A 65,793-nucleotide genomic window follows, 5' to 3' on the forward strand; every position below is an offset into this window, starting at 1 on the left:
CAAGCAACTCAGGCGCTCACGTATCCCTATCGTGAAGGTCCGATGGGAAGGCAAACGAGGCGCGGAGTTCACTTGGGAACTCGAAAGCGACATGAAGGCCAAGTACCCGCAGTTGTTTAAATAGATCTGAAGCGTCAAATTGGTAAAACGACTCACGGTGATGTGCAGCTTCGAGCCTAATTTCGGGACGAAATTCCCTAAACAAGGGGAGGCTGTAACACCCCGTGTTTTCGAATGTCAAAGTCAAAGCCAAAGTCCAGGTCAACTTTGACTTTCTTTAACTGTAGATAGTCTATTTATGTTTTAGTTGTATTATGTGGAGTAAGTGCTATAATCAAAAGAATCAAAGTAATCGAATGTTTAATCAAGCGACCTATTTACGACTGGGAATGGTAGGAAGTAACAATGCGATAAAGTTAATCAATCAATAATCAAGTTAGTCGACTCATCAATCAAACTCGAGGCTCGAATTATGCGAATTTTGGTATGGTTATACGTGTGTGTGTGCCTTATGTGTTACTTGTGCGTGTTTACTTTATGTTTTGTGTGGTATTCAAGCGAATCAATCGAAAATCGAATCGAAACACGAAGGACAATCGAACTCAAACGAAACCGACATCAAAACGTGACTCATGGACGATTGTATGTTAGATATAGTAGTTGAGACTGAAAGTAATTTGACTAGGAACTCTATCGTATTCGTGCCATCGTCCATCGAAACCGAAACATCGAAAATCGTCACGAAATACTCGAGAGGGGTCACGGATCGAACAGGAGACATCCTGATCGAACAGGCCAGCCGATCGGCTAGCATGTTCCTAGCCGATCGAGCAGCCCATCCGATCGGAGATCCTGGCCGGTCGGCTGACACTTTCCTCTTTTGGAGCCTATAAATAGGGCTGTCATTGTCACACTTTCTATTTTTGGAAAGCTCTGACCGAACCAGCCTTCTTCTTCACCTTTTCTCAGATTTCTCTCAACCCCGGTAAGATTTCACTCCAATTCTTGTACGTTTTTTATCACTACATGATTCTACACCTTTCTATCTTTCAAAACTCGATTTCTAACCGTGAAATCACCAAGATCTAAGTGTTCTTGGGTGATGTCATCATGGTGTTCTTGAAGAACATCATCCTTTGGCCTCATTCAACCGTGACCGATTTCCACATAAACAAACAAAGATCTTCCATAGATCTGAACATATTCACATAAATCCAAACCTTTTAAGAGGATAAAAGAGTTGAAGGAAGTAACTACGTGTTTATCTCAATCTTTTGCACTCAAACCTTAAAACCGATAGAAACGGAGCTCGAACCGACTAACTAATCATCCTAACAGTTAAGAGGTTCAAGATCCGGATGCTATCTACGAGGTTCACCGATTTCGGGTTAAACATCAACTTACCGTTCCGAACAATTCACCGGCCGGACATGGGTGATTCCTGTCCGAACCGGAGAAACAAGTAAGAACCCGTGTTCTATGGTTTAACTCGCTATCAAAATGCCTCAAAATCATATCAAAACAACCAAAATAGCTAAGTGGTAAACGACAGGCCGACCAGGTCAGAAATGCTGGCCGAACGGCTAGGCTGTTCGAACGAACAACCCAGCCGATCGGACATACCAGCCGATCAACCGGGCCAGCCGATCGGCTAACACTAGGTCCCACACTTTTCAAACTTTATGAAGTATGCTATTGACGAGGTGATGTTCGATCTAATATGCTACTCGATTGGTAAACATTACTCCTCGGATCATGAGATACTATGCTTCAACACTTGACCAATTTTACAACTCGTTCGTAGTAGAGAATGCCAGCCGATCGAACAGGTTGTTCGATCGAGCGACATCCTGTTGAGAACTACTCCTGAAGTTCCTAGCCGATCGGTTAAGCCGGCCGATCGAACGGACCATTAGATCGATCGACCTGAAAGGTAAGAACACTTTAGTGTTCTCATATACTACAACGAAAACTTCAAAAGTTCAAACCATCATACACAAACACACTAGAGGAAGAAACAATCCACTCGAATGGTCCAGCCGACCGAGCCTACCGGCCGATCGAGCAGGACTGTTCAAACAGACTTACCAGCCGACCGAACCGCCCGTTCGATCGAACCTGTTGTTCGATCGACCAGGCCACTCGATCCATTCACACTTGTTTGTATTTCCACGTTACTCACTGTTATGCTATCGAACTATTCAGGCTAATCCTACCCTCAACGCTCCCTTCAATCCATAATCAATCACTGTGAGTATACTCGATCCCTTTTTGCTTTTAGCACTTTTGGGTGTTACATACGTTGCCTCTATCAAAACACAATCGATCACACTACTCAACTATTTGAACGCTAACCAATATGCATGTATTACGTGACTTAATGAATGCTTGTTGATTGTGTTTACACGTGGAATGCTGTCTACCTGCCTTAACGACGTAGTACTATAGTTTGGACTCAGCACCCGTTCACACGGGGGTTGTTAAGGACAATTACTTGCATGGATTACGGTGGTAATCATGTATTGCGAACCGTCTCGGACGGTCAACCCGCAGTCATTAATATTGATAGGTCCATTTCGATAATTAACATGCTTCGTTTTCCTCTGTGTACGTGTTGGTTATGCGTAAACTATTCGAACTCTATATGCTATTATAAAACTTGTATGCTCACCTTTACATTATATGTATTGACTTTATTTTAACGTATGTGACAGGTAATTTGGATGCTTATTTACTAGGAAAGGGAGGCTAGAATAAGTTTCTAGAAGCCCCCAACAAATGGTTGTCTGCCAAGAACAAGCGTCCGGGGCATAGTTGTCTGTAGATCTTGTCCTTTGGCAATACAGCCAGAAAGTCAACAGAATAGGGGTCTAGAAGCAGATAAACAATTGCTGTAATAATATTTGAATCTGAGTTGTCGGAACAGAATTTCTTGTTTAGATGTTATCTGTAATAATATATTTGTTTATTCGGGATACGGTATGGGACGTATCTTTAACTGGATTATATGAATAGTTGTTATGGAAACTTCTGGACAATCTGTTTCGCTTAGTGCCATGCCCCGATGATTCCGCCATTGGTTGGGGTGTGACAGTTATGCCCTTGTTGAGGCAGAAACAACACAAACCTGGAAATGGTTTTTGCAACTGTTGAGAGATGACCTAGGGTGTACGGTTAACTCTTGTTTCACCTTCATCAGTGACAGACAAAATGTAATAAGTTGTTAAGGTCATATTGTCTTAATTAAAACATTGCAAAAAAATTTTGTAGCAAAATATTGTCATTAATTGCATTTTGTATCACAGGGTCTGATTCCTGCTATGCTAGCTGTTTTTCCTAATGCTGAGCACAGATTTTGTTTGAGGCACATTCATGAGAACATGAAATCCAAGTGGCGTGGAGATCTTTACAAGAATTTGCTTTGGTCAGCCGGAAGGAAGACATCTATTCCATACTTTAACAAAGCTATGGAAGAGATTAAGACAACAGAACGAGCTATGTATGACTGGCTGAATGAGATCCCATTCACCGCTTGGTTAAGAGCATATTTTTCTGGAAGAGCTAAATGTGATATGTTGCTGAACAACATATGTGAGGTTTTTAACAGACAAATCGTAGGAGCAAGGGACAAGCTGATTATCACATGCCTAGAATTCATTCGGGAGTACATGACCAAGAGAATAGTGAATGTCAAGAAATTACAAGCAAAGTGTATGGGGCCACTCACTCCTCATGCCACTGAGGTCTTCGATGAGATCAAGAAACAGGCTGCTGAAATGTCTGTTTTAATGGTTGATTCGGACAAGTATCAAGTCACAGGTCCGAGATCACAGTGTGTTGTGAATGTTAAAAATAAAACTTGTGCATGCAGGAAGTGGGATTTGACTGGGATGCCTTGCAAACATGCAGTTGCAGCCATACGGGATATGTCAAGGAATAGCATTGATGCTGGCATACCAGAAGAGTGGGTGGATGAAGTGTATTGGCTGTCAACATGGAAGAAAGTTTATTACAATGTCATAGAGCTAATCAACGGGCCGGAGATGTGGACTCCTTCAGAGTGTCCAACAACACTCATCCCACCAAAGCATCATACACAAGTTGGAAGGCCAAAGAAGAAAAGAAAGAAGGCATATGGTGTAAAAGAGCTTGAGCAGGAGTTCGACAAAGGAGGTAAAATGACCAGAAAGGGTAGTAGCATCAAGTGTGGTAAATGTGGGAATATGGGTCACAATGTCAGGAGCTGCAAAGGATAAGGGGCTGAATAATCCATTGCATCATAGGAATCACACACTGCCACTCAAGGTGCACCGGTTTACAATCTTGATGAGTGATGGATGGTTTTAAGTTTAGACTATGTTTGTTTGTTTGTCAAGTTCGTTCAAGACAATGTTTGGTTTGTACCTTTATGTTTCGTTTGTTCAAGACAATCTTAGGTTTCTACCTTTATGTATGGTTTGTTCAAGACAATGTTAGGTTTGTCAACTTTGGTTTGTACCTTTATGTATGGTTTGTTAAGTTTGTATTTTGGGTTCTATACAAATATGGCTGCATGTTGGTTTACAATCATGTTGTTTGGCTGCTTTAGTACAAATAAGAGGCAGAAACTGAATCGATTACATTACATTGCAACATTTAGTACAAATAAGAGGTCCAACATACAAACTTAAAACCAAACAAAATCTACCCTATTTCCAGTGACAATCATCCAAACAAGACCAATCCGAATCAGAACCATGCTCCCCTTCATATGGGTCAAAGTACCAATCATCATCTTCATCCCAATATGTGTAATCCCATGCATGTTCCAGCACTTCAGGATCATAATCCTTTGTCGGATCTCCGAATATCTTTTCATAATCAGTTTCTTGCTCCATGTAAGGTCTGAGCATCTCAGACTCTTGATCCTCAAAGTAGACATAACTGTCTGGTTCTTCGGCTGCAACGACGTCTTCATCCTTACCAACATCTTTCTCATTGTCAACATCCTTACCTACAGAATTACAACCAGTCTACCAAACAAACATATAATAAGAACTTGAACAAGACCATTGCATCACAAAGTATAATTAACCGAAAACAGTAGAACAATCATCTCTTAAAGTACATCAATTCAGACTCTTGTCCACATTAAACTACTTAACCAAAAACAGTAGAACAATTAACACCCAAGTAATCACAAAGTAAATCTTCAGTTTCAACACATCTCCATTCTTGTACCGACCCAACTGTTCTTTGCACTTAGCCAACTCATCAATTAAACCAGGCATTACCTCTCCGCAAACCGGACATCCCTGTTCTTCACCTTTGTCAGCCCATCTTAGGAATCCACATCCTCCAACCTATTATCGGACATCATAAGCAAGACTTTCCAACAAAGTTAAGATTCAATAAGCATAAAACAGAAGAAACTTGCATATCGAATATACCAACGACCAGGATTATCTTTCGATTCTGATTGTTTCATCACTGTTTTCGCACCACATGAACATATGATGTCTGAATGTTGAGTTTTGCCCTTCAATCGAAGCACAGATGGCGAAGACGAAGACATGTTCAGGGCACTGATCATGTGACAACCCTCACTAAACCAGGTATCCGTACGATTTAATTAATAATTAATTGCTGCTTAATTACTGTGCTTAACTGAAATTGTTAATGAACTGCTGCTTGATTTCTGATACTTGTATATTCTTGCATCATACTCTAATTGCTGTCACTACATTATTTACATACTAAACCCTAGTGACAAACATGATGCACAAAAGCACAGTAGCACTATGAACGGATAACCTATTGAACATGCTGATAAAGCCAGCATCAGGCAGACACTGCCTCTAAGGGCCTGTATAAGCCAGAAATATTTTACTACACCCATAGTGAGTGTAGGGATACAAGGGTTGTAGAACTGCGTCTCTAGGAATAAGATATAATGACTGGATGTGCCTAAAACGTACTCTAAGCACAAGACACAGCACTTTTATTAACATATCAGCTTCTGGCTAACTAATAAAGTGCCAAAACATGAGGAAAATATTCCTGACACTTTGTAGAATAAGTTGTGTCACTAAAAATATTATTAACGACACTTAAAAGCTTATTTAAGCACTTTAACGGATTACTATCCAACCGAACAACCGGATTATACCCGGAACATAAAAATATTGTCAGTAACAATATTGGTCTTTTTCTGAGCCAGTTAGGGTCCCTGAATACCCTAACACCCGCTATAGAGCACATCACACCACTAACCGAGTTAACCCCAAATCTAACCTACTTAACTAAACTCTAACCTAACTAATCTAGTTGGAATCGGACCAAGACCACATTGGACTAAGCTCACCCTAATTGTCTATAAGTATCAAGGGTTACACACAAGATCATTATCATTTCATAACACAACCACAACTCTCTCCCTCTTGCTCCACCATTCTCGGCCGAACACCCCTCCCCCTCCACATCCATTTTCGAGTTTAGTTCATTCCATTCCAACATCATACAAGTGTTCAAGGTCAAGCATAAGGAGTCTTGGAGCTAACGGAAGGCGAAGGACCTCGTTATCTTGCTTTTATCCACCACTTCGTCGCATAGATTCTTCCCTAGCCCCGAGCTAGAGGTATAACACTTAAAACACCCTCTCGAACTAATCTAAGGTGGTTAATAAGATTTGTAACGGTTAAAACTCGGAAACTTGCATTTTGAAGCTTTAAAGTCTACTAAAAACATGAATCTTGTTGGTTAAAAGCATAATAGTGGTGTAAAAGTTGTAGTACTTGAAAGTTGTGGTTATTTAGGCCCGATCTACGTTGTGGTAGCTCGGATCACCATTTAACCCGGTTTGGTTAAGATCATGGATCTTGACATAAGCTTGTTTCGGACGGTACAAGGGTTAAAAGGTGAAACTCTACCACACGAGAAACATGAACTTGTGTAAAAGTATTTTTACTTGTAAAATAGTGTTTAAAACTAGCGGATCTACGCATCTGCAAGTGGTATTTTCAAAGGACCAAGTGTCGAGAAAATCATGTATTCTAAAAGTCGGATGACACACTAACAAGTATGATTTTTACAAACCACAAGTGTATAAACACTTGTGAAATGAAAAGTTTCGACAAAATAACAATCTTTGTGAAAGATGACGGGAAGTTGTAAAGATAGATTTATTCTAAAAACGAGGTTTTTACGAGATTAAGCTACTCTATATAAAGATCCACCAAATATAACGGGATCTACACTATAGTTTTCGGAAAAACTACAAGTTCATGTGATCATGCGATTTACATACTTGTCGACTAGTTTGATGTGTCGGAAATTGTTTGATTGAATCAAGAAGTTGTTGAAATTGATTTGGTAAAAGAAAATGATACGCTTGAAAGCGTGGCCACCTCCCGTTACAGAGGAAACTCTGGCGAAATTTTTCTAAAACCTAACACCTAGAATTATTTACAAGTGTTAGAATTATTTTTGATATGTTTTCAAAATATATTTCGCCATGACTTTATTTACAAATATTCGGAGGTGGGATTTTCACAAAATTAAACGTGATAAATATATATTTGGGAAATATAATTTTTCACAACACTGTTTATGATTATTTTGTGAAAAATGCACAAATTTTATTTTTAGAGTAAAAATAATATTTACAAACGTTGACGAATGCAAAATAATACGAACGCTTTCACGATAAACATATAAGTTACAACAGTAATTATTATTACCACACGATTACTAAAACGTAACTTACGCATTATACGGAAATATTCATGAACGCGTATTTTATCGACGTATTATTTTGGGGAAAATTGTGAAATGGAAATATAATATTTTTGAGAAAAATATTTATATTTGGAATTAGAAATGAAAATATATTAAGTGAGACTTAATATTATAAATTGAACGCACATGTATTAAATCCCCCATCCTTGGGAAGGAGATTAACTACCAAGTACATGCAAAATATAAACACGAAATAGTTGTCTAACTATTTCCCAAAAAACCTAATCTATAAAGCTAAGGCACGGCCATCCGTCTAATAGAATTAGTACATGTAGGTCGTCGCACAGCTGACATTCGGAGTACTTGGTAGAGACGCACTGACTGTGAGTTCATGTCCCCCTTTTCTCTTAACTGTTTTCAGTTTTCTAAACTGCGGGGTTGAAATACATGTTACTATTTACGAGTACTTTATACATGGTATGGTTAGCGTAAGGAGGGTTACTACTTAGATCATGTGAGTGGGTAGGCGCAACTTGAGGCCATTAATCCTCATTGTAGGACCGAGGGACAGTAGCGGTAGATCTATCTGGGTGTAGCGAGCCCAGCCCCAGGCCCAGCATAACGGACCTCGGGGTGACTTTGTGCCCAACGCAAAATCCGCTAGGTTTGAGTCTTCCTACTTGCACTTCACACATATCAATGGCCTTGCAAACCATTGGTGATCTCTTTTTCCTTATTTGCTACATACCAGGATTTTTGATAAATACAAAGGTTTACTTACTCACTTACACATGAACTCGCTCAACATTATTGTTGATTTTTCAACTTACATATATTTCAGGGAATTAAAGATCTGGCACGGTATGGCACGTTTTCCCGCTGCACTAGTTTTCCAAGGTCATCCGGGGTTTAGGGAATGTGACTCTTTCCTGGACAAGTCACAGTCCTTAAACTGTGTTTATGTTATGTTTAAGTTGTGATGTTTGTTGAACAAGGTTATGGTTGTTAGGGCCTGATCCCGTTTTAAAACAATGGTATTGTATTTGGTTTTTAAAACTTAATGGATGATTCTTGCATGTTTTTAATTCATATAGCTTTGTTATGATTAAGCTATGGTATTAAGAAGTCACACCAAATTAACCACGCTTCCGCAAAGCCAGGGTGTGACAGCTTGGTATCAGAGCTCTGATCATAGCGAACTAGGATTCCTTCTCGAGTCTAGACTATGATCACTAGGGCTCTCACGAAAACATTTTTACTGCATACCACTTAAGTCCAGATCCAAAACCTTTTTATAAACAAATGTTGAGCGCATTTTATTTATTATTTTTAGGCTCAGTCTGGGAGGCTGAGGCTCGGTCTGGGAGGCCGAGGCTCGATCTAATAGATCGAGGTAGTTGTCTAGTGGGACTAGGGAGTCAGTCTGGGAGGCTGGGAGAATTGGCTAGTGGGACTAGGGAGTCAGTCTGGGAGGCTGGGAGAATTGGCTAGTGGGACTAGGAAGAGCAGTCTGGGAGGCTGGGAGAATTGGCTAGTGGGACTAGGGAGTCAGTATGGGAGGCTGGGAGAATTGGCTAGTGGGACTAGGAAGAGCAGTCTGGGAGGCTGGGAGAATTGGCTAGTGGGACTAGGAAGAGCAGTCTGGGAGGCTGGGAGGCTAGTGGGACTAGGAGGATTATGTGATATCTTACTTGGTAACTTATGTGATTACTTGATTGTATGGCTGATTATTTGTGCATATTTGTGTTTATGATTACAGACTCATGGACTCCGCCGGTACTGGCGACTCGGACACCACTGGACCCATACCTGTAGTATCTGATGACCTCCCATCCTCGGAGCACGAGGTGCATACGTCTGACTACACCAGCACTGACGATGACGATTTCCAGCCCTTCGCACTACCCGAGGGTGCTGATGAGCCTGCAGATGGCCCTCCTGCTGAGTACCTACCTCTAGTAGTGATTCCGGCTCCTATACCTTTAGCCATTTATCCAGCATATGACTTACTTCTTGACGCCGAGGCTGACGGCGATATTGATCTGTTTGAGGATGAGCCTATCGAGGATGAGATCCCGGACGCAGCCCTTCTTCCCGCTGGCGACCTTCTGATGATCGCTGGTGCTCCTGCCGAGGACTCACCCGCGCATTCACCGGTCCCAGACTCCTTTGAGTCTGTGGCATCCGCACCATCTCACGAGGTGAGCGCACAACACTTTGCACACGACTCGGATCCTGACCAGGCATCCTCTGTTGCACCTATTCCGAGCTTTGCGTTTGACCATGATGACATAGAGGATTCTGATCCCATCTTTCCTCCGGGATTCGACCCGGATCATGATATAGAGTTCATACCGATGGATCAGCCCATGGAGGATCCAGCTGACCCAGTCGATCCTATTGACCCCGAGTTTGATTTCGAGATGGCTTTTGATGACCCTGAGCCTGCCTTGGCTCCTGAGCAGGCAGCTGCTCTAGACCCTATGCTTGAGCATGACCCCGTACATGCTGGCATCCCTGTTGAGCTTGTTCTAGTTGACCTGCCCGTTGATGATCATTTGGAGGGCGATCATGTCGTTGTTGCTGACCCTGTTGTTCCTCTACCTGTTATTGATATACCTGTTGACCATCCTGTTGATCACATTGCACCAGTTGATCCTTTTGTTGCTCCCCCACTTGATCCAGTTCCACTTGAGCCTGAGCATGCACTGTTTGCAGACCACATGGATCCACTGGATGAGCATGCACAGCACGGTTGGATACCTGCTGATGAGGATGTTCCACCTTTGCCCCCTCAGATCCCTGTTACACGACATGTTGATTTTTCTTTTCAGTTTCCTCAGATTGTACCTCCAGCGAGGCCTGGAGAGGGTTCTTCAGCCCATCCTTTTGGGCACGTACCGATGTCTATCCCCTTCATGCCCCAGATGTCATCTGTTCCACCCTCTACTTCACCGTTTCATGTGGCACCGTTTGACCCCACCAGTGAGCCTTTGCTTTGGTCGACACCACCAGTCATGCCACCTACTGATCCTTACCATCCATTTCATGTGGGACACACTATAGAGGACGTTTTGATGTCCTTCGTTTATCAGCACGAGTCACACACGCAGCGTCTCCAGGAGCTTGAGAGAGCTCAGCTGCCACCATGTTCGTGCCATGGTCAGACACACTCTCCTCTTCAGCCATGTCGATCATTACCCCCAGATTATGCTGCTCGCCTCTTTACACTAGAGCAGCAGGTTGCTTCTGTTATCCGTACTCAGCGAGCTATGGAGGAGGACTGGCTCCAGTTACGTCGCTTGCTTTACACTTACCTTCCCCCTCCTCCACCGCCATCTGTATAGAGCTCATCAGTACTGCTTGTGTAGACGTTGGTGAGAGGACCGCGATTGCTTTTGATTGCACAGCATTTTGGAGACTACATGATGATACTGACTTTTGACACATACTTGATGTATTTGATGTATTTGACACTGACTTGATATAGTTTTTGGACAGGGGTGATGTAGCCCCTAGTTGATTGATGATTGTATGACACAGTGATGCACTGATACACTTATTCTGTGGTCTCGATATATAGCAATCGCAGTATTCTCATCATATTTGATTCGTTTGATTGTTTATTTACATTATTATGACATGGGATGTTGTGTGTATATTTTTATGACATGGGATGTTGTGTGTATAATATTTATGACATGGGATGTTGTGTGATCCATATTTGTGATATATTGATAACATGAGATGTTATGTGTTATTACTATTATTATACGTACGTTATATTATGGCCTGGCCGACGTAAACACATCTTTAGAAGATGCCGCCGAGACGTCAACAACAGCAAATGCCTACGACTCAGGCCGAACTACAGCAAGTCATTGCTGCTGCTATTGCTCAATATGCTGCCTCTCAAGGAGGAATGAGTGGAAGCAACTCTGGCAACACTGGCAACAACAACAATCCACCTCATGGTAACCCTAAGTCATTAATACATACCATGACCTAAATGGATTCCCTTAGCGAGAGTGCTAATGCCGATCATATGTTATAATGTATGTGCAGGGTGCACCTACAAACAGTTCTTGGACTGCAAGCCCGTAAACTTTGATGGCACAGGAGGTGCTGTCGCTTTTGTCCGCTGGGCTGAGAAAACAGAATTCGTTCTTCGCATGAGCAAATGCGCATTGGATCAGCAAGTCACTTATATCTCTGGGCTATTTTTGGATGGAGCCCTATCCTGGTGGAACTTGCAAGTACAGACACTTGGCGAAGCTGCTGCTTACGCACTGACATGGACCGAATTGAAGGAACTCATGCGCAAGAAGTACTGTTCTCGCGCTGAAATCCAGAGATTGGAGACCGAGTTCTGGCATTTAAAAATGGAAGGCCCAAAGATAGCAGAGTATGTTCAGAGATTCCACGACTTGTCGCATGTGGTACCTTACATGGTCACTCCTGAGTTCAAGAGAATTGAACGCTTCATTTGGGGATTAGCTCCTCAAATCATAAGCATGGTGACCTCCTCCAAACCTGCGACTATCACTGAAGCCATTGATTTGAGTGTGGCTCTCACCGAGGAGGCAATTCGTTTGAACAAGTTTGATGAAGTTGAGCCAAAGAAGAAGGAGACTCATGTGGAGTCATCTGGAGGAAACAAGCGGAAGTTTTCAAACTTCAAGCAGGGCACCGGGGTGGTGGTTAAGAAAGGGGAATCAAATGCGCCAGCACAGGATACAGCTGGTGGTAGGAGGAAAGGTAAGGGATATATGGGTACACATCCCAAGTGCAACTCATGCCAACGACATCACTCTGGTCGTTGTTGGCTAAAAGTATGTGAAGCTTGTGGAAGGACTGGCCATTCAAAGGATTCTTTTTGGGCTAGCGCTGGCCGGGGAGGCCAAGGAGGATTTGGGAATAGAAATAACCATGGTGGTACTGGGAACCGCCCACAAGGAAACAATGGAGGTGAAGGGAATCGGGTCAATAATGCAAACTAAGCGGGCGCCATGAATCGTAATCAGAGAAACAATCAAGCTGAAAACAATGGTGGAAACGGGCAGGGGCCCGGATGTTTCAATTGTGGTGATCTTGGGCATTACAAAAGGAATTGCCCGGAGTTGAACCAAGCCCGCGGAAGGGTTTTCAACATAGAAGCAAGGGAAGCGCGCCAGGGTCCCAATGTTGTCACTAGTACGTTCCTTGTAAACCAACGCTATGCATCCGTTTTATTTGATACTGGTGCCGATTATAGCTTCGTGTCGTTAGAATTTAAGAACATGCTTGGTTTAGCCGCTAGTAAGTTAGATATTCCGTACTCGATTGAATTGGCGAATGGGAAGTTAGTAGAAGCTAATGAGGTGATTCGAGGTTGCGTAATCGAATTGGGAGAGCGTGAGTTCGCTCTAGATCTACTACCAGTCCAGTTGGGAAGCTTCGACGTGGTAGTAGGAATGGATTGGCTATCCAGTAACAAGGCAGAGATAGTTTGTCATGAGAAGGTCGTTCGTATCCCGACCGAAGATGGTGAGACCATTGTTGTTCATGGAGAGAAGCGTGAGACGCCGTTGAGGATTATCAGCTGCTTGAAAGCAAGAAAGTGTTTGTAGAAAGGATGTGTTGCTTTTCTGGCACACATTGTGGATAAGAAGGCTGCTGAGCCAAAGATCGAAGACATCCCTGTCGTGAGGGAGTACCCAGAAGTCTTCCCAGAAGATTTGCCTGGCTTGCCGCCTCAAAGGCAAGTGGAGTTTCGCATTGACTTAGTTCCAGGCGCCGCGCCTGTGGCTAAGGCACCCTACAGACTTGCTCCGTCTGAGATGCAAGAACTGTCGACACAACTTCAAGAGTTGTTAGACAAGGGATTTATCCGACCAAGCTTCTCGCCTTGGGGAGCTCCAGTTTTGTTTGTCAAGAAGAAGGACGGTAGTTTCCGTATGTGCATTGACTACAGAGAGTTGAACAAGCTGACGATCAAGAATAGGTATCCTCTGCCAAGAATCGATGATCTGTTTGACCAACTACAAGGTTCAAGCTTTTATTCAAAGATCGATCTCCGATCTGGATACCATCAGTTAAGGATACAGGAGGAGAGTATCCCAAAGACAGCCTTCAGAACTCGATATGGACACTACGAGTTTCTCGTTATGCCGTTTGGGTTGACAAACGCACCTGCAGTGTTCATGGATTTGATGAATCGAGTTTGTAAGCCGTACTTGGATAAGTTCGTGATTGTATTCATCGATGATATTTTGATTTACTCAAAGACGAAGGCTGAGCATGAGCAGCACTTAAGAGCCATTCTGGAGCTGCTAAAGAAAGAACAGTTGTACGCCAAATTCTCTAAGTGCGAGTTTTGGCTAAGAGAAGTGCAATCCCTTGGGCACGTGGTGAATGGAGATGGAATCCATGTGGATCCCACCAAGATCGAGGCGATCAAGGATTGGGAAACGCCAAAGACGCCAACCGAGATTCGGCAATTCTTGGGTTTGGCTGGCTATTATCGAAGGTTCATCGAGAACTTTTCAAAGATCGCTCAACCATTGACGCTCCTCACTCAGAAGGACAAGAAGTTTGATTGGGGAATCAAACAAGAAGAAGCGTTTCAGGTATTGAAAGATAAGCTTTGCAACGCGCCAATCTTAGCCCTACCAGAGGGTACAGATGATTTTGTGGTATACTGCGACGCATCGCGTCAAGGATTGGGTTGTGTGTTGATGCAACGCCAAAAGGTTATTGCCTACGCGTCATGCCAGCTAAAGGTACATGAGAAGAACTATACCACACATGATTTGGAACTAGGCGCAGTGATTTTTGCATTAAAGATCTGGAGACACTACCTTTATGGTACGAAGTGCACAATCTTCACAGATCACAAGAGCCTCCAGCACATATTCAACCAGAAGGAGTTGAACATGAGGCAAAGACGATGGGTAGAACTGTTGAATGACTACGACTGCGAGATTAAGTATCATCCAGGGAAGGCGAATGTGGTCGCCGATGCCCTAAGTCGAAAGGAGAGAATCAAGCCCATAAGGGTTAGGGCTTTGGAGATGGTTATTCGAACCGACTTTCCTCTGCGCATTCGTGCCGCGCAGAAGGAAGCTCTCAAAGAAAGAAACCTTGAAGAAGAGTATCTCCGTGGGATGGAGAAGTTATTGGTACCAAACAAGGAAGGAACGTTGTGTTTTGAGAAAAGGATTTGGGTTCCTTTGTTTGGTGGTTTAAGGAAGGTTATTTTCGATGAAGCTCACAAGTCGCGGTACTCTATCCATCCTGGAGCGGATAAGATGTACCAGGATCTTAAAGATTACTATTGGTGGCCTAGGATGAAAGGCGATGTTGCTATTTATGTGAGCAAATGTTTAACATGCGCCAAAGTTAAGGCGGAATACCAGAAGCCTTCGGGACTTCTGCAGCAACCAGAGATTCCCAAGTGGAAATGGGAACAAATCTCTATGGATTTTATTACGAAGTTCCCAAGAACGCCAAGAGGCCATGACACCATTTGGGTAATAGTGGACCGCTTAACGAAGTCTGCACACTTCTTACCTATCCGCGAGAAGGATAATACGAGCAAACTGGCCGAAATTTACATGAGAGTGATTGTTACACGCCATGGAGTACCTCTCTCAATCATCTCCGATAGAGACGGAAGGTTCGTATCGAGGATATGGCAATCCTTCCAGGAAGCTTTTGGCTCAAAGTTGAATCTGAGCACTGCTTTTCACCCGCAGACCGACGACCAAAGTGAACGGACGATACAGACGCTAGAAGACATGCTGAGAGCATGTGTGATGGATTTGGGCGGTAGCTGGGATAAACATTTGCCTCTGGTTGAGTTTTCATACAACAACAGCTACCACACCAGTATTGGTGCCGCGCCATTCGAAGCTTTATATGGGCGCAAATGCAGATCACCGCTCTGTTGGTCTGACGCAGGTGATAGACAGTTGGTTGGTCCTGACATGGTACAGGAAACCACAGATAAGATCGCACAGATACGAGATCGCATCAGTGCGGCTCGTGACCGGCAGAAAGCCTACGCAGATCGAAGCAGGAAACCTCTAGAGTTTGAGGTTGGTGATATGGTTTTGTTGAAGGTATCACCCTGGAAGGGTGTGGCACGCTTTGGGAAACGTGGAAAGTTGAATCCAAGGTATATTGGACCGTTCAAGATCTTGGAAAGAATTGGGACTGTAGCATACAAGTTGGATTTACCTGCTGAACTGAATGGTGTTCACGATACATTCCATGTATCCAATCTGAAGAAGAGTCCAACACAAGTTACCGTTGCCATTCCCACCGACGAAATTCATGTTGACGACACGCTCCATTTCGTTGAAGAACCTGTTGAGGTCACGGATTGGAAAGTAAACAAGACCCGCCGGAGCAGTGTCAAGCTCGTCAAAGTTTGTTGGAATGCTAGACATGGTCCTGAATTCACCTGGGAGCGTGAGGACCTAATGAAAGAGAAATACCCCCACCTATTTCCTGAGAACCCTGCTTCTACAAGCAGAACTTAAAATTTCGGGACGAAATTTCTTTAACGGGGGGAGAATGTGACAACCCTCACTAAACCAGGTATCCGTACGATTTAATTAATAATTAATTGCTGCTTAATTACTGTGCTTAACTGAAATTGTTAATGATCTGCTGCTTGATTTCTGATACTTGTATATTCTTGCATCATACTCTAATTGTTGTCACTACATTATTTACATACTAAACCCTAGTGACAAACATGATTCACAAAAGCATAGTAGCACTATGAACGGATAACCTATTGAACATGCTGATAAAGCCAGCATCAGGCAGACACTGCCTCTAAGGGCCTGTATGAGCCAGAAATATTTTACTACACCCATAGTGAGTGTAGGGATACAAGGGTTGTAGAACTGCGTCTCTAGGAATAAGATATAATGACTGGATGTGCCTAAAACGTACTCTAAGCACAAGACACAGCACTTTTATTAACATATCAGCTTCTGGCTAACTAATAAAGTGCCAAAACATGAGGAAAATATTCCTGACACTTTGTAGAATAAGTTGTGTCACTAAAAATATTATTAACGACACTTAAAAGCTTATTTAAGCACTTTAACGGATTACTATCCAACCGAACAACCGGATTATACCCGGAACATAAAAATATTGTCAGTAACAATATTGGTCTTTTTCTGAGCCAGTTAGGGTCCCTGAATACCCTAACACCCGCTATAGAGCACATCACACCACTAACCGAGTTAACCCCAAATCTAACCTACTTAACTAAACTCTAACGTAACTAATCTAGTTGGAATCGGACCAAGACCCCCCCCCCCTTGTAACCGGCCCCATAACTAGGGGGACACCATGGTACACACTTTGATTATTTTATTGTTTGTGCACAATATCTAGGAGACATGAAACCCATTGGACTAAGCTCACCCTAATTGTCTATAAGTATCAAGGGTTACACACAAGATCATTATCATTTCATAACACAACCACAACTCTCTCCCTCTTGCTCCACCATTCTCGGCCGAACACCCCTCCCCCTCCACATCCATTTTCGAGTTTAGTTCATTCCATTCCAACATCATACAAGTGTTCAAGGTCACGCATAAGGAGTCTTGGAGCTAACGGAAGGCGAAGGACCTCGTTATCTTGCTTTTATCCACCACTTCGTCGCATAGATTCTTCCCTAGCCCCGAGCTAGAGGTATAACACTTAAAACACCCTCTCGAACTAATCTAAGGTGGTTAATAAGATTTGTAACGGTTAAAACTCGGAAACTTGCATTTTGAAGCTTTAAAGTCTACTAAAAACATGAATCTTGTTGGTTAAAAGCATAATAGTGGTGTAAAAGTTGTAGTACTTGAAAGTTGTGGTTATTTAGGCCCGATCTACGTTGTGGTAGCTCGGATCACCATTTAACCCGGTTTGGTTAAGATCATGGATCTTGACATAAGCTTGTTTCGGACGGTACAAGGGTTAAAAGGTGAAACTCTACCACACGAGAAACATGAACTTGTGTAAAAGTATTTTTACTTGTAAAATAGTGTTTAAAACTAGCGGATCTACGCATCTGCAAGTGGTATTTTCAAAGGACCAAGTGTCGAGAAAATCATGTTTTCTAAAAGTCGGATGACACACTAACAAGTATGATTTTTACAAACCACAAGTGTATAAACACTTGTGAAATGAAAAGTTTCGACAAAATAACAATCTTTGTGAAAGATGACGGGAAGTTGTAAAGATAGATTTATTCTAAAAACGAGGTTTTTACGAGATTAAGCTACTCTATATAAAGATCCACCAAATATAACGGGATCTACACTATAGTTTTCAGAAAAACTACAAGTTCATGTGATCATGCGATTTACATACTTGTCAACTAGTTTGATGTGTCGGAAATTGTTTGATTGAATCAAGAAGTTGTTGAAATTGATTTGGTAAAAGAAAATGATACGCTTGAAAGCGTGGCCACCTCCCGTTACAGAGGAAACTCTGGCGAAATTTTTCTAAAACCTAACACTTAGAATTATTTACAAGTGTTAGAATTATTTTTGATATGTTTTCAAAATATATTTCTCCATGACTTTATTTACAAATATTCGGAGGTGGGATTTTCACAAAATTAAACGTGATAAATATATATTTGGTAAATATAATTTTTCACAACACTGTTTATGATTATTTTGTGAAAAATGCACAAATATTATTTTTAGAGTAAAAATAATATTTACAAACGTTGACGAATCCAAAATAATACGAACGCTTTCACGATAAACATATAAGTTACAACAGTAATTATTATTACCACACGATTACTAAAACGTAACTTACGCATTATACGGAAATATTCATGAACGCGTATTTTATCGACGTATTATTTTGGGGAAAATTGTGAAATGGAAATATAATATTTTTGAGAAAAATATTTATATTTGGAATTAGAAATGAAAATATATTAAGTGAGACTTAATATTATAAATTGAACGCACATGTATTAAATCCCCTATCCTTGGGAAGGAGATTAACTACCAAGTACATGCAAAATATAAACACGAAATAGTTGTCTAACTATTTCCCAATAACCTAAACTATAAAGCTAAGGCACGGCCATCCGTCTAATAGAATTAGTACATGTAGGTCGTCGCACAGCTGACATTCGGAGTACTTGGTAGAGACGCACTGACTGTGAGTTCATGTCCCCCTTTTCTCTTAACTGTTTTCAGTTTTCTAAACTGCGGGGGTGAAATACATGTTACTATTTACGAGTACTTTATACATGGTATGGTTAGCGTAAGGAGGGTTACTACTTAGATCATGTGAGTGGGTCTGCGCAACTTGAGGCCATTAATCCTCATTATAGGACCGAGGGACAGTAGCGGTAGATCTATCTGGGTGTAGCGAGCCCAGCCCCAGGCCCAGCATAACGGACCTCGGGGTGACTTTGTGCCCAACGCAAAATCCACAAGGTTTGAGTCTTCCTACTTGCACTTCACACATATCAATGGCCTTGCAAACCATTGGTGATCTCTTTTTCCTTATTTGCTACATACCAGGATTTTTGATAAATACAAAGGTTTACTTACTCACTTACACATGAACTCGCTCAACATTATTGTTGATTTTTCAACTTACATGTATTTCAGGGAATTAAAGATCTGGCACGGTATGGCACGTTTTCCCGCTGCACAAGTTTTCCAAGGTCATCCGGGGTTTAGGGAATGTGACTCTTTCCTGGACAAGTCACAGTCCTTAAACTGTGTTTATGTTATGTTTAAGTTGTGATGTTTGTTGAACAAGGTTATGGTTGTTAGGGCGTGATCCCGTTTTAAAACAATGGTATTGTATTTGGTTTTTAAAACTTAATGGATGATTCTTGCATGTTTTTAATTCATATAGCTTTGTTATGATTAAGCTATGGTATTAAGAAGTCACACCAAATTAACCACGCTTCCGCAAAGCCATGGTGTGACAGATCAGAGGGCAAAGAACTGAGGGCAGTGAATTGAGGGATTAAGGGCAGTGATTGAGGGATTGAGGGCAGAACGTTAGCGATTTAGGGCAGGATGAGGATACAACCTATTAATGGGGAAGATGAAGGGTAGTTTAATTTGGACTTTTCACTACAAACTAACGGTAACAATAACGGAAACTTGGTCCGGAGGGTAAAAGTGCGACATAACCCCAAACAGTGGGGGGTAAAATTGCAATTATTTCCTTAGGGGTAGACATGCCTAAAGCCCCTAACCTCAGGGGGTAAAATTACAGTTTACTCTTTTAAATAATATTGTCCTCTTTTTTAAATAAGATTTGTTTTATTCCAATAACTACACAATTTCCAATTTATGTTCATTACTAAATATCAAATTCAACGTAAAGTGCACCACAAATCACTTCACCCACAGTGATAAAATTTCAAATTTTAATGAGGTACAAATCACTTTCCCATAATCACTCTACAATTTTTTTTTGTTTTACAAATTGAATATTATATCAAATTTCTTTTGTAATATTGCCTATTCTATCAAGAACTAACAAAACGATGGTTTGCAACCTAACATAACCAGTCTCGACGTCAGTCAAATGAAGGAATCAATCAAGCAACGAGCCACATGAAAAAGGTTGACCAAAGGGTTAGTGAAATTGACGCCAAACCATAAGTCCATAGATCCCAAAACGAATCCGGATCACAGTGGTTGGTTGTTTTAACCCATAACACCTATTGATTAGGTGTTTGAGACATGAAAAGTTAAGAAAGATCAAAGATGAAGGTGAAGCTAATGGATTAATGAATACAACAAGTGTTGTATTGAATCCAAACAATAAGATATAACAATAAAACACCTTGGATATCAGAATAGAGCACAAGATCAACAAGAGAAAGTTACAACACCAATATTCATTCAAGAGCCAAAAGCTTGAGTTTGTTACAAGGCATGGGCTATATATATGGTGTTCCTGATCAGCCAGCAAATTTATAAATTTGCTGGAATCTTATCTACACTAGGTCAGGAACACTACTATTAGAGAATTACAAAATAAGCCCTTAAACATTCTAATTAGCTACAAACTATTACTAAACTAATCCAGCACAAGTATCAACGATCTCAAAAGTTCTAACAGAGATACTCCCTTACTTTTTGTTTTCTAAGCGATGTGGACAAAAAATGAAGGATGTAAACCTTATCGAGCCAGCTCACGAGCTCACGAGCCGAGCCAGGCCAAGCTCGAGCTCAGCTCATTTACAAATCGAGCCGAGCCGAGCTGGCTCGTTTATAACCGAGCCAATTTCGAGACGAGCTTTCTTCGAGCTTTTTTCGAGTGAGTTTCGAGCGAGCTGCGAGCCACGAGTTTTTTGAACACCCTTATTGGAAGGGAAGAGCTTGTGAAGAAAGCAATCGATGTAGAAGTTGGACCCAATGTGGCCAGATGAATCTCCTCTCAGCAAATCTCAGGGGGGGGGGGGTAAGAGAATCCAGGAGAGTTGATTGGATTCAGGGCATCAAAACAAGTAACAGGGTACACTTCATCTCCATTCAGGAAACAAAATTGGGGTTATCTTTAAAGTTCCAGTTCAGTCAATTCTGGGGTAAGTCTGTTTTTGAATTTGATTTGGTAGAAGCAGTGGGTAGGTCCGGGGGTTTATTATATTTATGGAACCCGACAATTTTTTCAAAGTCAGATATAACAACCCTCATAAAATGCCCGATTATACCCCGTGTACGCTAAATTAGACCCGTATAACCTTAGTTTTTATAAAAATTAAATAAAATAATAATTTTAACTCACTCGCGGGCCGCGACCAGCTTGGCCATATGCCTCGCGGGGCATGAGACCCCTTTGCTTGCCAGATACACAATTTTGACACGTGTCCCATCCCGTGTCAAGCCTACTTGGTGATCTGTCACACCTAGCCATAGCTAGGTATGACTCACGGGCCACGAAAGAAAGACCCTAGTGGGTCGCGGGGCGCTAGGGCCTCCGATTTCAGCTTATAAATTAAAGCTTTCAGCCTCAATTTCAGTCGTTCAATTTTCTTTTCTCTCTCAATCCCTATTATAGAAATATAGCAGCTCGATATTATACCCTTAAAACACGAAGCTCTGCCTCGTTATAAGAATTTTAACCCCCGATCACTAATTCACCCTACCCGATTGATCTAGGGCTCCGTAACGCATGTCGAGGCTCTGCCTGACTAAGTTCGTTGGAGTTATGTCTCGTGTTGTATGGCTAAGTGACTTGGGTTATCTTAGTAACACGTGTGCATTGTCTGTTTTTAATAGAAAATAATTCGGAACACCAACCGGAAGCTGTAGAATTACCTAAGTCTACAAAGTGAGTCATTCTCTTTTTCTACCAAATTGTTTTACCAAAACCTCAAATATTTCTAGTTATACTTACAGTGATTGAGTCTTTGTATTCTACAATTGCTGCTAGTATGTGAGGTTTTGACACTTACCGTCAATTACCTCATTCTCCAAAGAATGAAGGAACATCATCCCAGCCAACCCTAGGATACACCGCTGATTCTGATGAAGGAATCTTTATTTTTAAAGCCCAATCCGAGGAACCATTTCCCCCTAAAAAGAGAGGTTGGTTTAGTATAGGAGCTCATGAAAGGAGGAAAAGAATGAAAAACTCCAACAACAGCGAGCAATAGCAAATGAGGAATACCCAACACCAGGAAACTAGACCATTATGGGAGGAGGAACTTGATAGGCAATTAGCTGATTTCCACATGTTAGCAAATACAGCAGCAGAACCTAATCTCAACCAAATAGCTGAACCACAACTTCTATCCTAATTCTCTAACCAACCCATGGAACCAGAACATATACAGGAGAACCAATTCCCAATCCCGGCATTTGACCCCAATGAGATCCCTAGAATTCCCGCACCAAACCCTATAGAGCAGTATACAACACTAAACCCTTTAGACCGATGGTGGTATGACAACAGGTCAATTCAGGATATATTGGATAGCCTATACCCTTACGGAGAACCCATACCACGTTACCCTGAACCAGTTCCAGAACCATTACTACCCATGAACCAAGAAAATGTGGAAGAAGTTCGCCAATATGGTGAAGAGTTAGTTGAAGAGGGAAATCGGATACGTTAGATAGGAGAGAAACTCGTCTAGAAATATGACGAGCGTGAGATGCAGTTCTAGACAAGCCTATACCTAATATATATATATATATATATATATATATATATATAAAGTATAATGTACTTCAGGGCTTAACCTACATTAACATACATGACAAAAAATATAACGTGCGTTACTATCATAGAACGTGCGTGATTATAGTCCGATACGTGATTATGTGGTCCCATGTGTGATTATGTGGTCCCATGCGTGATTATGTGGTCTCATGCGTGATTATACCCCTGATCCAACGGTTACCATTGTCTCCTACGTGATGTATGATAATGCTTTTTGTATGTTAACCTTACTCTCTCTCTCTCTCTCCCTCTCTCGCTCTCTCTCTCTCTCTCTCTCTCTCTCTCTATATATATATATATATATATATATATATATATATATATATATGGTAAGGTTCATGCGAGAACCACCTTTATTGCAACAACCACGAGAACCAATGTGAACACAACCTAAAATAGCTAAAAAAACCTAACCCCCACCCCCCCCCCCAAGTTAAATGCTAAAAACTAGAACCCCCAAAAAAACCTAAAAAAAAAACCTAACCCCCCTCCCCCCACCCCAAAAAACTTAAACCCCCCTCCCCCACCCCCCAAAAACCTAAACCCCCCACCCCCCACCCCAAGCTAAAATGCGAAAAACTAAACCCCCAAAAAACCTAAAAAAATCTTTAAAAAAATCTAAAAAAAACTAATTTTTTTTAATATTTTTATGTTAAAATCGCTACTTTTAGTAGCCAAAAAAAAAATTTTTTTGGCTACTAAAAGTAGCGATTTTCTTATTATTAAAAAAAAATTTGTGTGTTTTTTAGCTATTTTTAGGCATTTTTGGTTCACATTGGTTCTCGCGGTTCTCACAATAAAAGGTGGTTCCTAACGGATCTTTATTCTATATGTGTGTGTGTGTGTGTGTGTTTTGTTACTTTGATAAAAAAAGATCATCAAAATCAACTAAAATAGATAAACTAATATATATATATCGATGCATAATTACTAGTACTTAAATTTCAGTTGTAATTTGTAATCGATGCATATATAGATATATAAAAAGAGTAAGTCGTAATGCTCGACGTTTTTGGTTCAATCTGTTTGAGTGATTGTTTGTGTTAATTTTATTCTGTGATATTAATACCTGATAAATGTTTACAATTCAGATGGACAACGAAGTAAATCAGGAAAACCAGAATAATGATAATAACGGGAACCAAGTGAATAAAAGTGCCATTGAACATATAGTAGCACAAGGAATCATAGATGCCATGACATATATTATCAAGACTATTAAAGAAGCAGAAAATAATAATTCTGTAATTGGAAGTAAACGTGCAACCACTGAAACAAGTCACAGCGTGAATTGTGACATTTGTGCCTCCACGGCCATCAAACAAATACCAAATCAATGAAATATTGTATTTCATACTTGGGATTTGTATAAATATGTGTATCATTTGCACATATCAATTCTTGTTTGACTTCAAGCTTTAAATCGCTTTCTTGGAAGTTATACGCGAACTAATGCATAAATGTAATCAGTTTAACACGAAAAACACTCCGGAATAGTGAAATAGGCTTAACATACCTTAAATAACCTTCTCATAAATTAGAAATAAGTTTCGGATGGTTTGGTGTGTCGAAAACAAGTTTGTTCGATCGCAGGGACTATTTGTGTCAAACTGCGAAACTATACCGATTTGTATATTAACGAACATTCTGGAACTTGATCATAAGTTAAACATACCCTAAATATCCTTTACATGGCTTGGGAATAGGCTTTGAGGGGTTCGGTATGCTAAAATAAACTTATTTGATCAATAGGGACTAAAAGCGTCAAAAAGTGCATAAGTTTGTATTTTTGCGCATATCTTACGTTCTGAATATATCCGGACACCCAAAAATTTATGTAATTATTAAAATATTTTATTTTAGTGATTGGCATGATAAAATTCCATTCGTCGCTCAATTTGGATCGCTTTTGCGTTCGTTACGACTTCCGTCGTAATTAACCGAACAACGCGATCATACGACCAAACGAACCGACATCCGAGATGTTTTTGAGCATGTTTTGAGTGCCCTATACTTTAACTCCATTTTAGAGCCTTGAAATGGGGTTAACGGGGCTTAAACGTGTCAAATATGCATCGAAAACCAAGTTTTAGGCTTGCAGGGGCTAAAACTGTAATTCTGTTAAACTTCTTAGGCGGCCCACGTAAGCCTAAACCCATTTCTTACGCGGCCCGCGAGAGCCCATCAGACAGAAACATTGAAGCTGGTCATTTAGCTCGATTTTGATGGTTTTGAACAATGGTTTTCAATGCTATGGATTGGTTTGTGTGGAGAACAAGTCCCCCAATCATTTGCATAGCCTAGATCATTCCCTCTTCTCCAAGAAATGATCTTAACGGTTTTGCGAAAACTATATAAAGGCCATGCTTTCATTCCTTGTTCCTCATATTTGATCTGAGATTTCTCTAAGTGGTTGTGATATTTCACTTCCTACCTGAGAAAACTTGGAATCAAATCTATTTGGACCCTTTGTAATTCCTCTTTCATTCTTTTATTGCTTTCCTAGCTCGAAAGTCAAACATTGTTTGACTTTCAGCTTTTACCACGAGTTGGTCAACAAGAAGTTCGTTTGAACTTCGCAACGTGAGCGTAATCACGATGGTTATAGTTCTTAGTGACTATACCTACTGATTACCACGTTGACTAGGCGTAGTGACGAGTCGTAGTTTCGGTCAAAATGCGCATTTAAGCGTATTTTGCAATCAAACTACTCTTGGTATCAAAACACTTTGTTTTGATATCAAAACCTGTTTTCTAACTTAGTTAAGCATGTTTTAACATGCTTAGCTCGTCACTTTTAGTTTAGTGCTTGTTTAGAGTCGTAAGTCAAGCGGTCTAAACCACCGCTTAGACTTCCGAACTCAACCCGTTTGGTCGATCATTAGGATCCGACCAAGCACGTTTGGTGACCATAGTTGCATAGGGAATAACCTTCCGAGATTATACCTTATGGTCAACCTTCCGAGATTATAGCTTATAGTCACCTAGTTTAAGTAGTTGTATGATAGGTACGTAGTTTATATGCCTTAGATAAATTACCAACCGCCCTTTTCATGCATAATTGGATTTTAAGCATATGTAACCTAAACTTTTGTCACTTAACTGATTATACAACATATTTAAACATGTTTAGGCATATAATACTTGTCATACGACTATTTACACGTCTCGAACGCGCGTTTGCGCGAACGACGCGTTAAAGTAGCGTAAGCTACCTTAATGGGTCGTAACGGGTCGAAAGCACTTAGGTTAGGTTTCGATTTAGTATGTAGGCATTGTTAAACCATGTCATATGAGTTCCAATAACTCATTTGGTTTACAAGACCTCATCCTATCCGATCTTCCGACTTAGGTCTGGTTTATTTATATAGTTATTAGGTTGCCGATTGGTTCCATGCTCCCTCTAGTTTTGCTTGGTTGTTGTTCAAAGACCACTAAGTATTCTCAAGTGAGTACATAGTTCCCCTATTTTACTGTTTTCAATTGTTATGGGGTGATTCATATGTGTTAAATGATTTCAATGTTTTAACGATGGTTTTTTTTTTTTTGAAAACGATTGAAATGGTTTATATTAAATTAATAACGATTTTGATAAAGTGAACAAACTTGCTGGTTGAAATTACATAACGAATAACATTCATTAATTTTGGCCAAACCGACCAGTATTAGGTTATGGTACCATAGGATCTGACAAATCCCGTTATCAGACTGCACCCATGGTTATGTGTGGGTTAGGTGGGTAGCGATCGAATCTGTGATTGTTAATTTACCCTTTGGTGGTTTATTAATGCGAAAGGCGAGATAGTCGAGTCATGAAGGTTGGAATGTTATTAGCGAGATGACCAAAAGTAGTTTCACTATTAAAACGAGTTAAACGATTTTGGGAGAAGTTAAACGATTTGAAACGACTTAAACGAGATAAACGATTGGTTTTGGGTTGTGATTAGATAATGGGACAGGTGTAGCATGATAAAAGCATGGTAGATACGCCGCTGGTACATCTTATATATAATTGCTCTTATCATATTACATTTTGTGTCATTATTTGGCTCACTGGGGAAACGATTTTAAAATGATGTCACACAACGAGGTTTTTGAAATAATATAAACCATACAAGTTTTATTAACGAGTTTTTACGAGATGTTTTACAATTTGATTAAATAAATGATTTGGGTTAAGAATCATGGCTACGAGATTTTATAAATTATAACGAACTTGATTTGAGTTGGTTAATTATGTCGCAATACTATATTTTTCAAAACAAGGTTTTAGTTAAGTATTGCAACATGTAAACTAGCCATGAATCCGACAATCCCATAAAACCTATGTACTTGCCAACATTTCTTTGATGACTTTGTTTTCACATATGTTTCAGGTATTGTTGAATGGTGTTGATTGCTAGGATGCATACTCACATAGGACTGGACGAGGCCTTAGTGACTTACTAACAATAATAGACTATGTTTAACTTGTTTCTTAAATCTCAAGACGATGTAAATGTTTAATGTTTAATAAAACGAAACTTCAAATTTCCGTGTGTTTTGAAACAATGATTCTGTTACAACACTCCCCGATGTTTCCGCCATGATTTGTTGTTTTATCGTGGTCGGGGTGTGACAGAAAAGTTGGTATCAGAGCTCATGGTTATAGGGCATTAGGTTATTAGTAATGCTTTGACCTAGTCTATAACCTTCCTAGGACCCTAACACAAGATTCTTGTGTTTAGATCTTAAAACAATATCGTCACCTATCCTTAGGTGATAACCATAACGAGAACACAATAACAAATCCACTTCGAAAATTAATCATCTGTTCTAGGATGATTGATTACTAGGTTTTGAACCCTCTGTTATAAGGTTTTGAACCCTTCCAGTTTGATTCATCATTGGCTTTGTGCCTTCTGAGTTTTCAAAATCTCGTCAAAGTTTGGGTCTAAATAATGTGAACACGTGCAAACTGGAAGAGTGAATGCCTGTACCCTGAGTTTTCTGTCTAAGGCTAGAGTGTTCGTACAAATCCGTAGTATCGGACCAGTCACTCTTACCTGGGAACTCTTGGGATGAGTGTTCACTTATAGGCGAGCATGTCTTCAGTGGTACATTAATATGACCCATTTACTTTGATTAATCACTGTCTCATTTGTTTGCCTTAGGTAACAAAAAAATGATCGCAATTTTTATGCGTTGTCATTCTGTTTTGATACACCTGATAGCATTTCATTCATTTCTTCCTATGTCCTCCATTCCCTCTAGAATGTCACTTCATCGCAACGACGCTCAGATGTCCGAACAAGCTACTAAAGTTGCCCAGCGAATAGGCGAAGTAATCCTGAAGACTGCTGAATTAGCTGTTGCCATGTCCCGTCTCCAGGATGAAACCACCCGAGAAGCATCAAAGGAAGCAGAAGCCAAGCCTTCGAAAAGGTCAAAGAAGCGTAAGACCTCAAAGAATCCTCCAGCCGTTGCACCAAATCAAGCAGGACCTGGTCAGGTGGCAACACTACCAGCCAAGAAGCGGTACTTGGGAACTGCTCCTTTCTGCAATCGATGCAATGGCCATCATCCGAATCAAGCACCTTGTTTCAAATGTACCCACTGCGGACGATGGGGACATTTGGTTAACATGTGCCGGTTTGTCATCCAAAACAAAGCTGTTGCGGGTCCTACTGTTGCGCGAGCACCATACGAAGGAACAACCCCTTTGTGCCATCAGTGTAACCTCCATCACCATGCTAGTGTCAAATGCCAAAGATGTTTCAAGTGTGGACTTGTTGGTCATATGGCAAGAGACTGTCGTTCAGTCGCTATGTAAAACCAAACTATTCAGAACCCTGTTCAATTTCAAGCAGATCCAGCACAAGCTCGTTTTCCTCTTGGAACTTGCTACTTCTATGACGAGACGAGTCATTTTAGGGACGAATACCCGAAGTTTGTCAATGCAAATCTGACCCACGGATGAGCATTGGGCTGATTAGAAGATGCTGCTGCTTGAAATTATTAGAAACTTATGCTTTTATTTCTTTTGTTGAACTCCGAAACAACCTGTTTAGTTTATAAATAAATCGTTGTTCACAATTCCGATGTACAACTGTAGTGTCACACCTCAACCAATGGCGGAAACATCGGGATGAGACGAAGTGTGAAGATTGCTCGAGACATCATAACGCTAATAATTGTGACAAGTATTTAAATAACCGATTTCATTTCATAAGATAAATTGTCAACATTACAAGAAATTCAAATACAACAAGTTTAACAAAAAAGACATAACAACATAACAAGATTGATACAACATATTAAACCCTAACGTCTATATGTGTATCTAGGCATCAACGCTACTTCTTTTCTTAGCATCGTCCTCATCAACCTGCAACATGTTTAAGATAATTCAACGCAAAAGCAAAGGCGAGTATACAAGTTTGATACATACATAGCAAAAGATAAGTTTTAAACCATTCCTCATAGCAAGCATGTGATTCAAGATAAACATTTAAATATGGCATGTGTCTAACATATCAAACCAAGGAAACGCAATATGCTCATGACATTACCGATGATAAAGGGCGGGTCGTTAATCCTATAGCGCTACATATGTCACGGTTTGGCTCGTACGAAGTTAATGATAAATTCAACACATAAGTTTCACCCAAGTTTAAAGTATCAAGCCATCACGTATACAAGCATGTTATAGGAATGTTCATGTGTTTAAGCAAAATGTTCTTGTGTAAGTTGGTTGATAGATAAACATGTTACACCCCAAAAGTGATAAAAGTAAAAGGGGGAAATACGAGTATACTCACATTGGTTGCGTTTGCGATTTCTTGTAAGTAACGCACGAGTAAGATTGGGAATCCAAGAGTACGAACGAGAGTGTTTATCCTAGATATTTAAAATATCACGAACTCATTATTATTTATTGGTTTAAAAAAATAAATAATCCTAATATTTATGTTTTGCATAATTTGGAATTCATATATTATATTTTGTCTCAATAATAAAATTTATTGTTATAAAAAGAATTATTCGTTTATGTTATTAATATAGAGATTTGGTTATAAAAGAAAGCTAATCGAAAATAAAAATCGTTTTGAAATTAAACACGTATTGTTTCGTGGATTTTTTTACAAAAAAAACGGGCAGAGTTTCCTCTGTTTTTGGACGATCCCGACAACTCTAGGTCTCGATATTTTTGTCAAAACTCAACCACTAATCGTAATGTAAACATTATATATAAAAATCCTCGTTAGAAACAAAATGTAAATAAATACTAATGTAGTGGTCCGACGTTTAAAGCAATATAATACGAAACAATAACAAATTGGGGGTTGTTTAAATTGTACCGAATTTCGAATGAGTCGTTGACCCGTTAGTTAACCGGGTTTGACCAGTTGACTACTGTTGACCGAACCGAAGCTGACACGAACTGAACATGAGCCAAAACTGAACCGAACCAAGACACCACGTTGACTCGATGAAAACTGAACCGGAGCTGACATGCTGAACCGAAGCTCGAGTCTGACCCGTAGCACCCGAACTGGAATCGAATCTTGAACTAGAAACTGGAACCATGACCCGAACCGAAAATAAAGTCCAAATCTTGAACCGAGACCCGAGCCGGAACCGAAACTGACATGACCCGAACCAACTGAACTGAACCGTGTTGAACCGTTCATGAAACCGGTTGGAGCTCGTCGGACCAAGCTCGTGCCGCTGCCGCCGTCGCCTTGATTTCCACCACAACACCTTCAACGCCGCAAGAATGCGATTGTTGCTGTTGTTTGTGCGCCGCCACCACTGCGGTGGTGGTCGGCCGTTTGTGCTGGGAGGGAGAGGAGAACGAGAGTGGTAGAGGTGGGGGTCTTGTCCGGTTTGTTTGGCTGTGGCTCACCGGAAAGGCGGCGCCGGAAGGGTCGCCGGAACCCTAATCCGGTGACCGGATTTTTTTAGAGAGAGGGAGATGGAGGTTGGGTTCTGTTTTGGGTGCAAATGATGCTGGCCGAACACATGGCTGACCTAAATTAGCTATATATCTTTTCATTTTTGACCATTAATTCTCTAGGTTTATATTTTTTTTTCATTATGTTAATTAGCTTATTATGGTTGATAATAAATATTTAAAAATTACCAAATGAATCTAACTTTAACTGACTAGCTTGACTATAAGGTATTCTGTTCAAATATTTAAGTAACATATATCAACGTTACTTTGTTTTTTTTTTAACAAATTTGCTTAATTAAATGATGTGGGATAATCATTGAATAGAGTTAATTAGTTTGATTAAATGCATAAGTAGATTGTTTAATTTAGAAGTTTAATCATGTTGTTAATATATAATATTATTAATGTAATCAAACATATATGCCATAATATAAGGTATATTATGTAGTATATATATATATATATATATAAGAAAAAAAAAGATAAGCGAAGTATAATTCGTATGAAATAGTAAATTTTATTACGATCGAAGTCTCGGATTACGATAATACGATAACATGAGATTACCAGTTTCCAAAAATAGAAATACGTTACAAGCTTTCTAATTAAAGAAAGTTATGAAAAAGCGAGGCGTTACAGTCTCCCCTCCTTTAGGAAATTTCATCCCGAAATTTATTCAGAAGGAAGACTTGAAAGGGACAGACTTGATCGCGAACGGGGTTCGTATAAAGACAAAGAATAATGAAAAAAAATAAAAATAAAATAAGGGGAGTATAAAAGCGAACGATTGATTTTGATACTCAATTATGAGTATGAGAATAGCATATGTACAGAATAAATGAAGGTGATGCTAAGAATGAAGTCTCATCGAGGATAATTGGATATAATGCGTTTGTGAGTTGCTTAAAGTTTGAATTAGGTCCAAAAAGGTCTGCAAAACACTGAATTTCTCATGGCATGTTTCACGAAAGTTTGGTAACGTGGTGAAAACACTTATATATAGGAAGTACCAGCGGCGGCGTATCCACCATGTTTTGACCACCTTACGTCTGTTTCGTATTCGGTGTCATATTACGTTCTATGTCTTACCATACACAGTAGTACACTCTATGGTCTTTCATGAGCCAATCACTATAATCCCGTGTGCACCCGCGATTATTTTTATCGTCGCATGATCCGCATAGCTTGTACTAGTTGTGTATGAATCAGGGTATACATAATTTATAAAAAAAATAGAATGTGTACGTATAAGAATATAGTGTATAAGCAAGTCCATGATTAAGTATGTATGGGATCCACGTAAGCAAATCTCTCGGATTACGCTCACGTACGGGTACGAATGTATGAATCATGAGTATTAATGAAAGTATGAGCATAAGTATAAGTTTAAGTGTGAATATGCACGTAAGTATGAGTATCAACGTAAAACGTATGAGTATAGGTATGAATACAATTATAAGTATACGCGTAAAATGTATTGTTATGAATATGAGTGTGAATGTAAGCATGCGTATGAATATATATAATAGTATACGTATGAATAAGTATGTTGGTATGAACATGAAACGTATGAGCATGAACATGAAAAAAAATGAATCAGCATGAATGTAAGTAGGTATAACTAATGACAATTGTGTGTACGAAATAAATCGAATACAACGAATTTGAGCGTGTAAAATGATCAAGAAGTTGTGGGTATGTAAAATGAATGATAGGTGAAGTCGGCGTGTGATATTGACTAAAAGGTGTACGATGGTATGCGTATATAGTTGTTTAAGCGAAACATTGAGTTTATCGAATCAAAATAGATTGAGTTTAACTAGTAATGTAGATCCTAGCCTGTAAATGTAAAAAGGAATATAAGGTACTTATTGGTTATACATAACATGTTTTGTAAGGAATGGAAATGCTACTTTTGTTTTAAAAGAAAATTTACGTAAGTTGAAGACTGCCGGTCCCCATGAAGTCTTTTTGCCCACGTTTTTTTTTTTGAAATTCGAATGTCGTATTGAGCGGTGTAAAAAAAATTCATTGTAAATAATAAGTTCGTATTATTCCAAAGGATCTTGCATTAAAATGTGAAATTTGAAATTTGAAATTTGGAGGTTCTTGAGAAAACGTTGATTCTTAAAAGAAGTTTAGCAATGAAAATGATTCGTTGGTTTTGAAAAGAGTTTGTGGTAAAACGATCTTATAATATATATAAGATCTTATCAATATATGAGAAAATTGGTTTGATTTATGACTTAGAGTGAAAGTCTTTAGTATAATGATGTAATGTGAGCGCGTTTTAGTGATTAGGTTAAATATGAAGTTCATGGGCAAGAGATCCATTGGACCGATTAAGATTAAGTTGATAGGTAGCATCTCACAAGGTTTTGAAATTCGGGTGATAAAACGTTTTAAGGCATGATTGGGAATTTTCGTGTATATCATTTACGTTAAATAGGTTACGAGATAAAGAATACGCTTGATAAAATAATAAATTTTGAATTGCATAAGTAAGGATTTTGACGAATGATAAACGATTTAGGTGCAAAATAAGTTTGTGTCGTATGATGAAGTCTCCTTTGAAATAAAATTTTGGTAACGCTCAACTAGGTAAGGGAATCACCCTAACTCGTCGGTGATGTCGTCTTAAGAAAAGAAGGAGTGGAGTTATTCGTCAAGGTAAGGAAATCAGTCCTATCTCACTGACATGTCCCCATTTTGGTGTTACAAAGAATGTAAACAAAATTGAGTGATGTTTTGAAATCATGCATATGTATACTATATGAAAAGATTTAGTATGATGTGTGTGTGAGAAAAATGATCTCGAAAACAAATTTGAATTTGTAAAGGGAGAATTGTATCATATAAAAGCGATGATAGTAAAGCATAGGTTGATTAAAACTTGGATTGTTCCAAAACGGAACTTTGACTAAACCAAAGTAGTCGAAAATTCCTTTGAATTTGAGAAACATGCTTTGGCCTAATAGGTGGAATACTCTCGCCGATATCTCGGTTAACGGTATTCACCCTTCCGGTTACTACACGTCACAAATCGATCGAAATTTCGAGACTTGGCGGGATTTATGAAAAACAAAAGAATCGAGGAGTGGATCTAGTCGAAAGGTGCGGGTTTCACCCCTAACTTGACGATTTCGTATCCTAAGTGTGGTTGGTACTCGTCGGTTAAAATTTAATTTCAACACTATGACGAGGGTCCACTAGAATTTGAAATTTGAATTTCCCCACCAAGGTGAGGATTTCACTCCTAACTTGATGGTGGATTTCGTGCAAGAAGAGAAAAATAAAAGGATTGAGAGTCATTCCCCAAATTGTGGGTTTCACACCTATTTTGGTGAAGTCATCTCGTTTGTGTATTATGAGTGGTTTCGATTTTAGTATAAAGGAGTAAAAGACGTATGCTCAAAATAACAATAACAAGTATAAGCACGTAAAGCATTTTAAGAAAATAACACGTAAGAGGCACTTCAAGAATAACATGTAAAGATATCTCGTAAAAATAGCATGTGAAGAAAATATGGTCGAATTTTGGTGCTTAACTATAGACTAGGTCAAAAGTATGGCAATTTTCCTAATTCCCTATAGTTATGGCTCTGATACCAATCTGTCACACCCCAACCAATGGTGGAAACATCGGGATGAGACGAAGTGTGAAGATTGCTCGAGACATCATAACGCTAATAATTGTGACAAGTATTTAAATAACCGATTTCATTTCATAAGATAAATTGTCAACATTACAAGAAATTCAAATACAACAAGTTTAACAAAAAAGACATAACAATATAACAAGATTGATACAACATATTAAACCCTAACGTCTATATGTGTATCTAGGCATCAACGCTACTTCTTTTCTTAGCATCGTCCTCATCAACCTGTAACATGTTTAAGATAATTCAATGCAAAAGCAAAGGCAAGTATACAAATTTGATACATACATAGCAAAAGATAAGTTTTAAACCATTCCTCATAGCAAGCATGTGATTCAAGATAAACATTTAAATATGGCATGTGTCTAACATATCAAACCAAGGAAACACAATATGCTCATGACATTACCGATGATAAAGGGCGGGTCGTTAATCCTATAGCGCTACATATGTCACGGTTTGGCTCGTACGAAGATAATGATAAATTCAACACATAAGTTTCACCCAAGTTTAAAGTATCAAGCCATCACGTATACAAGCATGTTATAGGAATGTTCATGTGTTTAAGCAAAATGTTCTTGTGTAAGTTTGTTGATAGATAAACATGTTACACCCCAAAAGTGATAAAAGTAAAAGGGGGAAATACGAGTATACTCACATTGGTTGCGTTTGCGATTTCTTGTAAGTAACGCACGAGTAAGATTGGGAATCCAAGAGTACGAACGAGAGTGTTTATCCTAGATATTTAAAATATCACGAACTCATTATTATTTATTGGTTTAAAAAAATAAATAATCCTAATATTTATGTTTTGCATAATTTGGAATTCATATATTATATTTTGTCTCAATAATAAAATTTATTGTTATAAAAAGAATTATTCGTTTATGTTATTAATATAGAGATTGGGTTATAAAAGAAAGCTAATCGAAAATAAAAATCGTTTTGAAATTAAACACGTATTGTTTCGTGGATTTTTTTTACAAAAAAAACAGGCAGAGTTTCCTCTGTTTTTGGACGATCCCGACAACTCTAGGTGTCGATATTTTTGTCAAAACTCAACCACTAATCGTAATGTAAACATTATATATAAAAATCCTCGTTAGAAACAAAATGTAAATAAATACTAATGTAGTGGTCCAACGTTTAAAGCAATATAATACGAAACAATAATAAATTGGGGGTTGTTTAAATTGTACCGAATTTCGAATGAGTCGTTGACCCGTTAGTTAACCGGGTTTGACCAGTTGACTACTGTTGACCGAACCGAAGCTGACACGAACTGAACATGAGCCAAAACTGAACAGAACCAAGACACCACGTTGACTCGATGAAAACTGAACCGGAGCTGACATGCTGAACCGAAGCTCGAGTCTGACCCGTAGCACCCGAACTAGAATCGAATCTTGAACTAGAAACTGGAACCATGACCCGAACCGAAAATAAAGTCCAAATCTTGAACCGAGACCTGAGCCGGAACCGAAACTGACATGACCCGAACCAACTGAACTGAACCGTGTTGAACCGTTCATGAAACCGGTTGGAGCTCGTCGGACCAAGCTCGTGCCGCTGCCACCGTCGCCTTGATTTCCACCACGACACCTTCAACGCCGCAAGAATGCGGTTGTTGCTGTTGTTTGTGCGCCGCCACCACTACGGTGGTGGTCGACCGTTTGTGCAGGGAGGGAGAGGAGAACGAGAGTGGTAGAGGTGGGGGTCTTGTCCGGTTTGTTTGGCTGTGGCTCACCGGAAAGGCGGCGCCGGAAGGGTTGCCGGAACCCTAATCCGGTGACCGGATTTTTTTAGAGAGAGGGAGATGGAGGTTGGGTTCTGTTTTGGGTGCAAATGATGCTGGCCGAACACATGGCTGACCTAAATCAGCTATATATCTTTTCATTTTTGACCATTAATTCTCTATGTTTATATTTTTTTTCATTATGTTAATTAGCTTATTATGGTTGATAATAAATATTTAAAAATTACCAAATGAATCTAACTTTAACTGACTAGCTTGACTATAAGGTATTCTGTTCAAATATTTAAGTAACATATATCAACGTTACTTATGTTTTTTTTTAACAAATTTGCTTAATTAAATGATGTGGGATAATCATTGAATAGAGTTAATTAGTTTGATTAAATGCATAAGTAGATTGTTTAATTTAGAAGTTTAATCATGTTGTTAATATATAATATTATTAATGTAATCAAACATATATGCCATAATATAAGGTATATTATGTAGTATTTATATATATATATATATATATATATATATATATATATATATATATATAAGAAAAAAAAGATAAGCGAAGTATAATTCGTATGAAATAGTAAATTTTATTACGATCGAAGTCTCGGATTACTATAATACGAAACGAAATACGATAACATGAGATTACCAGTTTCCAAAAATAGAAATACGTTACAAGCTTTCTAATTAAAGAAAGTTATGAAAAAGCGAGGCGTTACATGTAGTTACATGTGTGTATGGCATACCCCTATAATACCTACACCAAAGAACTATGTTCTTTACAAACTACTTTTGTAGTTCTTCCATTCATGTGATCGCTCATGATTTCCTCGAAAATTTTAAGTACTCGTTTCAAGAAACGAAGTACAGAATATAAGTGACATTTTGAGTAATCACTTTAAATCCTTGGTTAGATAACTAAGGGTATTACTTTTTTGACCTTATACCCAACCTCCAAATTCTGCTTCATATGTCACCTTGGCATATCTAGCACCTCAACTTCATGAGGATTCTACCTCGTGTGTTGACTTAAGCACGTCTAGTGCAAGGTTTCGAAGCATCTCCTGCTATTCGAATTCCAAAATCCATATAGGATTTTACTATCTTCACAATTAAATCCTTGTGAATGATTATCGCTCAAATCGGAGCCCTTGATTGGATACTTCGTACGCTTTAATACGTACATTACAATCCAATAAGGACAAAGCCGAAATTCTTATTAAGATCTTCCTATCTTCATAGTTAGATTTTAATATGTTTAAAGTGCCAAATGAAATCCACGGATTGGACACCTGGTATGCTTTAAATACCGTGTCCAAAGATAACAAATTAAAGGTCAGGTTAAGCAATTATGCGATTATGTGGTTATGTGTTTCTTTTATGTTTTTGTGTAATTTGAGTTTTTCGATATCCAAATCCTCGTAGAATCTTCCATATCTCCATATGAGGGATTCATAGTAGGATATCCAAAGGTACTGCCTTAAATCCTTAATGGGCTTCTACGTAATAGTTAAGACCCTTGGATTATAAGTACCATTCCATAATTCGAAAAAGACCCATTGAGTGGTCTAGTTAAAAGATTGATTCAGAATCTGGTTAAGAATGGCATGTGATGATATAGCTAAAAGGACCCTATGGTGGTCCAGTCACACTCATCACAGGTTCGTTCATTTGGTTTTTCCCTACACATTATTAAATACACTGTGTGGACTATGCAAGGAATTACGTAATTATGGACGTGTACATAATTATGACATTCAGTGCACGGAAACCACAGTAAGATTTATCATGTGTAAGAACCGATAGTGGCAACAATAACAGAACTTGAACAATGTAATGGAGGTACGGTGGACGCACCAATTGCGCTTCATATACTTTTATATAAGTGTCCCTCTTACATTGCAAGCATAATTTTATTAAAGTTACTAGAAGTTCAGAACCCTAACTAGTGTTGTCTTACCTTTTCGACTTCATGTTTCTAACTCTCACAAGTTTCCTCTGATTAAATTTCGGGACGAAATTTCCTGAAGTAGGGGAGACTGTGACATCTGTGCCTCCACGGCCATCAAACAAATACCAAATCAATGAAATATTGTATTTCATACTTAGGATTTGTATAAATATGTGTATCATTTGCACATATCAATTCTTGTTTGATTTCAAGCTTTAAATCGCTTTCTTGGAAGTTATACGCGAACTAATGCGTAAACGTAATCAGTTTAACACGAAAACCACTCCGGAATAGTGAAATAGGCTTAACATACCTTAACATACTTCAAGCTAACTTCGCTGGACAGAGGGTTTAACACGAGCTTAAACCCTCTAATCACCCAAAAACAGCTCAAAAACCATGTTTTGATACATTAAAATGTCCAAAATGACTCCCTAATCATGTATTAACAACAACCTACCGATTAAACACACCAAACCAATCCATTTGAGGTCCAAAAACTTGAAAACTTTGAAACTTTTGAAAAAACCTTCAATACTATGAAAATCTCAACAAAAACACAACAACCAAGAGCACTAAGGTTCTGATACCAAATTGTAGATCCCAAAACGAATCCGGATCACATTGGTTGGTTGTTTTAACCCATAAAACCTATTGATTAGGTGTTTGAGACATGAAAAGTTAAGAAAGATCAAAGATGAAGGTGAAGCTAATGGATTAATGAATACAACAAGTGTTGTATTGAATCCAAACAATAAGATATAACAATAAAACACCTTGGATATCAGATTAGAGCACAAGATCAACAAGAGAAAGTTACAACACCAATATTCATTCAAGAGCCAAAAGCTTGAGTTTGTTACAAGGCATGGGCTATATATATAGTGTTCCTGATCAGCCAGCAAATTTATAAATTTGCTGGAATCTTATCTACACTAGGTCAGGAACACTACTATTAGAGAATTACAAAATAAGCCCTTAAACATTCTAATTAGCTACAAACTATTACTAAACTAATCCAGCACAAGTATCAACGATCTCAAAAGTTCTAACAGAGATACTCCCTTACTTTTTGTTTTCTAAGTGATGTGGACAAAAAATGAAGGATGTAAACCTTATCGAGCCAGCTCACGAGCTCACGAGCCGAGCCAGGCCAAGCTCGAGCTCGGCTCATTTACAAATCGAGCCGAGCCGAGCTGGCTCGTTTACAACCGAGCCAATTTCGAGACGAGCTTTCTTCGAGTTTTTTTCGAGTGAGTTTCGAGCGAGCTGCGAGCCACGAGTTTTTTGAACACCCTTATTGGAAGGGAAGAGCTTGTGAAGAAAGCAATCGATGTAGAAGTTGGACCCAGTGTGGCCAGATGATTCTCCTATCAGCAAATCTCGGGGGGGGGGGTAAGAGAATCCAGGAGAGTTGATTGGATTCAGGGCATCAAAACAAGTAACATGGTACACTTCATCTCCATTCAGGAAACAAAATTGGGGTTATCTTTAAAGTTCCAGTTCAGTCAATTCTGGGGTAAGTCTGTTTTTGAATTTGATTTGGTAGAAGCACTAGGTAGGTCCGGGGGTTTATTATATTTATGGAACCCGACAATTTTTTGAAAGTCAGGTATAACAACCCTCATAAAATGCCCGATTATACCCCGTGTACGCTAAATTAGACCCGTATAACCTTAGTTTTTATAAAAATTAAATAAAATAATACTTTTAACTCGCTCGCGGGCCGCGACCAGCTTGGCCATATGCCTCGTGGGGCATGAGACCCCTTTGCTTGCCAGATACACAATTTTGACACGTGTCTCATCCCGTGTCAAGCCTACTTGGTGATCTGTCACACCTAGCCATAGCTAGGTATGACTCACGGGCCACGAAAGAAAGACCCTAGCGGGTTGCGAGGCGCTAGGGCCTCCGATTTCAGCCTATAAATTAAGGCTTTCAGCCTCAATTTCAGTCGTTCAATTTTCTTTTCTCTCTCAATCCCTATTATAGAAATATAGCAGCTCGATATTATACCCTTAAAACACGAAGCTCTGCCTCGTTGTAAGAATTTTAACCCCCGATCACTAATTCGTTACCCTACCTGATTGATCTAGGGCTCCGTAACGCATGTCGAGGCTCTGCCTGACTAAGTTCGTTGGAGTTATGTCTCGTGTTGTATGGCTAAGTAACTTGGGTTATCTTAGTAACACGTGTGCATTGTCTGTTTTTAATAGAAAATAATCCGGAACACCAACAGGAAGCTGTAGAATTACCTAAGTCTACAAAGTGAGTCATTCTCTTTTTCTACCAAATTGTTTTACCAAAACCTCAAATATTTCTAGTTATACTTACAGTGATTGAGTTTTTGTATTCTACAATTGCTGCTATTATGTGGGGTTTTGTATTAACTACTAGTAAAGCATTACTATTGGACAAAGTGTTAGCCAATAGTAATATGATCACAGTCATGGAACTGCCAACATGACAAATACTGAATGAGTACATTAGTAGATATAAACATTGTAATCGTTCTCAATACTGTAAAATTATAAAAGCTTGTTTTGACTAATCTGGGATGCACTCGCTAGTATTTCTTACTGATAAAATCTTTTTAAAACGCGTTTCAGGTAACTTAATGTGAAGCTATAAGAAGCTAGCTATAGAGCACTGAAGGCTTAAAGAAGTGGCTATAAAGTTACCTAACCAAAAGTTTATGTTTTCAGCAACAAGGGTTTATCCCTATAAATGTACTATTAATGGAACATGGGTTTTATCACATTTAATTATTATAAAAGTTTGGTGTTTTGAAACTTTGAAACTATTTCCTAACTACGATCCTAATGTCTCATTTCCGCTACCAAATTAATAAACACCGATACCACCAGCTACTATTCTTGTGGCTGTCGCTCCCGGGGTAGGGGTCGGGGGCTGCGACAGAAGGTGGTATCAGAGCCAAAGCCACTGGTTTAAGCCATTTAGGTGTTCTCTTAATACCTAAATTTTACCCAATTGTGTTAGGAAATAACTTATGTGTTATTCTGGGTAAATAAGTATATTATTATTTTGTGTTATATGACAATTTTCTAGTTTACAGTATGAGTGAGCAAGGTACCTTTGACACTTACCGTCAATTACTTCATTCTCCAAAGAATGAAGGACATCATCCCAGCCAACCCTAGGATACACCGCTGATTCTGATGAAGGAATCTTTATTTTTAAAGCCCAATCCGAGGAACCATTTCCCCCTAAAAAGAGAGGTTGGTTTAGTATAGGAGCTCATGAAATGAGGAAAAGAATGAAAAACTCCAACAACAGCGAGCAATAGCAAATGAGGAATACCCAACACCAGGAAACTAGACCATTATGGGAGGAGGAACTTGATAGGCAATTAGCTGATTTCCACATGTTAGCAAATACAGCAGCAGAACCTAATCTCAACCAAATAGCTGAACCACAACTTCTATCCTAATTCTCTAACCAACCCATGGAACCAGAACATATACAGGAGAACCAATTCCCAATCCCGGCATTTGACCCCAATGAGATCCCTAGAATTCCCGCACCAAACCCTATAGAGCAGTATACAACACTGAACCCTTTAGACCCATGGTGGTATGACAACAGGTCAATTCAGGATATATTGGATAGCCTATACCCTTACGGAGAACCCATACCACGTTACCCTGAACCAGTTCCAGCACCATTACTACCCATGAACCAAGAAAATGTGGAAGAAGTTCGCCAATATGGTGAAGAGTTAGTTGAAGAGGGAAATCGGATACGTTAGATAGGAGAGAAACTCGTCTAGAAATATGACGAGCGTGAGATGCAGTTCTAGACAAGCCTATACCTAATATATATATATATATATATATATATATATATATATATATATATATATATATATATATATAAATTATAATGTACTTCAGGGCTTAACCTACATTAACATACATGACAAAAAATATAACATGCGTTATTATCATAGAACGTACGTGATTATAGTCCCATACGTGATTATGTGGTCCCATGCGTGATTATGTGGTCCCATGCATGATTATGTGGTCTCATGCGTGATTATACCCCTGATCCAACGGTTACCATTGTCTCCTACGTGATGTATGATAAGGCTTTTTGTATGTTAACCTTACTCTCTCTCTCTCTCTATCTATATATGGTAAGGTTCATGCGAGAACCACCTTTATTGCAACAACCACGAGAACCAATGTGAACACAACCTAAAATAGCTAAAAAAACCTAACCCCCCCCCCCCAAGTTAAATGCTAAAAACTAAAACCCCCAAAAAAACCTAAAAAAAAAAAAAAAAACCTAACACCCCCCCCCCACCCCAAAAAACTTAAACCCCCCCTCCCCCACCCCCCAAAAACCTAAACCCACCACCCCCACCCCAAGCTAAAATGCGAAAAACTAAAACCCCAAAAAACCTAAAAAAATCTTTAAAAAAATCTAAAAAAAACTAATTTTTTTTTATATTTTTATGTTAAAATCGCTACATTTAGTAGCCAAAAAAATATTAAAAAAAATTTTGTGTGTTTTTTAGCTATTTTTAGACATTTTTGGTTCACATTTGTTCTCGCGGTTCTCGCAATAAAAGGTGGTTCCTAACGGATCTTTATTCTATATGTGTGTGTGTGTGTGTTTTGTTACTTTGATAAAAAAGATCATCAAAATCAACTAAAATAGATAAACTAATATATATATCGATGCATAATTACTAGTACTTAAATTTCAGTTGTAATTTGTAATCGGTGCATATATAGATATATAAAAAGAGTAAGTCGTAATGCTCGACGTTTTTGGTTCAATCTGTTTGAGTGATTGTTTGTGTTAATTTTATTCTGTGATATTAATACCTGATAAATGTTTACAATTCAGATGGACAACAAAGTAAATCAGGAAAACCAGAATAATGATAATAACGGGAACCAAGTGAATAAAAGTGCCATTGAACATATAGTAGCACAAGGAATCATAGATGCCATGACATATATTATCAAGACTATTAAAGAAGCAGAAAATAATAATTCTGTAATTGGAAGTAAACGTGCAACCACTGAACCAAGTCACAGCGTGAATTGTGACATCTTGTAACACCACGTAAAAACGTGTCCAATTATACATAGACACGTGTCCTAAACTCCGGTTATGCGAAAGATTGAGTTTAAGGAACTAAAGTTGAGAACAAGTGAAAATATGCAAACGAAAGGACTAAAAGTGTCAATATGCCAAACTTGGGCCTCTGAATGACCACACGTGAAAGAAATGTTCTTAAATGGGTGATTGATTGGGTATGCGAAGCCGTTTGTGAAAATAATTGGAAGGTTATAAATTACAAGGGTTAAAAGTGTCAATATGTCAATTCTGACCTCTGAGTGGCCTTTTGACAAAACCGAGGCTTCGTAATATTCAAATATACTCTCGAGAATGTGTGATAAAAAATTCACGTGATTCCGAGATCGCTAAGCATGTTTTCTAAACTTTGGGCTAAAAGCGTCAACTTGATGAAACTTGCATTTACAAAGGAATTTAACGAACCTGAGACTAACGAAGTTTGTTTGCACATCCTTGGGCCCCAAGAAATTAACTACAAGGGCCTTGATTGCCAAAAATGAAGTTAAATAGGAGTTTAAACGTTCAGGGACTGAAACTGCCAAGTCTGAAACTTGTTTTACCAGTTCACCCGGTCCAGGCGGCCCGCGTAAGACCCCCCTTAAGTCTTACACGGGGCGCGTCAGACTGCCAGTAACAGAAAATCATGCCAGGTGCGGGTTTAGCCTGTTACACCGCCTTTGCTTCGTTTATAACGACCTAGGGAGCTGTAAGTCGGTCCATTTGAGTAGCTAGGACACCTGGGGTGATCCCAGGGCCTCCTAAAACACCTGGAAGCAATCTAAAATCATGGAAATCACTATATAATGGAGGCTAGTTCATTGTTCTTGACTCACAACTACAACAATTCAAGTTTGGGACTTGCTCTGGAGCTCTCATCAGTAACAAGTGGAGTTCAAGTGTAGAAAAGATTGCTAGGACCATTAGTAAGCTTCTAATTACTTATTTAATTGTTTAATTTAGCTTAATTACTTAAAAGTCAAACTTAGTGCTTAATTAGTTTGACTTTCGTTTTATTTACATGTGGCTTAACCACTGATCAAATTGAAAGTGGTTATGAAACCACATTAATATAGGTGATTAACCCCTGAAAGGGTGTCTCCTAATTATCTCGTTTGACTGGTTAATTGTCGGGTCAAAGTAGTTTGACAAAAAGTCAAACTGGACAGAAATGACAAAAATGATTCTAATTAATAAACCAGAGGTTCTAAATTATATTATAACATTCTAATGACTCGGTAATGACTATTTAAACATATTTTATCAGTCCTAATCCGACAATTAATCGTCTAAGGGCATATTATAACCGAAAGTCACAAAAGCTTGACTTTTGCTTTGACTTTCAGTTCTGACCCATTCAAGCTTATTTCTTCCATGTTTTAAGCTTCCATTAGGACCATATTACATTGTAGTATAACTCTCTGAAGTTATATTGCATGGTGCCTAATCGTTTGTACTTTATGCTCTTGATCGTAATTATGCTAATAAATGCCTAAAACGCCCTTTTTGCATAAAACCAAGATTTTTAGCAATATGAATGAACTAAAACTTTTGCTACTGACATTTAGACATGTCCAGAAAATTTGACATCGGTTTGAGGTTTAGAATGGGAGTTATGCTCAATAGCGTAATTAAGGGACTTCTTAGTAATTAAAAAGCATAATTAGCATAAGGCCCATCTAAACCCGAATTTCGACATCAATCTTTTTACCTACTGATGTTAAATAATATTTTGGGATTTTTAAAGATTTTTATTTGTTTTTAAGCTAAACTTAACATAGGATTATAGCCTAATTTCGGTAATTACCGATTTTACCCTTTTCATGCATAAAATGAGTTTTACATAACTTGTTGAAGCCAAACTTTTTGCTACTGATCCTAAATGATAAATGTATTATTTTGAGCCTTATAAACTGACCAAAATATTAGATTTCTTATTTTTACCATATTAGCCCTTTAAATCGCATATTTAGCGTTTTTAGCACTTAGTATGGGTCAACACTATATTTATCATATAAAACTCATAACCTACTGATGTTTTAAATTAATTTACATAATATTACAGTAAGCTAATATTTTAAACTCAGAAACCTATTTTTAGTCTTTAAAAGCCTATGTAAAAGTACCAAAATGCCCCTATGGTGCATAATTGGTTATAAAAGGTATATTTTCCATATGTTAAGTATCCTACTGATATAACTCAATAAAATACATGTTTTTACAAATCTAATCAGACCTGGAATTCAGTTTTATAAATAAATTCTTTTATAAGCATCAAAATTACCAAAATGCCCTTATGGGACTTATTTTGATTTAAATTGCTTTTTGGGCATAAATGTTAAAATACTACTGATATATTAACATATTTTGAGCATAATAATGATTAAGACCTATTTATAGCTTGTCCGGTTACCCGTTACGCATTTACGCGTTCGGATCGGTTTACGTGACTAGTTTACGTAAAATAGCCGAAACGGGCTTAACCTTGTCATTAAAACCTCATTTTCTAGAATGTGATTAGTTTACCCATATTATACAAGTATTCAAGCTTGTCGGGTCTAAATCACATTCTATCCCGGTTTCCGTTTAATCTACCGGTTAGGTCCGTAAGGTTTTTTTCTAGCTAGTCGGTCTAAGTCTTCGACTTAAGTAAAGACCCGTTAGCATCCTAATAGATAATTAAACCTTCTATACAGATTTATAGCTTCCGGTAAAAAAGTATCTTTCAAGAACCTTAGGAATTTACTGCTACATCAGGTAAATACTTTTAACTTATTTTCCCTATACGGGCTTGGGATACGGTATATTAGTACCGCTTGGTCGGGTATGGGATTATTATGTCGGATTGTGATTTAATAAATCCGCATAACCCGTTTTAATCTGTATTGTTTGATAACATAAACATTTGGGGGTTAACGACCGTGTCCTGGATATCCTTGGCTCATTTAAGTTATTAATGGCCACGACCTATGCACGGGGTGCAGGCATGCACCCGACAGATGCAAATGCTAAATATTAATTTACCCACAAGTTGGGGATAACTCCTTTGTGGGTTCTAAAAGTGGTGAGTCAGTTAATCACGTCCGGCTTACAAACCGGCCCCACATGTATGACAAGCATGTAAAACTGTATACAAGATTTTAATAAGATTGTCCCAAGTTATAAAGGATTTGTGCCTTGTTCATCTAAACCAATTTTCTTAAATGTTTTCAAAACGAGTCAGTTAAATTGTATTTACCAGTGTATACTGACGTATTTTCCTAAAGATTGATTTGACAGGTACTTATCGAAATAGGCTGGAGCTATAGGGTTTGTAGAGGATCTTGCAAATCCCATACATACTCGGAGTCTGTAGTTTTTGTTTCTTTGTACTTTATGATCCGCCTGTGGATCTCATTACATTCCAGTCTGTATTTTTCTTGTACTCGAACATCGACAGACAGTATGGTTTGTAATAGTTTATTTACCCAGCCTTCCGCTGTGCTATATTATTGTGTGTGTTGACAATGATGATATCAACTACGTCACGATACTCCCCACCGGGCCCACCGGTAATACGTGGAATATTGGGGTGTGACAGGTTGGTATCAGAGCCAACATTGAGGGAATTAGACACTAACCTTTTGTGTTTAATCTCAATGACACAATAAGCACATTCCTTAGACTCTCGAGTCTAGGCAAATGACCTAGGGTGCATCTTTATCTTTCCTTTGCTATTATTCTGTTTTGTTTTATTCTATTTTCTTGTTGCAACAGGAAGCTTACCATCATGCCTCCAAGACTAAGAGGACGTGGCAAGGGTCCCATGCGTGGAGGACCGTCAACTGCTGGACCATCTCACAGGCGCACTCCATCGGTGTCTTTTTCCACCTCCGACTCTCGCGATATGTGGGGTCAACCATTCGAGCCGGCATGACACTCAGTCTCGCTTAGCTCTTCGCCATCTTTTCATCCGTCTTTCGGGCCGTTTGCTCAAGACGAGCCCGAACATTCTCATCACTCCCAACAATCTCACCATTCACAGGAGTCTTACCCGTCCCATCACTCTTTGCAATCTCATTCTTTTCACCACTCTGACTCTCCCTACTCCCCAGGACAGTTTAACCCAGCTGACTACGTTAACGACTTTCTCGGCTACAACCCGTTGGGCCCTGAGGACCATTTCTCTCAGGAAATGGAGATGGATGATGACCCTGACCCGGAAATGCAAACAGGAACCCCGGGCCAACCTATCAGCATATCTACTGGGTCTCCGTTTCTAGGATCCCCATATAGTGGACCTGACTCCTTCCAGGAGAGAATGGGTACCTATGATTGGTATTTTACCCCTTCTTCCCATAGCTCTCCAGCCCAACCATCTTTAGAAGATCCTCAACTCCAAGCTGTCTCACCACCACCACTTCCGGTGGAAGAGCCGCCACAGCAGCCACCGCAGCCACCTCCCAAGCCTCCGAGGCGAAGGAGGAATACACGCATGTCCGTACCAGGAGGACCCCGTTTTAGTTCTCCTCGTGGTTCGAGTCCCTATCCCCTTATTCCAGAGGATCCCCAGTTGGGTGGACCCTCAAATGCGGCACCGGAGGCTAATCCTCCGCAAGCTTCTTATGCACCACCTCAGCCGCCTTCGGGATTTGATAATCCCATCCCAACGTACCCAGGTTCTACCGGGTACAATCCTTATGGGGAACCGTCGGGATATCCATTTGGATATGGAACTCACGACCCATATCTTACGGCTGCACAGTATCACCACCTTTATCCTTCTACTTACCCTCCTATACCTCCAACTGACTACCCGACTCAGGGTTATCAGTATCCTCTGTATCATCCACCTCCTCCCCAACAACTACAGCAACAGCATCAAACTCAAGAGATCCTAGAGAGGTTGGATAAGGTTGAACATAAGACCAAGAAGAACAAAGAAAGGCATAACAGCTTTATGAAAGGTCTTGCGAACCTTATCAAGGGGAAAAAGAAGTAGAGGGTTGTTTTGTTTTCTTGTTTGTTGTAATCATGTCCCTGCGTGGACATTTGTTTGATTTCTGTATCAAGTCCCTGCGCGGACTTATTTTCATTTCTGTATGCCCCTGCGCAGGTAGTTATCTTTTTCTAAGTCCCGTTTAGGGCAGTTGTAATTGCTTTCATCGTAATGAAGTTTTAACTTTGGTTTTAAATTGTGTATTTTATTACACCATGTTATTTCCTTTCAATTTATAATTGATCTGCCAAAGAAACTCTTAGAGGTATAACCTAGCCAAAGTATTAATTGGTTATGATGGTACAACCTTTTTAAGATAGCAAATCTCTGTTAACATCTGAAAATATGTTAACATCCTTAGCTGTGCGGTACGAGAAACCACACAAGCTTCCAAAAGGTACTTGGACCCTTCCAAGTCATATAAAGCCAAAATGATCAATACGAATCCTGGCTAGTAAACATCAGTGTGATGTATACACCAAGACATCCATTTGAGATGCATGCTTTAAGCAAAGGTGTAAAATGACAATGAAAGTAAGATTCATAAACTTCTTGTCAAAAAGGCAATGAACTTTGTTCAGACCTTAAAAGATCACTGATTTTTGAGATCGTTAATTAGAATCTCAACTCGTCCTTGTGACAAGCTTCCTAGCTATATAAATGTCCTTCGAGGCAAGTTTAATGATAAGTAAAATGTCTTTTATGACATTGGCAGTTGTGGAATTTCTATCCTTCCCCTGCCCAGTAATAATGCATTTTATTAGCCTTAAGTTATTTTGATTTGAAATGGTCTAAATGGTTTAATACTACCATGACCAATGAATCATCAATGCGATGAATTTATATGTAATTTAAATTATTACTATTGTCTATATTATAGCATCCAGAAATGGCTGGCTCAGACGAAATAAATAGTCATCCAGCACCGGGCAACACCAGAATCAATATTACTGGTGCCGAATTGCAAGCTTTAATCACCGCTGCAGTCTCTCAAGCGGTAGATGCCAAGTTTAAGGAGCCGGGTAATATTCGGTCTCAATCTCATTCGAGAACCCATTCTCAACCACGTACTCACACCCATAAGAAGACTGAGTCCCTACACTCGTCTAACCAAGATAGTATACCTAAGAGGCAGGTTGTCCTCGAACCTACCCCCAGGCATGCTAAAGGTTGCACCTACAAATATTTTGTTTCCTGTAAGCCACGAGACTTTACAGGAGAAAAAGGGGCGATAGATTGTATGAAGTGGTTGGATGAAATGGAAACTGTTATAGATATCAGTGGTTGCGCCAAGGAAGATGTGGTCATGTTTGTTTCTCAGTCCTTTAAGGGTGATGCCCTTACTTGGTGGAAGGCACTTGTACAGTCCACTGGGAAGGTACATTTGTATAATCTTACTTGGGAGAGGTTTGTTGACCTGGTTAAGGACACTTATTGTCCTTAGCATGAAGTGGAGCGCGTAGAGACCGATTTTCTCACCCTCGTGATGAAGGATCTAGACTGTAGGTCCTATGTGACTAGTTTCAACTCTATGTCGAGACTTGTACCCTATTTAGTCACACCAGAGCCCAAGCGCATTACGTGTTTTATAGGTGGTCTAGCCCCTGAAGTTAAGGGGCGTTAAGGCTTCAAAGCCAACCACCTATAGGTCTGCTGTGGACCTATCATTATCCCTCACTTTGGATATCGTGAGGAGTAGGGCGAAGAAAACTTCTGAAGAAGGGAAGAGAAAGAGAGAGGACGATCAATCCTCTCAGTCGAACAAGAAAGGAAAAGGGAACTCTGGTTCCAAGAAAGGGCAGACTGGTGATAAGCCCAGGTGTAAAACTTGCCATAAAAGGCATTTTGGAAAGTGCAACCGGGACCCACAGGCTAAACCGTGTGGGATCTGCAAGAAGAAGGGGCACAAATCGGTTGAGTGCCGGAACATTAAGGATGCAACCTGTTACGGTTGCAATGAAAAGGGGCATATCAAGACAAATTGCCCCAAGAATGCGAAGAATCCTGAAGAGGCTAAGAAGAACAATGCCCGAGTGTTCCAAATGCAGGCACGGGAAGCGGTGACCGATGATAACGTCATAACAGATACCTTCCTCATCAATAATATTTATGCTAGAGTCTTATTTGATTCCGGTGCTGATAAGTCCTTTGTAGATCATAAGTTTTGTAAGCTTTTGAATTTTCCTATTAAGACTCTAGACATAAATTATGAGGTAGAACTCGTTGATGGTACCTTAGAATCCGCCACAACTCTTCTTGATGGATGTTCCATATCCATTAAGAACCATTCTATCCCGCTGTCCCTCCTGCCAATGAAATTGGCTGGTTTTGATATAGTTTTAGGCATGGATTGGTTATCGCATAACCAAGCCCAAATTTCCTGTGACAAAAAGCTTATCATTATCAGAACCCCCTCCGGTGAATCAGTCACTATCCAAGGAGACACACAATATGGGTTGCCAAGCAACGTGTCCATTCTTAAAGTAACCCAGTGTTTGAAAGGTGGATGTGTCATTTACATGGCACAAATGACGGTGAATGATCCAAAGCCGAAGATTGAGGACATTCCAATTATTTCAGAGTATCCTGATGTCTTTCCTGACGAGTTACCTGGATTACCTCCTGAGAGGCAAGTAGAATTCAGGATCGACATTCTACCTGGATCTGCGCCTATTGCACGAGCTCCGTATCGTTTAGCGCCTACCGAAATGAAAGAGCTCAGAACTCAACTGGATGAGTTATTGGAAAAAGGTTTCATTCAGCCCAGCTCTTCGCCTTGGGGAGCTCCAATCTTGTTTGTGAAAAAGAAAGACGGATCAATGCGTTTATGCATTGATTATCGTGAACTGAATAAGGTAACGATCAAGAATCGTCATCCTTTACCCAGGATCGATGACTTGTTTGATCAACTCCAAGGAGCGAGTTACTTCTCAAAGATAGATTTGAGATCTGGGTACCATCAACTCAAAGTCCAAACAGAAGATGTTCCGAAAACAGCATTCAGAACGAGGTATGGACACTTCGAGTTCTTAGTGATACCTTTTGGGCTCACTAATGCGCCTGCAGCATTCATGGACCTCATGAATAGAGTCTGCAAACCATACTTAGATAAGTTTGTCATTGTCTTTATAGACGACATACTTATATACTCTCGTAGCCATGCGGAGCATGAGAAACACCTTCGGTGTATCTTAGGACTACTTCGATAGGAGAAGTTGTATGCCAAATTATCCAAGGGTGAATTTTGGCTTCGTAAGGTCCAGTTTCTTGGACATGTGGTCAGTGAATACGGTATTCAAGTAGATCCTGCCAAAGTAGAGGCTGTAATGAATTGGGAAGCACCTAAGACACCTACGGAAATTCGCAGCTTTCTAGGTTTAGCAGGATATTATAGAAGATTCATTGAGAACTTCTCAAGAATAGCAGCACCATTGACTTCCTTGACCCGTAAGAATGTGAAATTTGTCTGGGGCCCAAGCAGCAGGAATCTTTTGAGACTTTAAAGCAAAGATTAAGCAACGCTCCGGTTTTGTCATTACCGGAAGGAGTTGAAGACTTTGTTGTTTACTGTGATGCTTCACACACCGGTACGGGGCGTGTACTTATGCAGCGGGGCAATGTAATTGCCTATGCATCGCGACAGCTAAAGGTGCATGAAAAGAACTACACTACTCATGATTTAGAATTGGGTGCTGTAGTATTCGCACTAAAGTTGTGGAGACACTATTTGTATGGAACAAAGTGTGTAATCTATTCGGATCACAAAAGTCTCCAGCATTTGTTCAACCAGAAAGAACTCAATATGAGACAACGTCGTTGGATGGAAACGTTAAATGATTATGATTGCGAGATTCGCTACCATCCCGGTAAGGCGAATGTGGTTGCAGATGCTTTAAGCCGGAAGGAAAGAGTTAAGCCGATTAGGATCAAAGCAAAAAGCATTGAGTTGAAGAATAATTTGAATGAAAGGCTGTTGGCTGCACAAAAAGATGTTGTATTGGAAGATAATCTTCCAAATGAAAAGTTAGGTGTAACTGCTGAACAGTTAACACCTGGAAGGGATGGAATTCTTAGAATGAATGGCAGAATTTGGGTTCCTATTCAAGGAGGACTTCGGGATGTGATCCTTCAGGAAGTCCACAATTCCAAGTATTCAGTTCACCCGGGAGGTGACAAGATGTATCAAGACTTAAAGGCAAATTATTGGTGGATAGGTTTGAAGAAATCTATTGCCACCCATGTAGCTAAGTGCCTGACATGTGCTCAGATTAAAGCTGAACATCAAAAGCCATCAGGTCTTCTACAACAGCCGGAACTTCCCACTTGGAAATGGGAAATGGTAACCATGGATTTCATCACCAAGTTACCTAAAACAAGGCACGAAAATGACACTATATGGGTTATAGTCAATAGACTGACGAAATCAGCTCATTTCTTGCCCATCAAGGAGACTCATAGCTCCGACAAGTTAGCCCAGTTGTATTTTGATAAGATTGTAGCTCTTCATGGGGTACCGGTGGCTATTATCTCTGATAGAGATACTAGATACACCTCTCACTTTTGGAAAAGTTTCCAACAATCTTTGGGCACTAGTTTGAATTTTAGTACTGCTTACCATCCCCAGACTGATGGTCAGAGTGAGCGTACTATTCAAACTTTGGAAGACATGCTTCGTGCATGTGTTATTGACTTGGGTGGTAGTTGGGATGACCACCTGCCATTGATTGAATTTTCCTATAACAATAGTTATCATACCAGCATTCAGGCTGTGCCTTTCGAGGCATTATATGGTAGGAAATGCAGAACGCCTGTCTGTTGGGCAGAAGTAGGAGAAGCTCAGATATCAGGACCAGATATAGTCCTTGAAACGACGGATAAAATTTTCCAAATTCGAGATCGCCTAAAAGCTGCCAGGGATAGGCAGAAAAGCTATGTTGACATGAGGCGAAAGCCTCTAAAGTTTGAAGTAGGTGATAACGTGTTATTAAAAGTGTCACCCTAGAAAGGTGTGATGCGTTTTGGTAAAAAGGGGAAGCTGAGCCCCAGATATATCGGACCATTCGAGATCCTCGAATGTGTTGGCAGTGTAGCATATAGGCTAAGACTGCCAGAGGAGCTGAGTGGAATTCATGATGTGTTCCACGTTTGTAATCTCAAGAAATGTTTAGCCGATGAATCTTTAGCTATGTCTCATAAAGACGTACAAGTTGATAAAAGCTTGAAATTCATTGAGAAGCCTATAGCAATTGAGGATCGGCAAGTCAAGAAGCTCCGAAGAAAGTACGTACCGATAGTAAAGGTTAAATGGGACGCTCGTAGAGGTCCCGAATATACGTGGGAAGTTGAGTCCACTATGAAACAGAAGTACCCTCACTTGTTCCAGTAAATCTCAGGGTCGATATTTCTTTTAAGGGGGTGAGGATGTAACACCACGTAAAAACGTGTCCAATTATACATAGACACGTGTCCTAAACTCCGGTTATGCGAAAGATTGAGTTTAAGGGACTAAACTTGAGAACAAGTGAAAATATGCAAACGAAAGGACTAAAAGTGTCAATATGCCAAACTTGGGCCTCTGAATGACCACACGTGAAAGAAATGTTCTTAAATGGGTGATTGATTGGGTATGCGAAGCCGTTTGTGAAAATAATTGGAAGGTTATAAATTACAAGGGTTAAAAGTGTCAATATGTCAATTCTGACCTCTGAGTGGCCTTTTGACAAAACCGAGGCTTCGTAATATTCAAATATACTCTCGAGAATGTGTGATAAAAATTTCACGTGATTCCGAGATCGCTAAGCATGTTTTCTAAACTTTGGGCTAAAAGCGTCAACTTGATGAAACTTGCATTTACAAAGGAATTTAACGAACCTGAGACTAACGAAGTTTGTTTGCACATCCTTGGGCCCCAAGAAATTAACTACAAGGGCCTTGATTGCCAAAAATGAAGTTAAATAGGAGTTTAAACGTTCAGGGACTGAAACTGCCAAGTCTGAAACTTGTTTTACCAGTTCACCCGGTCCAGGCGGCCCGCGTAAGACCCCCCTTAAGTCTTACGCGGGGCGTGTCAGACTGCCAGTAACAGAAAATCATGCCAGGTGCGGGTTTAGCCTTTTACACCGCCTTTGCTTCGTTTATAACGACCTAGGGAGCTGTAAGTCGGTCCATTTGAGTAGCTAGGACACCTGGGGTGATCCCAGGGCCTCCTAAAACACCTGGAAGCAATCTAAAATCATGGAAATCACTATATAATGGAGGCTAGTTCATTGTTCTTGACTCACAACTACAACAATTCAAGTTTGGGACTTGCTCTGGAGCTCTCATCAGTAACAAGTGGAGTTCAAGTGTAGAAAGGATTGCTAGGACCATTAGTAAGCTTCTAATTACTTATTTAATTGTTTAATTTAGCTTAATTACTTAAAAGTCAAACTTAGTGCTTAATTAGCTTGACTTTCATTTTATTTACATGTGGCTTAACCACTGATCAAATTGAAAGTGGTTATGAAACCACATTAGTATAGGTGATTAACCCCTGAAAGGGTGTCTCCTAATTATCTCGTTTGACTGGTTAATTGTCGGGTCAAAGTAGTTTGACAAAAAGTCAAACTGGACAGAAATGACAAAAATGATTCTAATTAATAAACCAGAGGTTCTAAATTATATTATAACATTCTAATGACTCGGTAATGACTATTTAAACATATTTTATCAGTCCTAATCCGACAATTAATCGTCTAAGGGCAGATTATAACCGAAAGTCACAAAAGCTTGACTTTTGCTTTGACTTTCAGTTCTGACCCATTCAAGCTTATTTCTTCCATGTTTTAAGCTTCCATTAGGACCATATTACATTGTAGTATAACTCTCTGAAGTTATATTGCATGGTGCCTAATCGTTTGTACTTTATGCTCTTGATCGTAATTATGCTCATAAATGCCTAAAACGCCCTTTTTGCATAAAACCAAGATTTGTAGCAATATGAATGAACTAAAACCTTTGCTACTGACATTTAGACATATCCCGAAAATTTGACATCAGTTTGAGGTTTAGAATGAGAGTTATGCTCAATAGCGTAATTAAGGGACTTCTTAGTAATTAAAAAGCGTAATTAGCATAAGGCCCATCTAAACCCGAATTTCGACACCAATCTTTTTACCTACTGATGTTAAATAATATTTTGGGATTTTTGAAGATTTTTATTTATTTTTAAGCTGAACTTAACATAGGATTATAGCCTAATTTCGGTAATTACCGATTTTACCCTTTTCATGCATAAAATGAGTTTTACATAACTTTTTGAAGCCAAACTTTTTGCTACTGATCCTAAATGATAAATGTATTATTTTGAGCCTTATAAACTAACCAAAATATCAGATTTCCTATTTTTACCATATTAGCCCTTTAAATCGCATATTTAGCGTTTTTAGCACTTAGTATGGGTCAACACTATATTTATCATATAAAACTCATAACCTACTGATGTTTTAAATTAATTTACATAATATTACAGTAAGCTAATATTTTAAACTCAGAAACCTATTTTTAGTCTTTAAAAGCCTATGTAAAATTACCAAAATGCCCCTATGGTGCATAATTGGTTATAAAAGGTATATTTTCCATATGTTTAGTATCCTACTGATATAACTCAATAAAATACATGTTTTTACAAATCTAATCAGACCTGGAACTCAGTTTTATAAATAAATTCTTTTGTAAGCATCAAAATTACCAAAATGCCCTTATGGGACTTATTTTGATTTAAATTGCTTTTTGGGCATAAATGTTGATATACTACTGATATATTAACATATTTTGAGCATAATAATGATTGAGACCTGTTTATAGCTTGTCCGGTTACCCGTTATGCATTTACGCATTCGGATTGGTTTACGTGACTAGTTTACGTAAAATAGCCGAAACGGGCTTAACCTTGTCATTAAAACCTCATTTTCCAGAATATGTTTAGTTTACCCATATTATACAAGTATTCAAGCTTGTCGGGTCTAAATCACATTCTATCCCGGTTTCCGTTTAATCTATCGGTTAGATCCGTAAGGTTTCTTTCTAGCTAGTCGGTCTAAGTCTTCGACTTAAGTAAAGACCCGTTAGCATCCTAATAGATAATTAAACCTTCTATACAGATTTATAGCTTTCGGTAAAAAAGTATCTTTCAAGAACCATAGGAATTTACTGCTACATCAGGTAAATACTTTTAACTTATTTTCCCTATACGGGCTTGGGATACGGTATATTAATACCGCTTGGTCGGGTATGGGATTATTATGTCGGATTGTGATTTAATAAATCCGCATAACCCGTTTTAATCTGTATTGTTTGATAACATAAACATTTGGGGGTTAACGACCGTGTCCTGGATATCCTTGGCTCATTTAAGTTATTATTGGCCACGACCTATGCACGGGGTGCAGGCATGCACCCGACAGATGCAAATGCTAAATATTAATTTACCCACAAGTTGGGGATAACTCCTTTGTGGATTCTAAAAGTGGTGAGTCAGTTAATCACATCCGGCTTACAAACCGGCCCCACATGTATGACAAGCATGTAAAACTGTATACAAGATTTTAATAAGATTGTCCCAAGTTATAAAGGATTTGTGCCTTGTGCATCTAAACCAATTTTCTTAAATGTTTTCAAAACGAGTCAGTTAAATTGTATTTACCAGTGTATACTGACGTATTTTCCTAAAGATTGATTTGACATGTACTTATCGAAATAGGCTGGAGCTATAGGGTGTTGTAGAGGATCTTGCAAATCCCATAGATACCCGGAGTCTGTAGTTTTTGTTTCTTTGTACTTTATGATCCGCCTGTGGATCTCATTACATTCCAGTCTATATTTTTCTTGTACTCGAACATCGACAGACAGTATGGTTTGTAATAGTTTATTTACCCAGCCTTCCGCTGTGCTATATTATTGTGTGTGTTGACAATGATGATATCAACTACGTCAGGATACTCCCCACCGGGCCCACCGGTAATACGTGGAATATTTGGGTGTGACACATCTGTGCCTCCACGGCCATCAAACAAATACCAAATCAATGAAATATTGTATTTCATACTTGGGATTTGTATAAATATGTGTATCATTTGCACATATCAATTCTTGTTTGACTTCAAGCTTTAAATCGCTTTCTTGGAAGTTATACGCGAACTAATGCATAAACGTAATCAGTTTAACACGAAAAACACTTCGGAATAGTGAAATAGGCTTAACATACCTTAAATAACCTTCTCATAAATTAGAAATAAGTTTCGGATGGTTTGGTGTGTCGAAAACAAGTTTGTTCGATCGCAGGGACTATTTGTGTCAAACTGTGAAACTATACCGATTTGTATATTAACGAACATTCAGGAACTTGATCATAAGTTAAACATACCCTAAATATCCTTTACATGGCTTGGGAATAGGCTTTGAGGGGTTCGGTATGCTGAAATAAACTTATTTGATCAATAGGGACTAAAAGCGTCAAAAAGTGCATAAGTTTGTATTTTTGCGCATATCTTACGTTCTGAATATATCCGGACACCCAAAAATTTATGTAATCATTAAAATATTTTATTTTAGTGATTGGCATGATAAAATTCCATTCGTCGCTCAATTTGGATCGCTTTTGCGTTCGTTACGACTTCCGTCAAAATTAACCGAACCACGCGATCATACGACCAAACGAACCGACATCCGAGATGTTTTTGAGCATGTTTTGAGTGCCCTATACTTTAACTCCATTTTAGAGCCTTGAAATGGGGTTAACGGGGCTTAAACGTGTCAAATATGCATCGAAAACCAAGTTTTAGGCTTGCAGGGGCTAAAACTGAAATTTTGTCAAACTTCTTAGGCGGCCCACGTAAGCCTAAACCCATTTCTTACGCGGCCCGCGAGAGCCCATCAGACAGAAACATTGAATCTGGTCATTTAGCTCGATTTTGATGGTTTTGAACAATGGTTTTCAATGCTATGGATTGGTTTGTGTGGAGAACAAGTCCCCCAATCATTCTCTAACACTTGCATGGCCTAGATCATTTCCTCTTCTCCAAGAAATGATCTTAACGGTTTTGCGAAAACTATATAAAGGCCATGCTTTCATTCCTTGTTCCTCATATTTGATCTGAGATTTCTCTAAGTGGTTGTGATATTTTACTTCCTATCTGAGAAAACTTGGAATCAAATCTATTTGAACCCTTTGTAAGTCCTCTTTCATTCTTTTATTTCTTTCCTAGCTCGAAAGTCAAACATTGTTTGACTTTCAGCTTTGACCACGAGTTGGTAAACAAGAAGTTCGTTTGAGCTTCGCAACGTGAGCGTAATCACGATGGTTATAGTTCTTAGTGACTATACCTACTGATTACCACGTTGACTAGGCGTAGTGACGAGTCGTAGTTTCGGTCAAAAGGCGCATTTAAGCGTATTTTGCAACCAAACTACTCTTGGTATCAAAACACTTTGTCTTGATATCAAAACCTGTTTTCTAACTTAGTTAAGCATGTTTTAACATGCTTAGCTCGTCACTTTTAGTTTAATGCTTGTTTAGAGTCGTAAGTCAAGCAGTCTAAACCACCGCTTAGACTTCCGAACTCAACCCGTTTGGTCGATCATTAGGATCCGACCAAGCACGTTTAGTGACCATAGTTGCATAGGGAATAACCTTCCGAGATTATACCTTATGGTCAACCTTCCGAGATTATACCTTACGGTCACCTAGTTTAAGTAGTTGTATGATAGGTAGTTTATATGCCTTAGGTAAATTACCAACCGCCCTTTTCATGCATAATTGGATTTTAAGCATATGTAACCTAAACTTTTGTCACTTAACTGATTATACAACATATTTAAACATGTTTAGGCATATAATACTTGTCATAGGACTAGTTAGATGTCTCGAACGCGCGTTTGCGCGAACGACGCGTTAAAGTAGCGTAAGCTACCTTAATGGGTCGTAACGGGTCGAAAGCACTTAGGTTAGGTTTCGATTTAGTATGTAGGCATTGTTAAACCATGTCATATGAGTTCCAATAACTCATTTGGTTTACAAGACCTCATCCTATCCGATCTTCCGACTTAGGTCTGGTTTATTTATATAGTTATTAGGTTGCCGATTGGTTCCATGCTCCCTCTAGTTTTGCTTGGTTGTTGTTCAAAGACCACTAAGTATTCTCAAGTGAGTACATAGTTCCCCTATTTTACTGTTTTCAATTGTTTTGGGGTGATTCATATGTGTTAAATGATTTCAATGTTTTAACGATGGTTTTTTTTTTTTGAAAACGATTGAAATGGTTTATATTAAATTAATAACGATTTTGATAAAGTGAACAAACTTGCTGGTTGAAATTACATAACGAATAACATTCATTAGTTTTGGCCAAACCGACCAGTATTAGGTTATGGTACCATAGGATCTGACAAATCCCGTTATCAGACTGCACCCATGGTTATGTGTGGGTTAGGTGGGTAGCGACCGAATCTGTGATTGTTAATTTACCCTTTGGTGGTTTATTAATGCGAAAGGCGAGATAGTCGAGTCATGAAGGTTTGAATGTTATTAGCGAGATGACCAAAAGTAGTTTCACTATTAAAACGAGTTAAACGATTTTGGGAGAAGTTAAACGATTTGAAACGACTTAAACGAGATAAACGATTGGTTTTGGGTTGTGATTAGATAATGGGACAGGGGTAGCATGATAAAAGCATGGTAGATACGCCGCTGGTACATCTTATATATAATTGCTCTTATCATATTACATTTTGTGTCATTATTTGGCTCACTGGGGAAACGATTTTAAAATGATGTCACACAACGAGGTTTTTGAAATAATATAAACCATACAAGTTTTATTAACGAGTTTTTACGAGATGTTTTACAATTTGATTAAATAAATGATTTGGGTTAAGAATCATGGCTACGAGATTTTATAAATTATAACGAACTTGATTTGAGTTGGTTAATTATGTCGCAATACTATATTTTTCAAAACAAGGTTTTAGTTAAGTATTGCAACATGTAAACTAGCCATGAATCCAACACTCTCATAAAACCTATGTACTCGCCAGCATTTCTTTGATGACTTTGTTTTCACATATGTTTCAGGTATTGTTGAATGGTGTTGATTGCTAGGATGCATACTCACATAGGACTGGACGAGGCCTTAGTGACTTAGTAACAATAATAGACTATGTTTAACTTGTTTCTTAAATCTCAAGACGATGTAAATGTTTAATGTTTAATAAAACAAAACTTCAAATTTCCGTGTGTTTTGAAACAATGATTCTCTTACATCACTCCCCGATGTTTCCGCCACGATTTGTTGTTTTATCGTGGTCGGGGTGTGACAGAAAAGTTTATCAGAGCTCATGGTTATAGGGCATTAGGTTATTAGTAATGCTTTGACCTAGTCTATAACCTTCCTAGGACCCTAACACAAGATTCTTGTGTTTAGATCTTAAAACAATACCGTCACCTATCCTTAGGTGATAACCATAACGAGAACACAATAACAAATCCACTTCGAAAATTAATCATCTGTTCTAGGATGATTGATTACTAGGTTTTGAACCCTCTATTATAAGGTTTTGAACCCTTCCAGTTTGATTCATCATTGGCTTTGTGCCTTCTGAGTTTTCAAAATCTCGTCAAAGTTTGGGTCTAAATAATGTGAACACGTGCAAACTGGAAGAGTGAATGCCTGTACCCTGAGTTTTCTGTCTAAGGCTAGAGTGTTCGTACAAATCCGCAGTATCGGACCAGTCACTCTTACCTGGGAACTCTTGGGATGAGTGTTCACTTATAGGCGAGCATGTCTTCAGTGATACATTAATATGACCCATTTACTTTGATTAATCACCGTCTCATTTGTTTGCCTTAGGTAACAAAAAAATGATCTCAATTTTTATGCGTTGTCATTCTGTTTTGATACACCTGATAGCATTTCATTCATTTCTTCCTCTGTCCTCCATTCCCTCTAGAATGTCACTTCATCGCAACGACGCTCAGATGTCCGAACAGGCTACTAAAGTTGCCCAGCGAATAGGCGAAGTAATCCTGAAGACTGCTGAATTAGCTGTTGCCATGTCCCGTCTCCAGGATGAAACCACCCGAGAAGCATCAAAGGAAGCAGAAGCCAAGCCTTTGAAAAGGTCAAAGAAGCGTAAGACCTCAAAGAATCCTCCAGCCGTTGCACCAAATCAAGCAGGACCTGGTCAGGTGGCAACACTACCAGCCAAGAAGCGGTACTTGGGAATTGCTCCTTTCTGCAATCGATGCAATGGCCATCATCCAATCAAGCACCTTGTTTCAAATGTACCCACTGCGGTCGATGGGGACATTTGGTTAACATGTGCCGGTTTGTCATCCAAAACAAAGCTGTTACAGGTCCTACTGTTGCTCGAGCACCATACGAAGGAACAACCCCTTTGTGCCATCAGTGTAACCTCCATCACCATGCGAGTGTCAAATGCCAAAGATGTTTCAAGTGTGGAATTGTTGGTCATATGGCAAGAGACTGTCGTTCAGTCGCTATGTTAAACCAAACTATTCAGAACCCTGTTCAATTTCAAGCAGATCCAGCACAAGCTCGTTTTCCTCTTGGAACTTGCTACTTCTATGACAAGACGAGTCATTTTAGGGACGAATACCCGAAGTTTGTCAATGCAAATCTGACCCACGGATGAGCATTGGGCTGATTAGAAGATGCTGCTGCTTGAAATTATTAGAAACTTATGCTTTTATTTCTTTTGTTGAACTCCGAAACAACCTGTTTAGTTTATAAATAAATCGTTATTCACAATTCCGATGTACAAGTGTAGTTACATGTGTGTATGGCATACCCCTATAATACCTACACTAAAGAACTATGTTCTTTACAAACTACTTTTGTAGTTCTTCCATTCATGTGATCGCTCCTGATTTCCTCGAAAATTTTAAGTACTCGTTTCAAGAAACGAAGTACAGAATATAAGTGACATTTTGAGTAATCACTTTAAATCCTTGGTTAGATAACTAAGGGTATTACTTTTTTGACCTTATACCCAACCTCCAAATTCTGCTTCATATGTCACCTTGGCATATCTAGCACCTCAACTTCATGAGGATTCTACCTCGTGTGTTGACTTAAGCACGTCTAGTGCAAGGTTTCGAAGCATCTCCTGCTATTCGAATTCCAAAATCCATATAGGATTTTACTATCTTCACAATTAAATCCTTGTGAATGATTATCGCTCAAATCGGAGCCCTTGATTGGATACTTTGTACGCTTTAATACGTACATTACAATCCAATAAGGACAAAGCCGAAATTCTTATTAAGATCTTCCTATCTTCATAGTTAGATTTTAATATGTTTAAAGTGCCAAATGAAATCCACGGATTGGACACCTGGTATGCTTTAAATACCGTGTCCAAAGATAACAAATTAAAGGTCAGGTTAAGCAATTATGCGATTATGTGGTTATGTGTTTCTTTTATGTTTTTGTGTAATTTGAGTTTTTCGATATCCAAATCCTCGTAGAATCTTCCATATCTCCATATGAGGGATTCATAGTAGGATATCCAAAGGTACTGCCTTAAATCCTTAATGGGCTTCTATGTAATAGTTAAGACCCTTGGATTATAAGTACCATTCCATAATTCGAAAAAGACCCATTGAGTGGTCTAGTTAAAAGATTGATTCAGAATCTGGTTAAGAATGGCATGTGATGATATAGCTGAAAGGACCCTATGGTGGTCCAGTCGCACTCATCACAGGTTCGTTCATTTGGTTTTTCCTACACATTATTAAATACACTGTGTGGACTATGCAAGGAATTACGTAATTATGGACGCGTACATAATTATGACATTCAGTGCACGGAAACCACAGTAAGATTTATCATGTGTAAGAACCGATAGTGGCAACAATAATAGAACTTGAACAATGTAATGGAGGTACGGTGGACGCACCAATGGTGCTTCATATACTTTTATATAAGTGTCCCTCTTACATTGCAAGCATAATTTTATTAAAGTTACTAGAAGTTCAGAACCCTAACTAGTGTTGTCTTATCTTTTCGACTTCATGTTTCTAACTCTCACAAGTTTCCTCTGATTAAATTTCGGGATGAAATTTCCTGAAGTAGGGGAGACTGTGACATCTGTGCCTCCACGGCCATCAAACAAATACCAAATCAATGAAATATTGTATTTCATACTTGGGATTTGTATAAATATGTGATCGTTTGCACATATCAATTCTTGTTTGATTTCAAGCTTTAAATCGCTTTCTTGGAAGTTATACGCGAACTAATGCGTAAACGTAATCAGTTTAACACGAAAAACACTCCGGAATAGTGAAATAGGCTTAGCATACCTTAAATAACCTTCTCATAAATTAGAAATAAGTTTCGGATGGTTTGGTGTGTCGAAAACAAGTTTGTTCGATCGCATGGACTATTTGTGTCAAACAGCGAAACTTTACCGATTTGTATATTAACGAACATCCTGGAACTTGATCATAAGTTAAACATACCCTAAATATCCTTTACATAGCTTGGGTATAGGCTTTGAGGGGTTCGGTATGCTAAAATAAACTTATTTGATCAATAGGGACTAAAAGCGTCAAAAATTGCATAAGTTTGCATTTTTGCGCATATCTTACGTTCTGAATATATCCGGACACCCAAAAATTTATGTAATCATTAAAATATTTTATTCTAGTGATTGGAATGATAAAATTCCATTCGTCGCTCAATTTGGATCGTTTTTGCGTTCGTTACGACTTCCGTCGTAATTAACCGAACAACGCGATCATACGACCAAACGAACCGACATCCGAGATGTTTTTGAGCATGTTTTGAGTGCCCTATACTTTAACTCCATTTTAGAGCCTTGAAATGGGGTTAACGGGGCTTTAACGTGTCAAATATGCATCGAAAACCAAGTTTTAGGCTTGCAGGGGCTAAAACTGTAATTCTGTCAAACTTCTTAGGCGGCCCGCGTAAGCCTAAACCCATTTCTTACGTGGCCCGCGAGAGCCCATCAAACAGAAACATTGAATCTGGTCATTTATCTCGATTTTGATGGTTTTGAACAATGGTTTTCAATGCTATGGATTGGTTTGTGTGGAGAACAAGTCCCCCAATCATTCTCTAACACTTGCATGGCCTAGATCATTCCCTCTTCTCCAAGAAATGATCTTAACGATTTTGCGAAAACTATATAAAGGCCATGCTTTCATTCCTTTTTCCTTATATTTGATCTGAGATTTCTCTAAGTGGTTGTGATATTTCACTTCCTACCTGAGAAAACTTGGAATCAAATCTATTTGGACCCTTTGTAAGTCCTCTTTCATTCTTTTATTGCTTTCCTAGCTCGAAAGTCAAACATTGTTTGACTTTCAGCTTTGACCACGAGTTGGTCAGCAAGAAGTTCGTTTGAACTTCGCAACGTGAGCGTAATCACGATGGTTATAGTCCTTAGTGACTATACCTACTGATTACCACGTTGACTAGGCGTAGTGACGAGTCGTAGTTTCGGTCAAAATGCGCATTTAAGCGTATTTTGCGACCAAAATACTCTTGGTATCAAAACACTTTGTTTTGATATCAAAACATGTTTTCTAACTTAGTTAAGGATGTTTTAACATGCTTAGCTCGTCACTTTTAGTTTAGTGCTTGTTTAGAGTCATAAGTCAAGCGGTCTAAACCACCGCTTAGACTTCCGAACTCAACCCGTTTGGTTGATCATTAGGATCCGACCAAGCACGTTTAGTGACCATAGTTGCATAGGGAATAACCTTCCGAGATTATACCTTACGGTCACCTAGTTTAAGTAGTTGTATGATAGGTAGTTTATATGCCTTAGGTAAATTACCAACCGCCCTTTTCATGCATAATTGGATTTTAAGCATATGTAACCTAAACTTTTGTCACTTAACTGATTATACAACATATTTAAACATGTTTAGGCATATAATACTTGTCATAGGACTAGTTAGACGTCTCGAACGCGCGTTTGCGCGAACGACGCGTTAAAGTAGCGTAAGCTACCTTAATGGGTCGTAACGGGTCGAAAGCACTTAGGTTAGGTTTCGATTTAGTATGTAGGCATTGTTAAACCATGTCATATGAGTTCCAATAACTCATTTGGTTTACAAGACCTCATCCTATCCGATCTTCCGACTTAGGTCTGGTTTATTTATATAGTTATTAGGTTGCCGATTGGTTCCATGCTCCCTCTAGTTTTGCTTGGTTGTTGTTCAAAGACCACTAAGCATTCTCAAGTGAGTACATAGTTCCCCTATTTTACTGTTTTCAATTGTTTTGGGGTGATAGTCTTTTTGGAAGCAGCCTCTTTATCCATATGGATAGAGGTAAGGTTTGTCTACATCCCACCCTCCCCAGACCCCACCAACAACTTTGTTATTTGTGGGACTTGCTGGGTATTGTTGTTGTTGTTGTTGTT

The 65,793-nt window shown here is 39.0% G+C and overlaps 1 protein-coding gene and 2 long non-coding RNA genes across 3 annotated transcripts; 1 reads left to right on the forward strand and 2 right to left on the reverse strand.

The window, feature by feature from the left end:
- Positions 1–29,255: 29,255 nt before the first annotated feature.
- Positions 29,256–30,934, reverse strand: LOC110905825. The gene is made up of 3 exons (XR_002573449.2): positions 30,282–30,934; positions 29,742–29,820; positions 29,256–29,308 (listed from the first exon to the last, which is right to left on the reverse strand). It is a non-coding gene; the product is annotated as an uncharacterized LOC110905825 (long non-coding RNA).
- Positions 30,935–34,714: 3,780 nt separating this feature from the next.
- Positions 34,715–36,366, reverse strand: LOC110905827. The gene is made up of 3 exons (XR_002573450.2): positions 35,742–36,366; positions 35,201–35,279; positions 34,715–34,767 (listed from the first exon to the last, which is right to left on the reverse strand). It is a non-coding gene; the product is annotated as an uncharacterized LOC110905827 (long non-coding RNA).
- A 5,349-nt stretch (positions 36,367–41,715) lies between these two features.
- Positions 41,716–48,342, forward strand: LOC110907262 (proline-rich proteoglycan 2-like). The gene is made up of 3 exons (XM_022152269.1): positions 41,716–41,987; positions 47,118–47,271; positions 47,386–48,342. The coding sequence occupies exons 1-3, from the start codon at positions 41,716–41,718 to the stop codon at positions 48,340–48,342; spliced, it is 1,383 nt and encodes a 460-aa protein (XP_022007961.1).
- The last annotated feature ends 17,451 nt before the right edge of the window (positions 48,343–65,793 follow it).

The sequence above is a fragment of the Helianthus annuus genome, chromosome 14, assembly GCF_002127325.2.
Source record: "Helianthus annuus cultivar XRQ/B chromosome 14, HanXRQr2.0-SUNRISE, whole genome shotgun sequence".
NCBI lineage: Eukaryota > Viridiplantae > Streptophyta > Magnoliopsida > Asterales > Asteraceae > Helianthus > Helianthus annuus.

Coding starts and splice junctions, on each gene's coding strand:
- LOC110907262 (XM_022152269.1), top strand. CDS start 41,716: ATGGAACCAGAACATATACAGGAGAACCAATTCCCAATCCCGGCATTT. Junction 41,988..47,117: donor GTTCGCCAATATGGTGAAGA/GTTAGTTGAAGA, acceptor TTGTTGCAACAG/GAAGCTTACCATCATGCCTC. Junction 47,272..47,385: donor GGGGTCAACCATTCGAGCCG/GCATGACACTCA, acceptor CACCATTCACAG/GAGTCTTACCCGTCCCATCA.